General features: G+C 44.0%; 1 protein-coding gene across 3 annotated transcripts; it reads left to right on the top strand.

Annotated features, from left to right (window-relative positions):
- Positions 1–5,151: 5,151 nt before the first annotated feature.
- On the top strand, positions 5,152–36,155 carry LOC137538065 (vomeronasal type-2 receptor 26-like). 3 transcript variants are annotated; one of them, XM_068260032.1, is made up of 4 exons: positions 11,952–12,133; positions 24,624–24,744; positions 29,093–29,186; positions 34,614–36,155. In XM_068260032.1, the coding sequence occupies exon 4, from the start codon at positions 34,616–34,618 to the stop codon at positions 35,525–35,527; it is 912 nt and encodes a 303-aa protein (XP_068116133.1). In that variant the 5' UTR covers positions 11,952–12,133; positions 24,624–24,744; positions 29,093–29,186; positions 34,614–34,615; the 3' UTR covers positions 35,528–36,155. The 3 variants fall into 3 exon arrangements, with proteins under 3 accessions (XP_068116131.1, XP_068116133.1, XP_068116132.1); XM_068260030.1 differs by lacking the exons at positions 11,952–12,133; positions 29,093–29,186 and adding an exon at positions 5,152–5,337; XM_068260031.1 differs by lacking the exon at positions 29,093–29,186.
- The last annotated feature ends 35,934 nt before the right edge of the window (positions 36,156–72,089 follow it).

Raw genomic sequence — 72,089 nt, forward strand, 5'->3', positions numbered from 1 at the left:
TCACACATGGTCGGACGCAATCAATCAATAGGGTCGGGCAGATGACAGTCATAGATCACAAAGAATGCTGGCCTGTAAAGTAACTATTACACAGTACAGAAGCTAATAAACTCACAGACTAACAGTGGAAATTAAGTAAACGAGTAGTAGTAGTAGTAGTAGTGGTGGTGGTGGTAGGTAGTAGTACACCACTAACTATAAATCCCTAGTCTACTACACAATAACTAAGTCATGTGGCAGACAGTGAGTGACAATTAAAGTTGGTCACACACGGTCGGACGCAATCAATCAATAGGGTCGGGCAGATGACAGTCACAGATCACAACGGATGCTGGCCTGTGAAGTAACTATTACACAGTACAGAAGCTAATAAACTCACAGACTAATAGTGGAAATTAAGTAAACGAGTAGTAGTAGTAGTAATAGAGGTAGGTAGTAGTAGTACGCAACTAACTATAAATCCCTAGTGTACTACACAATAACTAAGTCATGTGGCAGACAGTGAGTGACAATTAAAGTCGGTCACACACGGTCGGACGCAATCAATCAATAGGGTCGGGCAGATGACAGTCACAGATCACAACGGATGCTGGCCTGTAAAGTAACTATTACACAGTACAGAAGCTAATAAACTCACAGACTAACAGTAGAAATTAAGTAAACGAGTAGTAGTAGTAGTAGTAATAGAGGTAGGTAGTAGTAGTACGCAACTAACTATAAATCCCTAGTGTACTACACAATAACTAAGTCATGTGGCAGACAGTGAGTGACAATTAAAGTCGGTCAAACACGGTCGGACGCAATCAATCAATAGGGTCGGGCAGATGACAGTCACAGATCACAACGGATGCTGGCCTGTAAAGTAACAATTACACAGTACAGAAGCTAATAAACTCACAGACTAACAGTAGAAATTAAGTAAACGAGTAGTAGTAGTAGTAGTAGTGGTAGGTAGTAGTAGTACACAACTAACTATAAATCCCTAGTGTACTACACAATAACTAAGTCATGTGGCAGACAGTGAGTGACAATTAAAGTCGGTCACACACGGTCGGACGCAATCAATCAATAGGGTCGGGCAGATGACAATCACAGATCACAACGGATGCTGGCCTGTGAAGTAACTATTACACAGTACAGAAGCTAATAATCTCACAGACTAACAGTAGAAATTAAGGAAACGAGTAGTAGTATTAGTAGTAGTAGTGGTGGTAGGTAGTAGTAGTATGCAACTAACTATAAATCCCTAGTGTACTACACAATAACAGTGAGTGACAATTAAAGTCGGTCACACATGGTCGGACGCAATCAATCAATAGGGTCGGGCAGATGACTGTCACAGATCACAACGGATGCTGGCCTGTACATAGTCAGTAACTATTAACTAACACAGTACTAAAGCTAATAAAGTAACAGATTACAGCAGTTCAAATTAACTAAACCAGTACTAGTACACAACTAACTATAATCCCTAACCTACCTAAGCTAGTAGTAGGCTAAGGCTACCTAGGCTAGCAGGTCTAGTCGGCACACAGACTAACACTAGCCTAACACAGTATACAGTATACACTAGCTGACTAAAAACAATCAAATTACTATCTAACTATAAATAAGTACAATATAAGTGTGTAGAATGAGTGTAGGATGCAAAACGCTGGGTTTAGCACAAGAAAAGCACTTGCTCTCAGACGCAGCAGCACTGGAGATGCTCTTAGTACCACAAGTCACTAAGCAAGTACGGGGCTCCACAACATGGCCGACCCCTTATATAGAGGAGGGGAGGGCCAGGCTCCCCTCCTCTGATTGGTTGCTAGGGTTGCCAGGGCCTCGGCTGGAGGACTTCTGATTGGCCCAATGACGTCATTCCCAGAAGCCGAACCTCGTGATCACCGTGTCATCCGGCCGAATTCGAGTTCGCCTATTCGTCAACCTTCGGATTCGAATTCGGTATCAGCATTCGTGCTTCAGCTTCGACTTCGGCAACCCTGAAAATCTACCCAAATATTCGGGTATATTTGAATTCGAGAGTCCTGATGAGCACCCCTGCTCACTCTTCCTTCATAGAGAGGGTCGGGGAGAGGCAGAGATCCGCTCGTCGATTGACGTCAGGAGAGGCAGAGCTGCGGCTGAAAGCTCTGCCTCTCAGCGCAGCAAAATCCACAACCAAGTTGGTCATGGATGTTTGTCCGGCAATTTGGGGGGTCTAGACCCCTTGTTTTGCAGCGGGGATGCAGCGGTTTACTTGTGCTGAGACTACTGAAGCGAATAATAAGGTAAAAAGGGCAAACTTTATTCGCTTCAGTGTCTCTTTAAACCCCCCTAGTGACCAGGCCATTTTTTTCAAAACAGGCCACTGCAGCTTTAAGGCCTAGTTGCAGGGCCGTACAACTCAGCACACAAGTGATTCCTCCCCCCTTTTCTGCCCAACAACAGAGATTTCTGTTGGTGGGTTATGATCACTCCCAGGATGTTTATTTTTTTATAAATGTTTGTGTCTTTATTTTTTAAGTAAAATTTCGTAATTTCTTTTTATTTTGTATCCCTCCCTCCCTCCCCGCCAGCAAATCAGCGTGATCGGCTGTCATAAGCTTCAGCCTATGACATCGGCTGGATCACTTCCCTGCCTACAAAAGGGACAGCCATGTCACACGGCTGTCCCCAGTACAGCAATGCCTTAGATCGCAGCACTGTACAGTGTTATAAGACAGCGGTTTCGCCTTCTAACAGTCCCTAGCGGTGAACGCTGCTGGGAGACTGCTGACGGAGCTCTAATCCGTCATTCAAGCGGGGACGCGCGCATCGGCACGCGAGATCCCCTGCAATCTCCATTCCCAGCTATTCACTCCAATCGCCGTGGAGTGGTCCTGGGGCTGCCACGCTGCTCACACTAATCGTCGTAGGCGGTTAATAATAAAAATGATAATCTGTATTCCCTACAATTTGCAGATTAGTTATGGAGCCACTGATATCGCTCTCAGTGATCGCACTAAATATCCATTCTTCTTCCGCACGGCTCCCACCTATCTAATGCAGAATGCAGCCATTGTACAGCTGCTGAAGCAATTTGGATGGAACTGGGTTGGAATTGTGACCACAGTTGATGACAGTAAGGCCAGAGCCGCTGAAGCCCTACGGGAAGACATCATCAGCAGCGGTGGTTGTGTTGAGTATTTGTTTAAAGAAAGCCTGAAAACATCAGATTGGAAACACCCATTTCATACAGTTGTTAGCAAATCAACAGCACAAGTTCTTATTACATACTGCAATCATGAATTTGTGTTGGATTTGTTATCTGGAATTACTAACATCAAAGTCTTAATCATAACTGATGGAGCAACAATTTTCCAAAGAAACATGTTTGTAGATGTATCAAGGTTGAATGGATCCCTGTTGATTCTTCCTTCGCACCACATTATTCCTAATTTTAAGCAATTTCTCTTATCGATCTCTGCATCAGACTATCCAGATAGTTATGTTATGTATTACATGTGGACTATGCAATTTGACTGCTCCCCATGGGAAAATGAAATCATAGCAGACCCGTGTCATTATATGGAGCACCTAAGTATATTTAACAAGTATGACTATGATGTAGAAAACTTCAGACTAACTTTCCGTGTTTACACAGCAGTGTATTCTCTGGCACACGCATTGCACAACATGCTTTCAGCATTAAACTATCATGGTAGATCCTCTTCTGTATCAGCACATAATATTAATCCTAAAAAGGTGACTAACTCCTTTCTGTATATAGTTTTGCACGATTTAAAGGGGCACTATGGCGAAAAATTTTAAAATTAAAATATGTGCAAACATATACAAATAAGAAGGATGTTTTTGCCCAGAGTAAAATGAGCCATAAATTACTTTTCTCCTATGTTGTTGTCACTTACAGTAAGTAGTAGAAATCTGACAGAAGCGACAGGATTTGGACTAGTCCATCTCTTCATAGGGGATTCTCAGGAATGTATTTATTTTCAAAAGCACTTAGTGAATGGCAGTTGCTCTGTCCAACTGCCAAAAAACTGTGTAGCGAGCAGAGAAGCTGGCCAGCATCATTGTTTAAATCCCTTTTAGGGAATATCTTTATAAAGAATAAAAGCCTTGCTAAGAATCCCCTATGAAGAGATGGACTAGTCCAAAACCTGTCGCTTCTGTCAGATTTATACTACCTACTGTAAGTGACAGCAAAATAGGAGAAAAGTAATTTATGGCTCCTTTTACTATGGAAAGAAAATACTTCTTATTTGTCTATGTTTACACATATTTTAAATTTTAAAAATTTTCGCCATAGTGCCCCTTTAAGACGGGATTGTATATGTGTGTGCATGCGCACGCCCACTATTTTTGTGAGGGCATGGGCATGCACACGTTTTCTTCACTGATCAATTTATTCTTAGCACTGGCACTTTATTTGAATAGGACAATGCACTTTACCTTTGTTAATCACTGTACACCTGCATAAGCCAGGCGGACAACTTATGGACTATATCATGCAAGAATTATGAAGTATATATAGCTGGCAGAGGTTTATACCAATTATAATCGGTGATTTCAGGGAGACTGGATTGTTTTAATTGTTTTTAATTGTACTTTTTTTCTGCATGCACCCAAGAGCCAATTGTTTTCCTTGTGCCTTTATATATAGTATTTTGTTGGTATGGTGCATGCATAAAACATTCTTCCGGTTTTTTGATTCTACATTTGTTATATGGTTTATCCATTTGTTTGGCTTTCCCACACGGTCATCCTTTTTTCCTATTTAACCCTTTAATTGTACTGAGTTAATGTTTAATAAAGATGTGTTGTTTCATGAGAATACTTGAGTCATAATGAATTAATATTTGATAAGGGCCCTGATTGGCTTTGCTTTTGCTTTTTTGTGTATATGATAATGTCCTTCATTGCCAATGGGCTTAAGTTTATGTGCACTAGGGTGCACAATATTGATAGTGCTCAAGTTTTTCTGTTTGTCTCAGGTGACAAAAAATCTAATTTCTTTACATTGCTTAATGAGATAAAGTATATATATTTCTTACTGTGTTCACCACTTACTTATTAGGTTGCATTTGTTTCACCTTTTTATCTTTGTATTTTCTTCAGCTCATAAAATACATAAAGACTGTTCAGTTTAAGACCACTGGAGGAGATGATGTATTCTTTGATCACCAAGGAAATTTTCCAAGTCCTCTAGATGTTACCAGCTGGGTGATATACTCAAATCGCAGTTCAATAATGAAAACTGTTGGACATTTCCATTCTGAATCTTCATCTCCCGGAGGATCTCAATTAATTATCAACCAAAGCAGTGTTACATTTGCACAACATATATCTAGGGTAAGAAATCACCTTTTCTGCTCATTTAAAGACTACGGGCTCGATTCACAAAGCGGTGCTAACCCAGTTAGAGACTTTAGGCATGATAACCATTGCACCACTCTGGTGAAAAGCCAGTTTAGGTGTGATAAGTTTAGGCATGATAAGTTTAGGTGTGATAAGTTTAGGCATGCTAAGTTTAGATAAGTTTAGATCGCTTGCAAAGTCCCGCACGCAAAGCAGCGCCATTAAACTTTATACGAAGTGCACCAGACTTCGCTAGCGTAAAACTTTTGATCAGCTGTGCACTGCGGTGCTAACGCAGTTGGCGCTTAAACTTATCATGCCTAAACTTATCACACCTAAACTTATCATGCCTAAACTTATCACACCTAAACTTATCACACCTAAACTTATCATGCCTAAACTGAGTTTAGGCATGATAAAGGGCTTTTCACCAGGGTGCTAACTGTTAGCACCGCTTTGTGAATCAGGCCCTACATATCCTCCCCCCTTCTCAGAGTATACAGTCTTATTGTTCATTTTGCTTCCTCCATCCAGTTACATTCCTTCTCGGGGCCTTACAGTCCCTCATTTATTCTCACATATCCCTGTGCATGTGTGCAAGTGCATGCATGTCATACAATGATTTTGTGCAGCACCCTCTAAGGCTGGAAGGTTGTATGCACTTTCTTCTACAACATGCGTGTGAATAGGAGGTATGGCAACAGTGTGAGATAAGTGGGGACTGATGAGGCCTTTAAAGAAAATTCAGTCATGTGGGGTAAGGGGGCGTGGTTACCCTGGCATTTCTGCTCAACTACTCTTGCTATCATTGGCCCCCAAAGGTAGCAGGATACAGAGAGAGAGAGAGAGAGAGAGATGAGCCCCAGAGATATATAACTTTTATTAGGCAGATGTAAAAGATGGTTGTAGGTTGGCACTGCTGTACGGATACGATCTAGCTATAGAACATGCACTAGTGGGGCAATAGGCTCCTCCTCTTGTAAGCCCTTCATCAGCGTGCTCAAGCTGACAGTAGTGGTAGATTGATCAATAGTTGAGAGAGAACAAAAGCAAAGAGAAAGCTAGCACTGCTGCAGTGGCTTAATTTATTGTAGCAAAAGTATCTAAGGCAACTAAAGGGGCCTATACACTCAGCCGATTAGTAGCCATATAAACATAATCTCTCCTCCCTCCTCCAAAATAGAGAAGATGTTAGAGTACAAGATGTGTGCGGAGAGGAGGTGACACTCTAGAGCAGCGCTGGGAAAACTACGGCCCACGTGTCGTATGCACTGTAAATCCAGCCCGCCACTAGGTGGATGAATTCCGCTCTCCCCCCCTTCCCCCCTGCAGAGCCATGAGCGGGCAATAAGCGTGGGTTATCACTCATCTGATTCACCACTTCCAGCATCGCATCTACATGGTAACGGCATCACATGACTTGTAATACGCTGGCATGTGCTGACGGCATGTCACGTTATTACCATGGAGTCATGATGCTGGAAGCGACGATCAGGTGAGTGTTAACCTGTGCTTATTGCCCCCTCGCGAATCTGCAGGGAGGGAGGAAGGAGGGAAAATATTTTAGGAATACACTCCGTGATCCGCAGCATGTGGCCTGGGCCATGCAAACTTTGCACAGGCCTGCTCTAGAGTGAGTGTCAGGGAGTCACCTCCCTCCACAGTTTCCCTTGGGAAGCCCCACACTCTCTCTATTTACACCACTGTCACGTTTATAAGGCACCACTCTCATTAGCATGTGAAATCCCTCCAACCAGTGCTATATCTTTCCATGAGCAGTTGGGCTGCTGTAGCACTAAATCCCTCAGGGGTGAGGGTACAGTCAAATTTTCCTCATAAAAAAAGTCAAATTTTTAACATACATTTTCCCCATAAAAGGTAAAAGTGGAGTCTGCTCCTGTTTCTTAAACAGAGCTTAAGTGTTATAAGTGTTGCTTTCAAGTCTGAAAGTGATAGACAACTTTTGAGTTCAGATTTGGGATCAGCACCAAAGTCGTATCTAGAGGAGTGGAGGCATGGCTTGTGCCATGGGTGCCACAGCATCATGAGCACCATGGCTGTCTCCTCCTACATCTCTCACCTACATATACTGGGGGGGGGAGTTAATTATACACCTGTCACTACCCATATTGGAGGGTGACTTATACTGGGGGACACCATATTGGAGGGTGACTTACAGTATACTGGGGGACACCTCTATACTGTGTGGATACTTGGGGGGGGTGGGGGGTAATTATACTGGGGGACACCTGCCAAACCTATTCTAAGGGGATTTACTTATACCTCTCAATACCTATACTGGGGGGGCACCTCTCACCACTTATGTTTAAGAAGGCTACTTATACTGGGGAGACACCTCTAGCTACAGTATACTGGGTGAATTATCTCTGGCTACCTACAGTATACTGGGGTGCTACCTTTGGTTAATTATACTTGGGCGGGCTAACTCTATACTGGGGGGGGGGGGGGGCTACTTATACTAGGGGGACTTGTATCATTTCAAAAAAGTAGCTGTTATTATGGGGCAAGGTGGTCTGACCGAGGGGTGTTGGGGGGGGGGGGCAATTTCAGTGTTTGCCATTGGCGCTATATTACCCAGATACACCCCTGATCAGCACTAGTGTTGGTTGAACATCACAGTTAATAGAAAAGCCAAAATACATGCTAAAATCCCCAAATGTGCTGGGTATGTTAAAGGGAAGAGTCGGAAAAAGTTTTTTTGTTTTTTTATCGGGGCACACGTAGACCTCCCGCGCTTGCGCAGTAGTCCCATACTGACGTCACTGAGCCTGTTACCAGGGCCAGGGTTGGTTGCCAGGGATCGCAAATTCGAATCACGGGTTGCCGAATTCGAAGAGCTATGCTGCTGAAGAATTTGAATGTACCCAAATAGGAGCTCTTGGATTTAGCCGTGATCACACGTGATCACGAATTCGGCTTCGGTATCCAGAGGATGACGTCATCGGGCCAATCAGAAGATCCCCAGCCGAGGGCCTAGCAACCAATCAGAGGAGGGGAGCCTGGCCCTCCCCTCCTCTATATAAGGCGGTGGCCATGTTGCGGAGCCCGTCCTTGCTGTGTGACTGAGCGGTACTGAGAGCATCTCCAGTGCTGCTACGTGTCTGAGCAAGTGCTTTTCATTGTTAAACCTAGCATTTTACCTCCTGAACACATTCTACACACAATTGATTGTACTCATTTATAGTTAGATAGTGATTTGATTGTTATAGTTCAGTCAGCTAGTGTAGTGTATATACTGTATACTGTGCTAGGCTAGTGTTAGGTCTGTGTGCAGGCTAGGCCTGCTAGCCTAGGTGGCCTTAGCCTACTACTAGCTTAGGTAGGTTAGGGATTATAGTTAGTTACTTACTACTATTACTAGTTTACTTAATTTCAATTGTTAGTCTGTGAGTTTATTAGCTTCTGTACTGTGTTAGTTACTTTACAGAGGGCAGCATCTGATCTGTGACTGCCTGTCACATCTCTGCCTGACCTTATTGATTGCGTCCGTGTGTCACAGACTTTGATTGTCACCGTCGGTCACACGAGTTAGCTATCGACTACTAGTCTACTACACTACTACTACTAGAGATTATAGTTAGTTGTTATTTACCTACGTACTAGTTTACCTAATTTGTACTGTTTGTTAGTCTGTGAGTTTATTAGCTTCAGTACTGTTAGTTACTTTATAAAGGGCAGCATCTGTTGTGATCCGTGACTGCCTGTCATCTCTGCATGACCCTATTGATTGTGTCCGTGTTTGACAGACTTTGATTGTCACCGTCAGTCACACGAGTTAGTTATCGACTACTAGTCTACTACACTATTACTACTAGGGATTATAGTTAGTTGTTATTTACCTATGTACTAGTTTACCTAATTTGTACTGTTGTTAGTCTGTGAGTTTATTAGCTTCAGTACTGTGTTAGTTACATTACAGAGGGCAGCATCTGATCTGTGACTGCCTGTCACATCTCTGCCTGACCCTATTGATTGCGTCCGTGTGTGACAGACTTTGATTGTCACCGTTGGTCACACGAGTTAGTTATCGACTACTAGTCTACTACACTACTACTACTAGAGATTATAGTTAGTTGTTATTTACCTACGTACTAGTTTACCTAATTTGTACTGTTGTTAGTCTGTGAGTTTATTAGCTTCAGTACTGTCAGGGCCGGCCCGCTCATGAGGCGGGGTGAAACTTTTGCCTCAGGTGGCACATTTCTAGGAGAGGCACCCGCCCATCCGTGGGCTGGAGGGGTAGCGGGCAGGACGGGGTTATTGGGCCTAGCGGCGGGGAGGGGGGTCGCACCCCCCCTCCCTCGCCTGGGTCCCCCGATCTGCGCTCCCCTCCAGCCTTAAATAGTTAAGAAGCAGCCGCTACTCGTAAGAGGCACGGGCGGGGAGGACGCACCTTTTACTCGCTCCAGCGTGCGCTCCACTGACGTCACTTCCTGCAGCGTTGCAGGAAGTGACGTCAGTGGAGCGCACGTCAGTGGAGCGCACGTCGGTCTGACCCCCCCTCCCCGCCCTTAGGCCCAATACCCCCATCCTGCCCGCTACCCCTCAAGCTCAGTGGCCCCTCACAGGGGGAGGGGCGCGGAGGCGGCAATTTTTTAAAAATTTGCCTCAGGCGGCAAAAAGTCTAGGGCCGGCCCTGAGTACTGTGTTAGTTACTTTACAGAGGGCAGCATCTGTTGTGATCTGTGACTGCCTGTCACATCTCTGCATGACCCTATTGATTGCGTCCGTGTGTGACAGACTTTGATTGTCACCGTCAGTCACACGAGTTAGTTATCGACTACTAGTCTACTACACTACTACTTCGGATTATAGTTAGTTATTATTTACCTATGTACTAGTTTGCCTAATTTGTACTGTTGTTAGTCTGTAAGTTTATTAGCTTCAGTACTGTGTTAGTTACTTTACAGAGGGCAGCATCTGTTGTGATCTGTGACTGCCTGTCACATCTCTGCCTGAACCTATTGATTGCGTCCGTGTGTAACAGACTTTGATTGTCACCGTCGGTCACACAAGTTAGTTATCGACTACTAGTCTACTACACTACTACTACTAGAGATTATAGTTAGTTGTTATTTACCTACGTACTAGTTTACCTAATTTGTACTGTTGTTAGTCTGTGCGTTTATAAGCTTCAGTACTGTGTTAGTTACTTTACAGAGTGCAGCATCTGTTGTGATCTGTGACTGCCTGTCACATCTCTGCCTGACCTTATTGATTACGTCCGTGTGTGACAGACTTTGATTGTCACCGTCGGCCATACGAGTTGGTTATCGACTACTAGTCTACTACACTACTACTAGGGATTATAGTTAGTTGTTATTTACCTACGTACTAGTTTACCTAATTTGTACTGTTGTTAGTCTGTGCAAAATGAGCTGAACAGAGGCGCCAACAGAATAAAACCAGTAATTAAAAAGTTAAAAAATTCGCTGAGGAGGCTATGGTGGCTCCGCCCCCTCCAAGCAGACACAAAAAACTGTGTAGTATAATCAAAATAAATTTATTGGTACACTCCAGGGTATAGATATACAACGCGTTTCGCGGGTATGAGCCCGCTTCCTCAGGCAGTAGAAGTAGGAGTACACAGCAATCTGTCAGCAACACACCTGGCGCCAAAGTCTGTGCGTTTATTAGCTTCAGTACTGTGTTAGTTACTTTATAAAGGGCAGCATCTGTTATGATCCGTGACTGCCTGTCATCTCTGCATGACCCTATTTAATTGTGTCCGTGTTTGACAGACTTTGATTGTCACCGTCAGTCACACGAGTTACCGTATTTTTCGGACTATAAGACGCTCCGGACCATAAGACGCACCTAGGTTTAGAGGGTAAAAACCAGGGGAAAAAAGAATGTATACTATAAACCTGGTGCATCTATGGTCGTCTTATAAAGCTTTGCCCAGTAAAAGCAAAGGCTGTGTGTACATACTATATATGCTGCCTGGACAATGTGGGAGCTGCTGCAATCAGGAGGATGCCAAGGATCTACAATTATTGTAGTGAAATTGGTGACACGGTCTGCCAAGTAATGAATAGGGACCTGTAAGTGGAATGCTGCAGCCGTCACTAAACCAAGCTGCACATCCAACCACCAGAACACAGTGTAGATGTTCAGCACCTTATAATAGGTGCATATATAATTGGCTTGGAAGTGTGTGCAATCTGTGTTGTAGTGTCTGTGCAGGACATGAAAAGGTATATTTTCATGTGAGGTTTTCAATGCAAAGACTTGTGAGACCACATTGGAATGAGGTGCTATTTATCTTGTGCACATCAGTAATATTACTGTTTTCTGCCTATTGTGCAATTTTGTGTATTGTGCTGTTATTTCTCCCTACCATACTTTATTCAGTGTGTGCTGTGGTCCTGCGTTATTTCTCCTACTGATGTTTATTCCATGCCTGCTGATTGGGGTCATCCTCAGTTAAAGCTTCAGTTCAGATTCAGGCAAACGGCAAGTGTGTAATCTGATTCCTCCACAGCTGGACATCGTCCTTCTCTGCTATTTGTTGTCCAGCGCTGCGATCCTGGTCTGTCCCCGTGTCTCTCAGCCCCAGTATTTCTACATGACGGTGAGCTCACATGACATGCAGGAAGTAAGACAAGGCTGAGAGACACGGGGACAGACAAGGATCGTAGCGCTGGACAACAAATAGCAGAGGGACGATGTCCAGCTGTGGAGGAATCAGATTACTCACTTGCCGTTTGCCTGGCTCTGAAGCTTTAACTGAGGATGACCCCAGTCAGCACGCATGGGATACACATCGGTAGGAGAAATAACACAGAAATACAGCACACACTGAATAAAGCATGGTAGGGAGAAGTAACAGCACACATGGAAGAAACAATTGTAGGGTTTTTACCATAGGATCACGGAACACACATGGATGGTCTTGAGGGCGAGAAGACGGCTTCTTCTTTGGACCAATCACTGCACTGACTCAGTAGCAGTGACCTATCAGATCACTGACATCTGATAGGTCACTGCTACTGAATAAGGGCAGTGATTGGCCCAGTGAAGGAGCTGTGGTCCCGCCCTCAAGACCATCGGCTGCACTTGGCACATAAATCAGTGGGAAATCTTTATTCCTTGTGTCCTCATGTCCTGTGTTTTTCTTAACATGCAGAGCAACATGCGGCAGTGATATTTGGCTGCAGTATGTATTTGTGGTGGACACCTTTGGACTATAAGACGCATTGACTTTCTCCCCCCACTTGTGAGGGAGAAAAAGTGTGTCTTATAGTCCGGAAAATACGGTAGTTATCGACTACTACCGTACTACACTACTACTAGGGATTATACTTAGTTGTTATTTACCTACGTACTAGTTTACCTAATTTGTACTGTTGCTAGTCTGTGCGTTTATTAGCTTCAGTGCTGTGTTAGTTACTTTACAGAGGGCAGCATCTGTTGTGATCTGTGACTGCCTGTCTCGGGGGGGGGGGGGGGGGGGGGGAAACAATATCCTCAGTGACTATTCTGGGGTAGACACGGCTAGTGTAGTTCCCCTTGATAAGAAATGTTTTTAGAAATGTTCTTGGTGAAAAGTATATGTGTGTATTCACTATTTTCATGTCATGTGACCGGATGGTCAGGTGACTTCCTGTAGGTGGGGTATATATGGGTAATGTTCACCTGAGGAAGGGCTACGCCCGAAACATGTCGTGTCCTTGTATGCGCTTTAACTGTATGGTTTGAAAACAGATTACTTGAAGAAGCAAGCGGTGTGCTGTCTCCTGTTTTTCATCTAGTACAAAGTGTGCAGGAATGGTGTACCTGTGGGAGAGCGGCACTTGCTTCCAGGCCTGGAGACGGATAGGCCTGTTAAAGCGCGTGGAAAGTGTGTTCTATATCTTGTGCCTGTCACATCTCTGCCTGACCCTATTGATTGCATCTGTGCGTGACAGACTTTTATTTGTCACCGTCTGTCACACGAGTTGGTTATCGACTACTGAGTGTAGACTACCATACTGTCTGTTAGTACTACTACTATATAAAAAAAAAAAAACTTTCATTTTTTTTTGTCACTCACCACCTTTCACCACCAACCCAACCACAATTTGATGAGGAGGAGGGGCCTGATGCAGGGGATGTTGGGGCAGAGGAGTTGGTTGAGGAGGGCTCAGAGGAGATGTTTGGGGATGATGATAATGAGGTGCTGGATCGTCCCTATGTGCCACCACCAGCACAGTTGGTTGAAGGCAGCTCATCATCGGAGGAGGAGGCGTCTCTGGCACAGAGGCGCGGCACCAGCATGGCGGCCAGCACAGGGCGTGGAAGGCAGGAGCCACAGCCTGCTGCTTTAGTCGCTACCACCACCATCCGCACCAAAGCTCCTCCCAAAAAAAAACAGCCCTCCAAAAATTCTGAGGTGTCTGAGTTAAAAACTGTGCTGTCCCAGTTGTGCATTGGGCACAATGTGAGCTGCATGACTGCTGTCCGGTACCTCCTGCTGTTGGTGATTATTTACAGCCGTGGTCCCAGCGCTAGGTACCATGGCCCCGTTACATTGCCTGCTGCCAAACGTCACTCCTCCTCCTCCTGCTGCTGCTGTATTTAACCTCCTGCTGTCTGTGTTCCCACCGCCAGGGTGCACAGAATTATGCGCTGCTGCCAAACGTCACTCCTCCTCCTCCTGCTGCTGCTGTATTTAACCTCCTGCTGTCTGTGTTCCCACCGCCAGGGTCCACAGAATTATGCGCTGATGCCATGCGCCAATAGCTATTTACGCCAGAAATTTAGCTATGCTGTTGAAGAAATTTTTTTACAACAGTTGAGTTCTGTAGGGAAAAACATTGAGTACAAGAGGAAGAATATGAGACAAAAGAAAAAAAAAAGATAGTGGTGGTGGTGAAGAAGATGAAAAATAATAACCAGGAGGAGAAGAAGAAGAATAACCAGGTGAAGAAGAAGAAGAACCAGGTGAAGAAAGAGAAGAAGAAGAACCAGGGGAAGAAGAAGAAGAACCAGGTGAAGAAAAAGAAGAAGAAAAACCAGGTGAAGAAAAAGAAGAAGAAGAACCTGGTGAAGAAGAAGAAGAACCAGGTGAAGAAAAAAAAAGACGAACCAGGTGGTGAAGAAGAAGAAGAAGAAGAAGAACCAGGTGAAGAAAAAGAAGAACCAGGAGAAGAAGAACCAGATGATGATAAAGAAGAAGAAGAACCAGATGATTGAAGAAGAAGAAGAAGAAGAAGAACCAGATGATGATGATGAAGAAGAAGACGAAGAAGAACCAGGTGAAGAAGAAGATGAAAAACCAAGTGAAGATGAACCAGAAGAAGAACCAGGTGAAGAAGAAGAAGAATCAGGTGCCAGTGAAGAAGAAGATGATGAAGATGATGGGGATGAATGATGATGAGAAAGAATATGGTAAAACAGAAAAAGAAGACGGGAAAGAAAAAGATGGAGAGACGAAAAAGAAGAAGATGAAGACGGTGAAGAAGAATCAACAAGAAACGCAGAAAAAAAGTTTTCCATCAAATTTTTTTTTTTTTTACATTGGCCATCCGAATTCGTGATCACGACTATTACCCGAATTCAATTACCGATCACGACTCGAATTCGCATCTAATTCGATGGACGTGATCACGACCAAATCCAAATTTGAATGTACTCAAATTGGAATGTACTCAAATCGCAATTGGGTACATTCAAGCACCACTGACCGGGGCTCACCACGGCTGAACGGCAGACCGCGGGAGGATGACGTGGGACTTAGACGTGTTTATGTGATGGGAGGAAGCCCCGGGTAAGTATCAGAGCTTTACTTTAGTTAATCTCTGGGGCACTTTAAGGTTTGCAGATATGGTGCTGATGAAATGGCGAATTTGGAGATATTGCAAATAGTGTGCATCCTGAAGTTCCATGTGCTATTTGAGAGCCACAAAAGAGTAAGTTAATGGATCCAGTAAATCCTTCATGAAACAAATCTGCTTCAATTGCCAAATTGAGTTTGGAGAGCTGCATAGTCCCGGTTGAAAGGCTTGGTTTCCAAAAACAGGGATGAAACTGGAGGTCTGCATAAATAAAGACATTCCCCTGCACAGGGTAGATCACAGATGTGTATTGGAGAGAATAGAGGAGTATAGCTAAAAAGCTATAGACTTGCTGCAATACAAACCCTAATAGGGAGCTAGGAAGATAGGGCCTAACTGCATGAAATTCAGTTTGCGCCCAACTAGCATGAGGGGCCTTTTCATTCCAGGCAACCATCTGTCTAATCTGGCGTACTATACAGTAATTATACATTTTTGGAACAGTCATTCCCCCCCACATGCCTCTGAAGAGTTAAGATGGCTTGTGAGATGCAAGGAAACTGGTTGTGTAATATAAACTTCGGCAAAGTATGCGACAAAGGGGCCAAAGACGCCTGTGATATCCATACAGGTAAGACTGAGAATACTTAGACCAATTTTGGCAAGGAATTCATTTTAAGAAGCCACACACCCAGCCAGGAATATCTCTCCTATGATTAGTCAAATCAGCCGAAACACATGTTAGGCTTGGATCCCACTAGAAAGCGCCGCTATCACAATCGCTAGCGATTTGTGTAGCATTTTGCAAGTGATTTTGGGAGCGATTTCCCTGCTCCTATACAGTTCATTAGAATGGAAATGCTCCCAAAATGCTGCATGTTCTGCAATTGAGATTTCCTTATTTGCAATCACTCTAGTGGAATCAGTCCCAACCATTTACATTGGCAGAGCGTTTAGGGCAATCGCTAGCGATTGAAAGCGCTCCCTGAACGCTAAATTAAAAAAAACACGCTCCAGTGGGTTCCAGGCCTGATACAGGTTGAACATTATGGTGAACTAGTTGAGATGTACACTTAGGCATTTGAATACCTAAATACTTCAGGGTGGGAAGCTGCCATCGATATGGGTAGATTAACCAAAGTGGAGGCAGATACGTGGAATAGGAGGACCTCAGGTTTGTTATCATTTATTTTATAATTAGAAGCCTTTCTATACCTGGAGAGCTCCGCATGTAAGTTTGGAAGAGAAATAAGTGGATTTATAAGTGATAGCAGCACATCATCAACAAATAGTGATATATTAAAATGGGACTTACAAATCTTGATACCCGTTATGTGAGAGCTGTCCCTTATCCTTGCTGCCAGAGGCTCCATGGTAAAGAGCAAACAGTAGAGGGGACATGGGACAGCCCTGACTTGAGCCATTTGTAATGGAGAACTAATCATTATTGTGGATCTATATATGGTATTGTTATGATCACTTTTACAGCATGTACTGCTGGCTACAGTTTTACTGTAGACAAGCAGTTTTTGTTTTTTTTTACATGCTTTTGCTCGCATAGTTTTGCTGGCAAACACACTGAGTGTTGATTCCTTCTGCAATCTTTTTCTGGCAGGCTGCATATCATTGTCTGCCCTTTCCTGCTGTCAGCCTGTGATTGATTATCATTCACCTGTGTGGGAATCTGCATGTCTGCTCCCATTGGATGACCTCAGTATAAAGGGCTGCTTCCTGCAGTGCTCCATGGGCTATCATAGCTTCAGCATAATCCTGTCTTGCTGCTGTTATGGCCCCAGACTGTGGTCATAGTTCTAATGTTAATTCATGTGGACTGCACTGATCTCCTGCGTAGGAGTCAGTGAGTCCTTCTAGTTTTGCTCCTGTTTATCTGTATTTGTTACTTTGCTTGTCTTGCATCATATATTGGTTCATCGCCGATATATACGCATACTAGCACGTTTGTTATTTTCCTTGTATTTGTGTTATGTTAATACATCAGTGTCGCTGATATATACGTACACAAACTGTTTATATCCTGTGTTCAGTCAGTCAGCTTCCAGCACGTTTTGGTAGGTTGCGCGTATCGTGATCACCCGTGCTTAGTCAGCTCAGTCCTGTTCCTGTTACCTTGTGTGGATTACGCTCACTTCTACATAGAAGTAGCGACTCCCTCCTAGTCCTGTTCCTGTTACCTTGTGTGGATTGCGCTCACTTCTGCGTAGAGGTAGCGAATCCCTCCTAGTCCTGTTCCTGTTACCTTGTGTGGATTGCGCTCACTTCTACATAGAAGTAGCGAATCCTTCCTAGTCCTGTTCCTTGTATCGTTCCAGTTCCTAGTTAGCGTTCCTTGCTCATGTTATATATCAGTTCATCGCCGATATATACATATGTTAGTCAGTCGTGTGCAGTTTCATTGATAGCTGTAATTGTAATACGCTAGGAATACCATATCCATTTTATCTTAAGTATTGTTTGTGGTTGCTCGGCTACGCCTGCTCTGTGCGCCACATCTCCTACGGGAGTCAGTCCTCTCCTCCACTACACTGGGGATATCCTGGTTCCTTGTGCTTGCATGTGTGTCTCCTTCACGTCAGGTTATGCATTACGTGCTGACTTTGGAGTATATACCACCGAGCGTGACAGGTATATTTAAGGCTACCAGGGGATTTGTGTACAGTTTCACCCTCACCCCCCCTTCCCCTCCTAACACACTAGTGCACACTAACCACAGTGAATGCCAGCAGTTGCAGTGACTCTGTTTCTTTAAATGTACAATAACACTGCAAGAAAACAAACACACTAGTGCATGGTAAACTGTACACAGGTGGTGTCTGTTGTGGTGTATATAAGCTACCACACCACAGACAGCAACAACAAAAATGTAACAGTGCAGTCAAGGTCAGTTTTGGAGTCACGATCAGTTCATAAGGACTATTGTGGTAAATAGCTGGTGAACTGCAAGGAGCAGAGAGAGCACGTACAAACAGCCAAACAAGCACTGCAGCATACAGTGATGGCAGTAAAACACATTATCTACCATATTTTTTGGACCATAAGACGCTACGGACCATAAGACACACCTAGGTTTAGAGGGCAAAAACAGAGGAAAAAATATATAACCTGGTGCGTTTATGGTGCAGGGGCATCTTATGGACTTTTTTTTCTCCCTAATTGGTTTCTATCTATGTTACACTGCCCAGCTACACTAACCCCTGCAAAACGAACTACCCTAGACTAACCCTTGCTGCCCGACTAGCTCCACTACCTACCCTAGACTTACCCCTGCTGCCCCACTAGCTACACTAATTACCCTGGACTAAACCCTGCTGCACCACTGGTTACACTAACTACCCTAGATTAACCCCTGTTGCCCAATTGCTACACTAACTACCCTAGACTAACCCCTGTTGCCCCCCACCCTCCAGCTACCCTAACTAATAACTGCCACAGAAGATCTAACCAAAGACAGCCTGCAAGTCCTCTTCTTCCTCTTCTCCATCTTCTCTCATCCTCCAGCGGAATGCTTTAACTCTGACTTTTCTTTGTGCCTCAAGACCCGCTGTATAAATCCTCCAAGGCCTCCGAGAAAGTCTATGACATGATGTGGGTGTGGCCAGCATGGCAGCAGGATAGGAGCACTCATGCCGAAAACCCACTGCAGAGATGGTGGAAACACACACCACGGCTTATTACTGTCCGCCTGTAGGCAGAAAACGGCTGTTGTGCACAGCCTGTTGTAGCTGCCAGATGCATGTTATATCGCCGCGGCCACTCACTGTGGCATGTGGCAAAGGAGAACACATGCTGGGGGGCCTGGCCAGCTTGATGGAAGGGCACATCTCTGGGAGCTTCCGAGGCAGATCAGGGGGACACCAGGGCGGCCAGCATTCCCGTTCCTCACCGAGGGATGTCGCAAGGAAGAAAACATGCTGGGGGGCCTGGCCAGCTTGTTGGAAGGGCGCATCTCCCTAAGCTTTCATGCTTAGCTGTGTTGTAGCCGCCAGATGCCACGTGGTAAGTGCTGTTACGTTAGTTGCAACGGCCAGCACTCCCGCGGCGAAGAAAACATGCCTGGCCAGCTTGTCGGAAGTGTCAGGGACACACCAGGGCGGGCAGCATTCCCGATCCTCCCTGCAGCGTGTCACAGACAAGAGAACATGCTGAAGACAGAGGAGTTGAATCACGCTGGATGGCTGCGCTCTATAGATTTGTGGTTGGGGACACACAATTTTGGTCACACATTTAGCTGCACATTCGGACCATAAGATGCAGGGACTTTTTCCCCCACTTTTGGGGGAGAAAAAGTGCGTCTTATGGCCTGAAAAATACGGTAACTGTCCCTCTCAATCTGCTGCAGCAGCCAGCAGCACCTCTCCCTACACTGACTACAGGCAGAATAAAAATGGCCACCGGGATCATGCCTTGTATAGGGTGGGGAGTGGCCTGGGTGGTGATCCTGTCTGATTGGCCATCCTGTCCCATGTGTCTTCAAGGTGAAGGGTCAAAAATGGCTCCATGGGAAAGTATAGGGAAGTTGCGAACGGCCTCTATAGTTCGCATTACTCGCAAATGAGTGAGTAGTGATCGTTCGCTGATGAACATGTTTGACCATGCCTAATAGAGATAGTAGAATATCATTAAAATTACTGATATTATACTTTAGGGGTTAGTAAAATTGCAGTAAAATTACCAATATTTTACTACTGCTATTTGACGCCCATTTTTCCTTGCATCCTTTTTGCATGGACGTTCTTCCTACAGCCTAAGTTGGCTACCCAGGTGAAAATTAAACACTTGCCTCTGCAGCACTCTACATCCTTACATTATAAGCATTGAGATGTGTTAGTAATCTACCTTTTTATTTCCATTTTAGTTGATTTTAAAGGACCACTATTGCGAACAATTGTAAAATTTAAAATACAGGTAAATACATACAAATAAGAAGTAAATTTCTTCCGCAATAAGATGATCTATAAATTACTTTTCTCCCATCCCGCTGTCACTTACAGTAGGTATTAGAAACAGAACAGACAAGTTTTCATTTAGTCCATCTCTTCATGGGGGATTCTCAGCATAGCCTTTATTTTTTATAAAGACACCCCTTGAAAAAGATTTTTATAAAGATGCTGGTCAGCCTTCCTTCTCGCTGCACACTTATTTAGCAGTTGGATGGAGCAACTGCTATTCACTAAGTGCTTTTGAAAATAAAGAAAACCCTGAGAATCCCCTATAAGGAGATAGGCTAGTCTAAAACCTGTCGGTTCTGTCAGATTTCTACTACCTACTGAAAGTGACAGCAAGATAGGAGAAAAGTAATGTTTGGCTAATTTTACTCTTGAAGAAATGTACTTCTTATTTGTGTGTGTTTACATTTATTTTAAACTTTACTATTTTCACAATAGTGGTCCTTTAACTCAGATTTATACCTCTTTGGGCGTCTCTTCCCTGTTTTTGCAGCTTAAAGTGTAAGTGTCAGGCATAAAATAAAAAATGAATTCTTTATTTTTATCTGGTAAACAAATAATAAGGATGCTAACCAGGCCATCCAAAAGTTTAAATCACTATTACTTTTCTTGATGATAAATGATCATTCCCCAGTTTACCTGATGCCTATTTGGTAACACACAAAATTTGGTACACAAAAAGGAAGTTGCAGGGCATGCTGGGTTGTCCTTTTTTGCTTCTCGATTTCCCCTCAGACTTAAAGAGGAACTCCAGGGAAAATAATGTAGTAAAAAAAGTGCTTCATTTTTTACCATAATTATGTATAAATGATTTAGTCAGTGTTTGCTCATTGTAAAATCTTTCCTCTCCCCGATTTACATTCTGACATTTATTACATGGCGACATTTTTACTGCTGGCAGGTTATGTAGCTGCTCCTAGCTGTTTTGGCTGGTAGAGACAGCTGCGGTGTTATCAATGTAGATAACACCCCAATAGCATCAACCCCCAAAGCTCGTTGCCTAGGGGTAACTCTGGACTCTGAGCTCTCCTTTAAACCACATATTAACACTTTAACTACCTCCTGCTACTTCCATCTCCAAAACATTTCCAGAATCCATCCCTTCCTTTCACAAGAAGCAACTAAAATGCTTGTGCATGCCCTAATCATCTCCCGTCTTGACTACTGCAACACACTACTCTGTGGTCTACCAAAAAGTAGACTGGCACCTCTCCAATCACTACTAAACTCTGCGGCCTGTCTCATCCACCTCTCTTCTAGATCCTCTGAGGCAGCCCCTCTCTGCCAATCCCTCCATTGGCTACCAGTTGCCCAAAGGATCCAGTTTAAACTTCTCACACTTGCATACAAAGCTCTACACAAGCTATCGCCTCCATACATTTCCTCTTTAATCTCCAGATACCTCCCCGCCCGGACCCTCCGTTCCTCACATGAGACCCTTTTGTCCTCCAGCCTAGTCACCTCCTCTCACTCTCGCATCCAAGACTTCTCACGGGCAGTCCCTCTACTTTGGAACCGGTTTGTCATGCCACGAGTCTGGAAACCTTCAAATGTACTCTGAAAACACACCTGTTCAGACACGCCTATAATTTGCTATAGGCAGCACTGAAGGCACACTGGCTCACCCACTAATCCTTGTGTTTCCTTCCCTTTTGTTTCCTCCCCACTACCCTCTAGATTGTAAGCCCGCAAGGGCAGGGACCTCCTCCTAGTGTTTCTCATACTGCTGTTATTTTAACATATGTATATGTACCAACTACATATCAACTATGTATGTATCTGTATTCATTCTATTCAATGTCATGACTGTACAGTGTCTTGTATTTCTTATGTATATTTGTTCCCCATTATTTGTTTGTACTATGTACAGTGCTACGGAAGATGTTGGTGCTATATAAATAAAAAATAATAATAATTCCTGTCTGTGAACCTTGTTACATTGTAACAAACTGCCAAAAGTACCGCGGCCCCAGAGCTTCTTGTGGGAGGGGTTTCAGCACAAAATCAGTCATACAGCGCCCCCTGATGGTCTGTTTGTGAAAAGCATTATATTTCTCATGTAAAAGGGGGTATCAGCTACTGATTGGGATAAAGTTCAATTCTAGGTTGGAGTTTCTCTTTAACTAATGCAGCTCAATTGGCTGAAGCCTCTTTCCATCCTGTTTTCCTTTCTGATTGGCCAATATTTCTCATGCTGAGACAATGCACTTTCTATAGTGAAGGGTGGGCAAATCAGGCAGAGGAGAGTAGAGCAGGAAATGACATCAGGATTAGCTTCAAAATAGCCACACTTAAAATTGGAAATGCTAAGAAGTATTTTCTCTTTTTTTACTGTAGAAAAATCACTAAAATCAAAAAGTGGACCGTGCAATACATATGTTATGTAAGTAGAGCAAGTATTTATCTACTTATATATGTGTTGTTTTTTCTGAGATAGTATGACTGACAACTCCTCTTTAAAGAGTACTTAAGGTAGCCATACACTGGTCGATTTGCCATCAGATTCGACCAACAGATAGATCCCTCTCTGATCGAATCTGATCAGAGAGGGATCGTATGGCTGCCTTACTTCAAACAGATTGTGAACCGATTTCAGCCTGAAACCAGTCACAATCTGTGGTGGTGGTGGTGCTGCCGCCGCTCCCCCCCCCCCCGCATACATTACCTGCTCCGCCGGCGCGACTCCCCAGGTCTCCGCTGTCTTCTTCTCCGCTCTTGTCTGGTCTCCGGGTCCGGCATGCTTCACTTATTCCTGTCTGGGGGAAGTTTAAACAGTAGAGCGCCCTCTACTGTTTAAACTTCCTGCCGGGACAGGAGGAAGTGAAGCATGCCGGACCCGGAGACCAGACCAGAGCGGAGAAGACAGCGGAGACCTAGGGAGTTGCGCCGGCGGAGCAGGTAATGTATTGTAGCTGTATTGCGTCGGTCGTCGGGCACTCGAACGGCGCTAGCGACGCGCTCCCTACCCGCGGGTGATCGTTCGTAATTTCCTGCACGGACCGATCGACGGGATCGATCTATTTGAGGACGAAATAGATCAAAATTTAGCTTGAAGCGTGAACAATGTGACAGCAGATTCGATCCCAGGGTTCGAATCTGCTGTCGATCGGCGGGAAATCGGCCTAGTGTATGGCCAGCTGAACAGTATAAAAGAGAGAGCCTGTCATATCGGATCCCCTGATCTTGAGTTAATAAGATAGAGACTGACAGGACAGGCTCTGTCTCTTATACTGGAAGTACTCTTTAATAGGACAAAGACTGGACCTCTTCTCCCCTTGCCATTAGGGATGAGCACATGGATTTTGTGGTGTATCGAATTCTAACTTTCACATTGGAATTTAACGATTTTGTGTTGAATTTTAGAATTCAGAGTTCATGGGATTCTGATTTGTAAATTCGGAAATATTTTCACGTAGCATTTTCAAATGTTTGCTAACAATTTTTGCATTCTTGTCCCTTGACCATGCTCAGTATACATTTTTTCCTCTAATTTTAGAATAAATGGTGAAAAATGTCTATGGAGCATGCTTAAGGGACATAAAAAGCAAAAATTATGGAAGAACATGAGAAAATTCCACTTCAAACTTTAACCTATTGTGAAATATTTTTGCACATCAACAGCAACAACCATATTTACCCATATGGTTAGTGTGAACATATGTTCACATTAAATTTTAATGATGTATGCAAGCTCGGAGTCTGCAAAATACAAAATTTGTTCTGAATTTTATGCAAAATTTCAGAATTTTGGCAGATTCAAAATTTGTCAATTCCTGTTATCCCTGTTCCCTAATCCCTACTTGGCATGTCTTCATGATTGTAAGTGTTAAGTTTAGAAGCTACATCGCTTAATCAACCTCCCTGGCAGTTTGATTATTTCCTGATTTTTGGGTTTTTAGCATGCTTTTAGACCCTAGATTGGGGGAAAAAATCACACCACAGAAATATCTGCGGCAGCCCAGTATTGACTCACCTCCCTGGGATCCATTCCAGTGCTGCAATTCTCCCTCTGTCCTCAAGGTGGTGCTGTAACCCTATAGTGAGATCACTGCCTGTTGTCATGACAATAGATGGCGATCTCACCAGAGGGATGCAGAGTCTCCGAAGACCGGAAGAAGAATGGCTACTGGCGTCTGGATGCCACGGGAGGTGGGTTAAAACGCCCGCTGCGCATAAGGCTCTGTACAAGCCTCCTGGGATCCACCCGGAGGCAGGCTTGGGATTACCGCTCCTGCTTGCTTTCTTCCACCTCTGTCCCGACTCGGGGATAATGCCAAGGAGATTAAACATACCTAAAGCCATATTTTGGCAAATAACCATATAGTTTCAAATGCATTCATTTTGTTTTAATTACAGTTATTCTAGGAGATTTTTGACCACTAACCAAGTAAATTTAGTGAATTCCTCAGTTTTAGCTGTACTCCTGGAATGCTAAACATAATGAAGAAAATACACTAAAAATCACATTTTTTACCATAAATTCTATCCATTGTGTTATTGGTTTGTTTTATTTTTATTTTTTTGTTTTGTTTTTTAGAATAAAAAATTTGTCTGCAGTGAAGATTGTCTCCCCGGATATAGAAAAATAAATCGAGGAGAGCCTATATGTTGTTTCAGCTGTATTCCCTGCTCAATTGGAGAAATATCAAATCTAACAGGTAACAAAACCGATTCAACTCTTATTATAAAAGTGTTTATCAGCCAGCAGGACTTATAGTCCTGGAATATATATTTCACAGGTTATATGCCTTGTACACAAAAGGCCACCAAAATTATAATACTGTATATTATAATTTATATTCAAGTAAATTATATTATAATTTATACCTAGTAAGTTATAAATATGTTATAGCAAGTTCAGTAAGTTGCTGGTTATCTACATTTCTTTATAGAGCTGCAATTTTTCTTAAAATGTATCCGAGCTTTTATACTGAGCCTTTGGCTTCAGCAGTTGAAACCGGTGGAGTTATTACCCTTTTCTGCGTTTCTGCTTGTGTTTGGCTATTGCACACCTGATAGTTGTTGAACACCTGTGTTGCGGTGTGTATAAAATAGTCATAGGGCCGTAGTCATATGCTACCTTTTATTGTTTGTCATTGCATTATCCTGTAGGGCTTATAAAAACCGAAGCCTTGTGCATATGCCTGACTTAAAGGACAACTATTGTGAAAATCATCAAATTTAAAATACATGTAATCAAATACACATACGAAGTACATTTTTTGTAGAGTAAAATGAGCCATAAATTAATTTTCTTCTATGTTGGTGCCACTTACAGTAGGTAGTAGAAATCTGGCAGAAACAACAGGTTCTGGACTAGCCCATCTCCTCAAGGGGGGTTCTCAGCAAAGCTTTTATTCTTTATAAAGACACTCCTTGAAAAATATTTATACAAAGATGCTGGCCAGGCTCCCTGCTCACTGCACAGTGTTTGGACTGTTGGACTGAGCAACTGCCATTCACTAAGGGCATTTGAAACTAAACAAAACCCTGAGGATCCCCTATGAGGTGATGGGCTAGTCCAAAACCAGCCAGATTTCTGATATCTGTCAGATCTCTACTACTTACTGTAAGTGACTGCAACATAGGAGAAAAGTAATTTATGGCACATTTTACTCTGGGAAAAATGTACTTCTTATTTGTATATGTTTACATATATTTAAAATTTTAAAATTTTTCACAATAGTGGTCCCTTAAGTCAGCTGAGGGGGCTGATAACGACCACTTCAGCCAACAATCAGGTGTGTGACTGTTGACCCTCGATGACCCACCTGATGACCCTCGATGCCCAACCCGCAAGCGATCTGCCAGACGGATGTACTCAACCCTAGCTACGCCAATCCCTCAATCGATTCCATTGTTTGCACCACTCCCTCACCCATCGTATGATTTCAAGCATGCGCTGCTCATCATCCCTCCATTGTGCCTCCCCCTCCCCCACATAGCAACAAAAGGGCATAATCAGCTAAACACCTGGCATACATGTGTGCAGCCCAGGCCAGCGATGTCCTGATCCCTGAAGGGCGACATAAGTAGATTGTGTGTACATGGCCTAAGTTTGCAATATATTAGATCAGGCATCGAGCAGTGAGCACCAGTGCTACATCATCACTGTGGTAAAACCATATTGTAAACTACTATAAATGTTCATTGTAGAGTTTTCAGGGGCTTTCCTAAGGCATGTAAACCATATAAACACACAACATAGTTTGTGCACATGTGCACTATCAGAATTTTACTAGGGATGGTCGGAAATGCCAATTTCCGATTCCGCGGTAAATCTGCATTCCGCCATTGCCAATTACCGGTTCCGCTTTCCGCTACCAATTTCCGCATTCCAATGCGGAATTTCCGCCGGAAATCGTGGAAATTACGCCCGACTTTAACATCAATTTTCTCAAAAACTATAAGGTCTTTTTAAAAAACAAATTTTGCATCTTATTCACAAGATTCTGTCTAATAAACCCTGAAAATTTGGTGTTTCTAGGACTTACGGGGGATTTGCTATTAACCGCTAAATTCGGCGGATTTTTACTGTACTGTAAAATGCAGAAAACTGCATTTGCCTATTTTCTGCATTTTACATTACAGTAAAAATCCGCCGACTTTAGTGGTTAATAGCAAAGCCCCCGTAAGTCCTAGAAACACCAAATTTTCAGGGTTTATTAAACAGAATCTTGTGAATAAGATGCAATTTTTTTTCAAAAAGACCTTATAGTTTTTGAGAAAATAGATGTTAAAGTTGGGCGGAATTTCCGCGATTTCCGGCGGAAATTCCGCATTGGAATGCGGAAATTGGTAGCGGAAAGCGGAACCGGTAATTGGCAATGGCGGAATGCGGATTTACCGTGGAATCGGAAATTGGCATTTCCGACCATCCCTAGTAAAATTGGTATTTCCGACCATAGCTAGTAAAATTTTGATAGTGCACATGTGCACAAACTATGTTGTGTATTTATATGGTTTACATGCCTTAGGAAAGCCCCTGAAAACTCTACAATGAACATTTATAGTAGTTTACAATATGGTTTTACCACAGTGATGATGTAGCACTGGTGCTCAATGCCTGAACTAATATATTGCAAACTTAGGCCATGTACACACAATCTACTTATGTCACCCTTCAGGGATCAGGACATCCCTGGCCTGGGCTGTATGCCAGGTGTTTAGCTGATTATGCCCTTTTGTTGCTATGTGGGGGAGGGGGAGGCACAATAGAGGGATGATGAGCAGCGCATGCTTGAAATCATACGATGGGTGAGGGAGTGGTGCAAACAATGGAACCGATTGGGGGATTGGCGTAGCTAGGGTTGAGTACATCCGTCTGGCAGATCGCTTGCGGGTTGGGCATCGAGGGTCATCAGGTGGGTCAACAGGTGGGTCATCGAGGGTCAACAGTCACACACCTGATTGTTGGCTGAAGTGGTCGTTATCAGCCCCCTCAGCCGACTTAAGGGACCACTATTGTGAAAAATTTTAAAATTTTAAATATATGTAAACATATACAAATAAGAAGTACATTTTTCCCAGAGTAAAATGTGCCATAAATTACTTTTCTCCTATGTTGCAGTCACTTACAGTAAGTAGTAGAGATCTGACAGATATCAGAAATCTGGCTGGTTTTGGACTAGCCCATCTCCTCATAGGGGATCCTCAGGGTTTTGTTTAGTTTCAAATGCCCTTAGTGAATGGCAGTTGCTCAGTCCAACAGCCTAAACACTGTGCAGTGAGCAGGGAGCCTGGCCTGGTGTTTCTAGGACTTACGGGGGCTTTGCTATTAACCGCTAAAGTCGGCGGATTTTTACTGTAATGTAAAATGCAGAAAATAGGCAAATGCAGTTTTCTGCATTTTACAGTACAGTAAAAATCCGCCGAATTTAGCGGTTAATAGCAAATCCCCCGTAAGTCCTAGAAACACCAAATTTTCAGGATTTATTAAACAGAATCTTGTGAACAAGATGCAAAGAAAGTTTTCAAAAAGACCTTATAGTTTTTGAGAAAATCGATGTTAAAGTCGGCGGAAATTTCCGCGATTTCCGGCGGAAATCCGCCTACCGCACTTGCATTACCGGTTTCCGCATTCCGATGCGGAAATGCAAATTCCGATCGGAATTTCGGAAATTGCATTTCCGCGGAATCCGAATGAGCATCCCTAAATTTTACAGCTTTACATACTCAGGTCACAATAGACATGCCCTCTCTCTGTTAGTACCATCTTATTTGACAAACTATATGAAATGGCAAAGTATCCAGCCAATCGGTGGAGCCACCCCATCTAACTTGTTATCCCATTGGTTCTGATGTACTACCGGCGGAGGGGCCTTCAGAAAATAAACAGAATGTAAATGTAAAAATGAGCATAGGCGCTTTTGCTCATGTTTACATTGCTATCAAGGAGGCACTGTATTGCTGTATTGACCTGAATAAACATTGTGTATTCATGAGGTCACACCTGAATATGACCACATTTTTAAGGACAGTGCATTTCACAGGTGCTGGCCCATTTCTTCAGGTCAATACAGTGTCTTGAGAGCACTGTAAAAATGAGCATTGTCTCCTATGCTTATTTTTACATTGCTGTCAAGGCACTGTGTTATTGACCTGAAGAAGTGGGCCAGAACCTGTGAAACGCGTTGTCCTTATGCGCATGAATGAATAAACTTTCTTTTTCCAATTATATGGTTTTGTCTTTCAAGAGAGGTAAGGCACATCACCTCTCATTTACAACCTTTTCAGTGGCTAATACTAGTATATCTAGGGCCAGTGTTTTGTCAGATAGTTCTACACCCCAGTCAGGCGGTTAAGTATTTTAAAGCATTTCTAAGTGTTCTTTAAAAAAAACTTCAAGGAGAGCGACTGACTAGTACCTGCAAAGCAGACCTGGAATAGCGAGTGTGGATGGCTATCTCCTGCAGGTGGTTGCAAGTTTTGTGAGTATCTTTGTTTTTCTACACTATACCACCCTGTACTAGCATTGCACCATCCTGGTCTTTCTCAATCTTGCAGATTCTTCGAAGGTTGCTGGAAACCACCACAAATCCAAATCCCACTATTGCTCTTCCTGACAGAGGTTCCCCTAGTTGCTGAGTGCCTTTTGATGGTGAGGGAGATCGTACCACTGACACTTTGGCTTTCTTTGTAGGGAAGACCTACACTTTTAACCACCTGAGCGGTCTGGACGAGCTCAGCTCGTCCAACACCGCCGGAGGTCGCCGCTCAGGCCCTGCTGGGCCGATTTTTATCAAATAAAAAGCAGCACACGCAGCCGGCACTTTGCCAGCCGCGTGTGCTGCCTGATCGCCGCCGCTCTGCGGCGATTCGCCGCGAGCAGCGGTGAAAGAGGGCCCCCCTAGCCGCCTGAGCCCTGCGCAGCCGGAACAAAAAGTTCCGGCCAGCGCTAAGGGCTGGATCGGAGGCGGCTGACGTCAGGACGTCGGCTGACGTCGATGACGTCACTCCGCTCGTCGCTATGGCGACGATATAAGCAAAACAAGGAAGGCCGCTCATTGCGGCCTTCCTTGTTTATTATGGGCGCCGGAGGCGATCGGAAGATCGCCTCCGGAGCGCCCTCTAGTGGGCTTTCATGCAGCCAACTTTCAGTTGGCTGCATGAAATAGTTTTTTTTTTATTTAAAAAAAACCCTCCCGCAGCCACCCTGGCGATTTAATCAGAACGCCAGGGTGGTTAAGCATTATGATTGTCTATCTCTCTTCCATTTTTAATTGCCCTTTCTCGCAATTCTAACACTACTTTCTGCAATGCAGTTCTGTTCAAATAAAGCTCACGAGGGTATGGTAACTGTTATGCAGAGAAGGGGGCATTGTAATTAATCAGGAAAAGTTGGGACGCCTGCAGAAATTGGCCGCAACAATTTTCAAGACTTGATCAACCCTCATTGCTTCTGAAAAGTTGTTAGTATTGATCATAGTGGATAGCTTCACTTTTGTGAAATTTCACATAATTTCATATGTTATCTGGATTTTGCGTAATTATTTTAAACATTTTCACATTATTGAGTATATGTGTGAAAATGTATGGGGCATGCATGAAAAAATAAATTTTCCCCAAAGGCATTGAAAAAAATGACCATGAGAAAACATATTTTTGCATTGCTGAATATATATTCGGCAATTCATGGGCATGCATGCAAACATTAATTTTTATCAAATGCATTGAAGTCAATGGGCATTTTCACATAGATTATTATATTCATTCTAATTATGTCTCAATGAAAAATGAAATTCACTATAGTTTTAAATTTTACATTGTGAATTTCACTGTGAAATTACTACTATATGAAATTCAAACTCATCACTTGTAACCCCATTTCTTGCTCACTGCAAAAGGCCATTTTTTATGAATCTAAAATGTAAATTTGTTTTCCATTTTTAGCTAACTTTACCTTTTTTTTTAACCTCTGGCAGCTTGTCATTTATGTACCTTTGTAGCATTTTAACATTATATTTCAGAATCACAGTTTTTTTTTTCTCTTAAAGAGACACTGAAGTCTCAAAAAAAACATCTTTTTATTTAAAAAAATGTGTTTGATATGCTAGCCCTGCCTAAACTGCCACATTCCCACCGCTGTAATATATCTAAATCCCCCCTAACTCCCACCTCCCTCTTCCCCGCAAAATCCACAACTTTCTTGGTCTTGGATTTTGCTGCTATAAGAAGAAGAGCTATGAGCCGCAGCTCTTCCTCCTTACGAGTCAATCAGCCGTGTATCTCCGCTTCTCCCCCGCCCCTCTCAGTGAAGGAAGACTGAGTGGGGTGGGGAGAGCTGGCGATCCGGGCTGATAGATGCGCTGCCTTTCACAGAAGCGCTGCCCGGATTGCCCCCCGGGGAGTTTGGGGGAATTTAGATAGATTACAGTGGTGGTAATATGGCGGTTTAGGTAGGGCAAACATATTAAACACATTTTTTAAATTAAAATATGTTTTTCTTGAGACTTCAGAGTCTCTTTAACCACTTTGTCCTCCCTGACGTATAAAAACGTCAAGGAGGACATGCACGCAGAAAAAGCGACAGCTTCTCTCGGAAGCTTTGCTTTTTCTGAGTCTATGTCCCTCTAAGCGTACATTGTACGCTTAGAGTGACGTCATGTAAACAAACTCAAGGTTTCCATCTTGTGGCCAAAGAGTAAAACTACACCTAAAAGTAAAAAAAAAAATTGCACTACACAAATTTTTCCCTAAATAAAACACTATTTACTTCCCACCCTCCCAAAAATACCCACATAAAATGTTTAATAAAAAAAAACAAAAAACATTACAATAAAAAAAACAACACATAAATATTTACCTAAGGGTCTAAACTATTTAAATATCTATTTAAAGATGAAATATTTCTATATATTTTTTTTTTATAAGCTTGTAAATAGTGATGGATGCAAAACGGGAAAAATGCTCTTTTATTTCCAAATAAAATATTGTTGCCATACATTGTGATAGTGAAATAACCGTGACAAATGGGCAATTACAATATGTGGGTTTTAATTATGGAGGTATGTATTATTTTAAAACTATAATGGCCGAAAACTGAGAAATAATGAATTTTTTCCATTTTTTTCTTATTCTTACTGTTAAAATGCATTTACAGTAAGGTAGCTCTTAGCAAAATGAACCCCCAAAGAAAGCCTAATTAGTGGCGGAAAAACAAGATATAGATCAGTTAATTGTGATAAGTAGTGATAAAGTTATAGGCGAATGAATGGGAGGTGAACATTGCTCGGATGCATAAAGTGAAAATGACTGAGAGCTTAAGTGGTTAAAAATCAAAACAATTTTCACATTTTAGCTCTTCTCCTATTCATTCACCAATAACTTTATTGTTACTTATCACACTGAAATGATCTATATATTGTTTTTTTTTTCACCACAAATTAGCCTTTCTTTGGGTAGTACTTTTTGCTAAGAATTATTTTAATTTATATGCATTGTAAAGGCAATAATAACAAAAAAAAGGGAAAAAATCATTGTGTCTCAGTTCTCAGCAATTATAGTTTTAAAATAAAATGTGCTTCGATACATAAAATCCACAAGATTTATTTGCCCATTTGTCCCGGTTATTACAACGTTTAAATTGTGTCCCTAGTACAATGTATGTGTAACGTCTGCGGAATCGTTTTCACGGTCAGCGCACACGATGCTCACTGACACAGCGAAAACCCTCCACAAGCGTATAATTGGGTGAACCCAGGCTAGGTGCAATGCACCAGCAGAGGGCAATTCCCACCGGCAGATGGGGCTGTGGAGTGCAGACGAGCACAGCCTCTGCATGGCCACAAATGGGAATTGTACAGATCTAAGACAGTGCGGGGCTGAACAGCCCTTAAGCCCTTAAAGAGAAGAGCACAGAGATAGGCTAAATGTGTGTTCCCCAATCTAGTCGTCACCCAGTGACGGTGAACACACATTCGCAGAAACAAAGTATGAACGCGATCGCGAGAGAGGCAATCACCAGAAGTGACATAAGACTGATCAGAACAGAACACAAGAGTAGCAAAGGCACAGCAAATGACAAACACTAACTAAACGCGAACACCGCACTCATTCGCAACAGCGAACGCATTTACAGCGCGATCTCCGCACGTTAAGCGCAACAGAGACAAGCACGCCTAACTAACTACCGACAGACAAACACGAAACAGAGAACGCGATCGCTTGCTTAACGGTTACCTCACCGAGCCTACAGCAAGCGTTCGTATCAGACAAAACAGACAGATCAACAGAAAACAGGTATAGGTCAGATAAGATCCACTGTTCTTTCCTCCAGAGCGAGTGCGATCCAAGTACGACAACAGAGCTTAGCAGGATCCACTGCTCTTTCCGCCAGAGTGAGTGCGATCCAAGTACAGGGACAAGAAGGCAGATCAGAAGGATCCACAGCCGCTACCGCTAGGGGCTAGTGCGATCCAAGCAAGACAGACAGATGAGATAGCAGGTAGCAACCACTGCTCCAGCTATACTCCAAGAAAGCAGATCAGAAGGATCCACAGCCGCTACCACTAGGGGCTAGTGAGATCCAAGCAAGACAGACAGATGAGATGGCAAGTAGCAACCGCTGCCCCAGCTATACTCCAAGAAAGCAGATCAGAAGGATCCACAGCCGCTACCGCTAGGAGCTAGTGCGATCCAAGCAAGACAGACAGATGAGATAGCAGGTAGCAACCGCTGCCCCAGCTATACTCCAAGAACGCAGATCAGAAGGATCCACAGCCGCTACCGCTAGAGGCTAGTGCGATCCAAACAAGACAGACAGATGAACAGAAGGGGCTACCAGTAGCGACCGCTGCTCTGGTTAGCACCCCCGACAGACAGAACGATTTCCTGACAACCACCATTGGTGACAGGACAATCGCAACGAGAGACAATACAGACAAAACAGATAGCAAGCTAACTGCACTAGGGAAACTGCCTAGTGCAGTCCCAAGAATTACTCTCAGATAACTTTAACAAGCAATAGCAGGGCTGACACTCTAGGAGTGTTTCAACAAACCATGAAGGAATGACCAGCAAAGGACTCTGGGAAAACATGGGCTTTTATACTGCCAGCCTACAAAGGAGGCAGCTGGGTGATTTGCATAACCAATGTATGCAAATTCCTCAGCAGCAGAGCAGGTCTGGAACTTGCAAAGAAAAGACAGGTCTCTTTTCCAGAGACCTGCAGCCCACAGACTAGAGGAATGGTCAAACAGCTGTCTGCCTGTTCAGCCTGCTAAACGGATCATTACAGTATGGCGATAATATTTTATCTGGAAATACAGATGTATTTTTTTTTTTTTTTTTTTTTTTACGTTTAGGGATTTTTAATACTATTTCACTTATTACACAACTTTATTTGCAAAATTAACAGTAATATACCCCCATGACAAATTAGAAAAGTCCTTAAGGTAACTATTTATGTATTATAATAATTATTATTATTATTATTATTATTATTAGTGTTTTTTTAACAAGTGTTTTACTTTGGTAACTATGGGGCAGTAGTGGAAGGGGTTAAAAAATAATAAAATTAAAAACTAATAATGATTTTTCTATGCAAAATAGTATAGTGGTTTAATTGGATGTATTGAATGGAACAGCTGATTCTCATACCCCAATCACAGATGGAGGGGAATGTGATGGTGAGGTGAACAAAAATGGCGTGGAGATTTTATATATATATGTGGAGGGGGGGGGGGGCTACAATCAAATTTTCCAATCTGGACACACATTAATTGTATTATCAGAATGCAATTACAGTTAGCAGCTGATTTATGCAATCTGCTATCTGGGTGGCATGTCCTAAGTTTGATTAAATGCTTGCCTGAAGATAGGAGTTTTGAGATTTCAATTAAAAATCATGAGAGATTGAGAGTGTTGAATGGAGTGTGAAAGTGAGTTCCACCTGGAAGGAAAAGCTCTTGAGAAGTCCTGAATGGAAGTGTGGGAGGAGATGACTAGAGTAGCATATTATATATAATTGCTTTAAACTGTAACATGTTTAATACTAATACTAATTATAAGTACTTGTTTTCCCCAGATATGAAAAACTGCATCAGTTGTCCCGACGATGAGTGGCCAGATGAAAAGAAATCAAACTGCATCAAGAAACATATTAATTTCCTTTCCTACAAAGACTATCTAGGATTGGCAATAGAAATCCTCTCTGTCTTCTTCTTCACTGTGACATTAGTGGTGTTGGTGATCTTCATTATCTACAGAGACACACCAATAGTGAAAGCCAATAACAGAATTCTAAGCTATATTATACTTGTCAATCTTCAGATGTCCTTCCTTTGCCCATTTCTATACATTGGACAACCTACTATGATAACCTGTGCAATGAGACAAGTTGCCTTCAGCATGTTCTTCACAGCGGTCATTTCTTCTGTTATTGCCAAAACACTCATAGTCTTATTAGCTTTCCATTCTACAACACCAGGGAGCTGGTTAAGAAGTTGGACTGGAAAACAGACATCAGTTTATATTGTATTGTTTTGTTCATCAATTGAAGTAATCATTTGCATGTGGTCCTTAATTTGGAATACCCCATATCCATTTAAAGACACAAAATCTGAGATGGAAACAATCATACTGACATGTGATGATGGGTCTGGCATTGCCTTTTATGTCATCCATGGGTACATTCTCTTCCTTGCAATGTTTAGTTTTGTATTAGCTTTTTTGGTAAGGAAATTACCTGATCGGTTTAATGAGGCTCATTATATAACATTCAGTATGTTGGTATTCTGCAGTGTTTGGATAGCATTTATCCCCACATATCTAAGCATCAAAGGGAAGTATCTGGTGGCCGTGGAAGTATTTGCCATCATGGCTTCCAGTGCAGGGCTCCTGTGCTGCATTTTTTTCTCTAAGTGCTACAAAGTGCTAATAAACCATCAGATCAACAGCAAGATCCAACTATTTAAAGTGCCTCAAAGTAAAAATATTTAAGACTATTAAGCAAAAGACAACAAACACAATAGACTTTATCAGGGTACAACTATATTGTAAACATCCATGGAGTATATAAGAAACATACAAAACCGTTGTTCACATTAAAGTTTAAGAGAAATGTCTATTTTCTGTAACAGCTGAAAGAATACTTGTCAAAATGACAGAGCCTGTCATGACTTTAGTTGTTTTATATCCATTTGCTTCAGTTGCTTCTATCTTATTCAATGCAATGTGATTGGCAGCAATGTCAGAGTGGCCAACGTCAACACAAAGTCAAGAGACGTCTGACATCAGTAATGATGGCCTAATCTTTATACATTTCATAATCCATAAAATACTATAACAACCCATTGAGTATTATGAATACCCACTGATACTAACTAGATCTCCCACATAATGGTTGGAATAGGACCAAGGCCATATCCTGTCTATCTCTCTCTCCTTCCCTGAAATCGACAGATTTATGTTCTGCCGTGGGTCAAGTATCTACTTTTGAACTAGTAATATATTTAAAACTGTCCTTTATTTGACATATCTATCTAGACAATTAACAACTTATACATGAAAACAATCACTATTTTGATCCATTAAATGTTAATAGCCCATGAGTCATCTAGGGCGTACATGCTCTCTACATGCAGGTGGTCCAAGCCAACTTCTTACAAAACAAGTGTGAAAGTGGTCCGACTCCTCAAACCTAAATTAACAAATTCATACAAGATGGAGTATAAAAGTAGTATGCAAAAGGTCTACCAAAATGGCTATCACTTATTAAAATGGCGGCTGTCATTGCATCATTAATACAAAATGGAGAAATGGCCTTTTATTAAGTGAGCGCAGGTGTGTCAATACCCGCCCCTATAGCATAAATTGCGGTACACTCTGCTGGTGGTACTAGTAATACTGCCGAGTGCTTTCTGTGCTCCGCAATATTTCTGCAGTTTATGCATCAACCCCAAAGAGAGATAAGTCATGAGTTATGATGGCTAAGGAGACATAATTCATGAGATAAACAGATAAGGATAGATAATTCAAAATACACAGTAAGTTTGTGAATCAACCCCTCTATTTAGTAATCACTGAACATTTGTGTTTACATAGCTGTGCAGTTTATCAGCTATAGTCAGTGGTGCTCAGCAGAGCTCGAATATTCGAGTAGCTAGAATATTCGAGCTCTTTTTCAGCTATTCGAGCTCGGTATTCGAGCTCCGAATAGCTGCAGCTATTCGAATGGGCTATTCGAGTAAACGCGAATAGCCCATTCACTATTCGAGCTATTCGAGCAAACGGCGCTATTCGAGCTCGGGTACCGAGCTCGAATAGCGTCATAGCCCAGATTGATGTCCTTAGAGCCAATCAGAGGGCTCCCAGGCCCTCTGACGGCAGCCAATCACAGAGGGGGACCCTGGCCAGCCCCTACCCTATAAATAGCGGCCGCCATGTTAGGTTTCTCCGTCCTTGCCTGAGACTTGCATAGAGAGAGAGTTGCTCCTTTGTGCTTTGGCTTAGCAAGAGCTCTATTGTGGTCATTTACCTAGCGTTTTTGCTCACATACACCTCCTATACACACCTATATTGTTGTTAGTTAGATAGACATTGTATTTTAGTTAGTAGCTTTTGTGTTACATAGACAGAGACAGCTGCTGCAGGCAAGCTTACAGCTTTAGGCCTCAGGGCCTGCCTGTGTGGGCAGCTGTTCTCTCCTGTCCTCTGTTAGTATATTTCTCTCATCTATACCAGTATTTCTGCTGTCCTTTACTACTGATTGATTCTGTATTTAGTATTGTAGTTATACTGTACTAGGACACTTACTGTCACTGTTTATAGGCTAAGGCTAAGGCTACTAGCTCCTGCGTGTGTGCACTCACTGTCTTGTACACACACACTCTATTTCCTTCTGATTACTGATTGATTATTGTAATTAGTTGTACTTACTGTTACTACTTACTCTTACTGTACTAGGAGTCTAGGACACTCAGTCACTGTTCATAGGCTACTAGCTCCTGCGTGTGTGCACTCACTCACTGTCTGTGTACTGTAGTGTACACACACACTCTATTTCCTGATTACTGATTGATTATTGTAATTAGTTGTACTTACTGTTACTACTTACTCTTACTGTACTAGGAGTCTAGGACACTCAGTCACTGTCCATAGGCTACTAGCTCCTGCGTGTGTGCACTCACTCACTGTCTGTGTACTGTAGTGTACACACACACTCTATTTCCTTCTGATTACTGATTGATTATTGTAATTAGTTGTACTTACTGTTACTACTTACTCTTACTGTACTATAGGAGTCTAGGACACTCAGTCACTGTTCATAGGCTACTAGCTCCTGCGTGTGTGCACTCACTCACTGTCTGTGTACTGTAGTGTACACACACACTCTATTTCCTTCTGATTACTGATTGATTATTGTAATTAGTTGTACTTACTGTTACTACTTACTCTTACTGTACTATAGGAGTCTAGGACACTCAGTCACTGTTCATAGGCTACTAGCTCCTGCGTGTGTGCACTCACTGTCTGTGTACTGTACACACACACTCTATTTCCTTCTGATTACTGATTGATTATTGTAATTAGTTGTACTTACTGTTACTACTTACTCTTACTGTACTATAGGAGTCTAGGACACTCAGTCACTGTTCATAGGCTACTAGCTCCTGCGTGTGTGCACTCACTGTCTGTGTACAACACACTCTATTTCCTTCTGAAGTTCTGATTACTGATTGATTATTGTAATTAGTTGTACTTACTGTTACTACTTACTCTTACTGTACTAGGACACTCAGTCACTGTTCATAGGCTAGCTCCTGCGTGTGTGCACTCACTGTCTGTAGTGTACACACACTAAATTTCCTTGTGATTACTACTGATTATTGTAACTTCTAGTTGTACTTCCTGACTGTTACTACTTACTTACTGTACTAGGGACACTCACTCAGTCACCTCACCCATCAACCCACTCCATTAAAGTACCCCACTTTTAACCCGCCCTTTTAAAAAACTTTTGTCTTTACGCCCAAAACATCGAAGATGTCTGGAAGTGGCAGCCAGCGCGGTTTGGGCAAGGGGAAGGGCAGCAAGGGAATCAGGAGGAGAGGGAGCAGCATTGTGGCAGGCCGCGGCCGCGCCACCATGCACAGTTCCGCAGCAGCAGCAGCAGCGTCAGTGGCTAACATTCCTCCCATAGCCACTGGCCGTGGACGCCTTGGGCGCCGCCCAGCAGGAGCATCTGCAACTCACGCTGCAGAGACACAGCAGCAGCAGCGTGTAGCACCTGCTCCGATTTTCCTCCAGCCGGGTCGGAAACGTCCCATTGAGGAAAAGCATGCAGACACTGTGGTGCAACTCATGACGGAGGATGAGCAGCCCGCCATCAGCTCTGCATCCGAGGCCTCCACCCTCACCACCACCACCACCACCCCTGTTCGCAGCAGCCGCCCAGCAGGCTCTGGGGAGGAGGCCAGTTCACCGTCACAAGTTGGCGACCTGTCACTCAGCAGTATTTTTACCCCAGGCACCATCAGGGTATTGTCTGCTGTTGTTGGCGATTTGAAGGAGGAGATGCTGATGGGCACTTTGGGGGATGAGGGATTGGACAGCAAGACTGTGGCGACAGTCAAGCAGCCCATCCATGCATCAGGAGAGGAGTTTGGGGGGTCATCATCCCAGCAGGACATGTTTCAGGAGGGGGAGGATGATGATGACCCGGTGACAGACAGAGACTGGGTGCCACCACCTCCAGGGGATGTCATCCTCAGCAGCTCTGAGGAGGAGGAGGAGGATGCGCTTGTGGGCCTTGCAAGGAGGCGCATCATTGCAAGCATTGGCAGCAGTAGGCAGGTCCCACAGCCTGCTGGTGTCTCAGGCTCAGCAGCAGCAGCAGCAGCATCTGCCAGTACCACCACCAGCCGCACCCAAGCCCCCCCCCAACCACCACAGGGAGACAGGCGGCAGCTGCGCTTCCATGCCGTAGGGGGATGTTTCTGTCACCAATCTGGCGATTTTTCACCATGCCCACTGTGTACAGCAAGTACGCCACTTGCAACCACTGTCAGCGGAAGTTGAGCAGAGGTGCAGACCCCTTAAAGTTCAGCACCAGCTCGCTCATCAACCACCTTGCTGCGAAACATTTCCACCAGCATGAGGAGTTCCAGAGGCTGAAGGCATCTGGTGCTGGCAGTGGCACCACACCCATCACTGCACAGCCTTCAGCTGCAGCAGCAGCAGCAACAGCAGCCACCCGCCCTCCTGCTCCTCCAGCAGCACCAGCAGGAGTGCGGAAACGCACTGCTCCTCCCCCCTCTGCAACTCCTGCCGCCGACACTGAGGCCTGTTCTGGCAGCCAGTCCTCAGTGGCCTCCTCCGCTGTGTCTGCTGATTCCCGTGCCAGCAAAAGGCCACGCCAGAGCCTTTTGAGCGAGTCCTTCCAGGGGGTGGTTAGGGCTCTGCCTCCCAGCAGCCGTCGCGTGCGGCAGCTGAACGGCTTGCTGGCACGGGCCATGTGCTCCCAACTCCTGCCGTACACGCTCGTGCAGGAGGGGAGCGACATTCGTGCGCTGCTTGCTTGCGCAGCCCCAGACTGGCAGCTCCCCAGCAGACACTTCTTTGCCCGCAAGGCCATTCCTGCACTGCACCGCTTTGTGATGGCCAATGTGGAGCGAGGGCTGGAGCACGCGGTTGGTGAAAGGGTCCACGTCACCATGGACTCCTGGAGCAGCCGCTTCGGGACAGGCCGCTACCTGTCCTTCACTGTCCACTGGGTCAGCTTGGTGGAAGGGGGTGAGGATGGGAGAGCAGCAGCGGGCACAGCAGCAGCAGCAACACAGTGGGTGGTGCCACCCCGCAGGGTCAGGGGAACTGCAGCAGGTTCCTCCGATCCTCTGCCATCCTCCGGCACACCTGGCCAAACCCCCCGCCTCAGCAGCAGCGTGAAGGCCCGCCACTGCCAAGCGCTGCTGCACTTGGTCAGCCTTGGGAAGACCAAGCTGACGGCAACCCATGTGTTGGCCAAACTCCAGGAGCAGGAGAGGATTTGGCTGACCCCCAGAGGCCTCAGAGTCGGAGAGGTGGTGGCCGACAATGGGGCCAATCTGGTTGCCGCAATAGACAGGGGAAACCTGACCCACATCCCCTGTCTTGCCCACGTGCTGAACCTGGTGGTGCAGAAGTTCTTGCGCACCTACCAGGGGATGGGCGAACTGCTGGAAACGGCAAGGAACGTTGTGCGTCACTTCCGGCGCTCGGCTGCAGCCTGTGCGAGCCTGGAAGACGTGCAAAAGGAGCTGGATCTGCCACGCCATCGGCTGATCCTTGACGTTCCGACTCGCTGGAACTCCACCCTGGCGATGTTGGAGCGTCTGGTTGAACAGAAGCACGCTGTCAACCAGTACCTTGCCCTGGCCACTGTTTCCGCCGCTCAGAGAAGGGACAAGACCAGCAACATCCCGTCCATCGTCCCCGATGATGACTGGAGGCACATGCAGCAGGTGTGCTTAGTGCTGGCTCCCTTTCTGCAGGCCACTAACATGGTGAGCAGGGACCATGCTATGGTCTGCGAGTGGGTGCCCCTGGTTTGTCTGCTGAAAAGGGTCCTCGATGCTTTGCTGGAACAGGGAGCGGCAGCCTTGGACCAGCAGGAGCGGCAAGCAGCTGCACAGTCCACCTCTGAGGGGGAGGAGGAGGAGGACTTGGTGGAGGTCCCTGACCTTGCTGCTGATGAGGGGGAGCAGCACAGTGCAGCTGAGTTGGTGCGGGGGTGGAGAGAGGATGAGGCTGACGAGGCAGAGGAGGAGGATGAGGACAGCAGCACTGCCGTCGATGTGCCAGCAGACGTGGCCCGCCTCTTCCCAATGGCAGCGCACATGCTGACGTGCCTGCGCAGGGACCCCAGGGTGATCCAGATGAAGCAGAGGGAGGACATCTGGATCAGCATGATGTTGGACCCACGCCTCAAGGGGAAGTTGAGCCAGTTCCTGCCGCCTGCAGGAGGAGACCCAGCGCAACAAATAAGGAGCTTGCAGCAGGCCCTTGTTGAGCGCTTGGAGGAAGCCTTCCCCCAGCCTTCCACCCCCACTGTCCAGCAGCCAGCACAGAGGCAGCAGCAGGTGCCTGCATCCAGCAGCAAGCGCCCCACAGACCTGCTGTCTCTCAGCCACGAGCTCTACAGGACTGTAGAGGCTCCGGCAGCAGTGACTAGAGAGGAGGTGCATGCAGCAGCATCCTCCTCCGGTCACAGCCAGCGCCTGACCCGCATGGTGGCTGACTACATGGGGTCCTACAGCGGGCTTGACAGCGATGCCCCTGTTGATCCCATGGAGTATTGGGTCAAGTGCCTGGAGATCTGGAGCGAGCTGGCGCAGTACGCCCTGGAAGTGCTGTCCTGCCCCCCTTCCAGCGTGCTGTCCGAGCGCTGCTTCAGTGCAGCTGGTGGTGTGGTCACCGAGAAACGCTCACGTCTGTCTCACAAGTCTGTGGACAGACTGACATTTCTCAAGATGAACCAGGCGTGGGTGGAAGGCGAGTTCCTGGCCCCTGTTGTCGGCGAGAGGGGGACATGAACTGGCTAAGAACCATCGTTAATGTGCCTTACCACCCTTTACCACCTCCTGGCTCCTGCTCACTAAGCCAGCCTGGTTCACTTTGACTATTACGTCGCCTGCAGCCACACATTTTACACCTACAGTGGGCTCCTGTGTACTGCCCTTCTGCTGTCTGTCTGTGTTTCCCACTGCCAGGGTACACAAATTTACCTTCTGCTGCCACTCTGCCACCAGCTATTACGTCAAACAATAGCTATATATCTGTGTAATTTGTTTTACAAACAAAACCAAAAAACCATAAAAAAAAGGTTTAATTTTTCTGAGGTGCCCGGGTTGAAAACTGTGTTGTCCCAGTTGTGTATTGGACACGATGTGGGCTGCACGACCGCTGTCTGGGACCTCCTGTTGTGTTCATTTACGGCCTGGTATCACCGCTAGGTACCAGGGCTATTATGTCACGCTGCCTGCCTGCTGCCACACTCACACTACTCCTCCATTCCTCCTGCTGCTGCTGTCTGTCTGTGTTTCCCACTGCCAGGGTACACAGAATTAGCTTCTGCTGCCACTCTGCCACCAGCTATTACGTCAAACAATAGCTGCTCACATAAGTACTCCTCCATTCCTCCTGCTGCTGCTGTCTGTCTGTGTTTCCCAACGCCAGGGTACACAGATTTACCTTCTGCTGCCACTCTGCCACCAGCTATTACGTCAAAAAATAGCTATATCTGTGTAATTGGTTGTAAAACCAAAACTACAAAACCATTACAAAAAAAAAGGTTTAATTTTTCTGAGGTGCCCGGGTTGAAAACTGTGTTGTCCCAGTTGTGTATTGGACACGATGTGGGCTGCACGACCGCTGTCTGGGACCTCCTGTTGTGTTTATTTACGGCCTGGTATCACCGCTAGGTACCAGGGCTATTATGTCACGCTGCCTGCCTGCTGCCACACTCACACTACTCCTCCATTCCTCCTGCTGCTGCTGTCTGTCTGTGTTTCCCACTGCCAGGGTACACAGAATTACCTTCTTCTGCCAGTCTGCCACCAGCTATTACGTCAAACAATAGCTGCACACATAATTACTCCTCCATTCCTCCTGCTGCTGCTGCTGTCTGTCTGTGTTTCCCAACGCCAGGGTACACAGATTTACCTTCTGCTGCCACTCTGCCACCAGCTATTACGTCAAAAAATAGCTATATCTGTGTAATTGGTTGTAAAACCAAAACTACAAAACCATTACAAAAAAAAAGGTTTAATTTTTCTGAGGTGCCCGGGTTGAAAACTGTGTTGTCCCAGTTGTGTATTGGACACGATGTGGGCTGCACGACCGCTGTCTGGGACCTCCTGTTGTGTTTATTTACGGCCTGGTATCACCGCTAGGTACCAGGGCTATTATGTCACGCTGCCTACCTGCTGCCACACTCACACTACTCCTCCATTCCTCCTGCTGCTGCTGCTGTCTGTCTGTGTTTCCCACTGCCAGGGTACACAGAATTAGCTTCTGCTGCCACTCTGCCACCAGCTATTACGTCAAACAATAGCTGCTCACATAATTACTCCTCCATTCCTCCTGCTGCTGCTGTCTGTCTGTGTTTCCCAACGCCAGGGTACACAGATTTACCTTCTGCTGCCACTCTGCCACCAGCTATTACGTCAAAAAATAGCTATATCTGTGTAATTGGTTGTAAAACCAAAACTACAAAACCATTACAAAAAAAAAGGTTTAATTTTTCTGAGGTGCCCGGGTTGAAAACTGTGTTGTCCCAGTTGTGTATTGGACACGATGTGGGCTGCACGACCGCTGTCTGGGACCTCCTGTTGTGTTTATTTACGGCCTGGTATCACCGCTAGGTACCAGGGCTATTATGTCACGCTGCCTACCTGCTGCCACACTCACACTACTCCTCCATTCCTCCTGCTGATGCTGCTGTCTGTCTGTGTTTCCCACTGCCAGGGTACACAGAATTAGCTTCTGCTGCCACTCTGCCACCAGCTATTACGTCAAACAATAGCTGCTCACATAATTACTCCTCCATTCCTCCTGCTGCTGCTGTCTGTCTGTGTTTCCCAATGCCAGGGTACACAGATTTACCTTCTGCTGCCACTCTGCCACCAGCTATTACGTCAAAAAATAGCTATATCTGTGTAATTGGTTGTAAAACCAAAACTACAAAACCATTACAAAAAAAAAGGTTTAATTTTTCTGAGGTGCCCGGGTTGAAAACTGTGTTGTCCCAGTTGTGTATTGGACACAATGTTGGCTGCACGACCGCTGTCTGGGACCTCCTGTTGTGTTTATTTACGGCCTGGTATCACCGCTAGGTACCAGGGCTATTATGTCACGCTGCCTACCTGCTGCCACACTCACACTACTCCTCCATTCCTCCTGCTGATGCTGCTGTCTGTCTGTGTTTCCCACTGCCAGGGTACACAGAATTACCTTCTGCTGCCACACTGCCACCAGCTATTACGTCAAACAATAGCTGCTCACATTACTCCTCCATTCCTCCTGCTGCTGCTGCTGTCGGTCTGTGTTTCCCACTGCCAGGGTACACAGAATTACATTCTGCTGCCACTCTGCCACCAGCTATTACGTCAAACAATAGCTATATATCTGTGTAATTTGTTTTACAAACAAAACCAAAAAACCATAAAAAAAAGGTTTAATTTTTCTGAGGTGCCCGGGTTGAAAACTGTGTTGTCCCAGTTGTGTATCGGACACGATGTGGGCTGCACGACCGCTGTCTGGGACCTCCTGCCTGCTGTGTTTATTTACAGCCCTGGTATCACCGCTAGGTACCAGGGCTATTATGTCACGCTGCCTGCCTCATTGACTGCCTGCTGCCACACACTCATCCTCCTCCTCCTGCTGCTGAATTTACCTCCTGCTGTCTGTGTGTTTCCACTGCCAGGGAGCACATACAATGGCGCTTCCAACATGCGTGCGCCACCAGCTATTTGTTACGCTCAAAAATAGCTGCATTTCTTTAAAAAAAAAATTGAAAAGAGAACTAAGTGAAGAAGAAGACGATATAGAAGAAGATGAAGAAGATGAAGAAGAAGAAGATGAAGAAGAAGAAGAAGAAGAAGAAGAAGAAGAAGAAGAAGATGAAGATGAAGATGAAGAAGAAGAAGATGAAGAAGATGAAGAAGATGAAGAAGAAGATGAAGAAGATGAAGAAGAAGATGAAGAAGAAGATGAAGAAGATGAAGAAGAAGATGAAGAAGATGAAGAAGAAGAAGATGAAGAAGAAGAAGATGAAGAAGGAGAAGAAGAAGAAGATGAAGAAGAAGAAGAAGAAGAAGAAGATGAAGAAGATGAAGAAGATGAAGAAGAAGATGAAGAAGATGAAGAAGAAGATGAAGAAGATGAAGAAGAAGATGAAGAAGAAGAAGATGAAGAAGATGAAGAAAAAGAAGATAAAGAAGAAGAAGATGATGATGAAGAAGATGAAGAAGATGAAGAAGAAGAAGAAGACAATATAAAAGAAGAAGATATAGAAGAAGATATAGAAGAAGAAGATATAGAAGAAGAAGATATAGAAGATAAAGAAGAAGAAGAAGAAGTATATACAGTACTGAACAAAATTCTGGACACAACTTCTCTTTTCACTTTTTTTTTTTAAAGGAACATCCCCACATAATCACTTGCTGTTGTTACTTGGAAAAAAAGATCTTTCTTGCATCATTCACCCTCAAAACAAGTGTAGGAAGCTATTTAAGGCCAATTCGAATAGTCAGCTCGAATAATGAGCTCGAATACCGACTCGAATAGTGAGCTCGAAGTCCGAGGTCGAATCGAATAGTAAAATTTATTCGACTCGAATATTCGACTGACCTCGAATAATTTACTATTCGAATTCGACCAAACTCGAATTTTGAAAAGGGGTATTTGAGCACCACTAGCTATAGTAGAAGAACATTAATTCTAAGCGCAAATTATCGAATGTACATGTTACAGAAAATGAAATAACCATAGTGTGCCCTCAGCACTGCACACTCCAGTTAGGAGAAAATTACACTGGAACCATAAAAGCAGACATTACAGGAAGGAAGAAACCTCTGAATTGTATCCAGTACATCTTAGTCAACTCCTCTTATCGGGGTGAATACCTTTATATGCTGTACAACTCTGAGGGCCATATCCTATTACTGAACTCACCAGCGCTAAGCACTGGTGAGTTCTTAATTTAGGCGATGGGGGTATCGCCTAATCCTAATAAAGTTAAGACTCCCCCAGCCATTTTATTGGTTCAGACAGCAGACCAATGGGAAGTCCCAGCTGCAGATTCAAAGATGTTTTGCCCGGGCTCCTATGTGGACAGGAATTACAGTGATAGATACACTGTAATTATGCAATGGATTTTGCGGCGAGAGGCGTCGGATGATTAGCAGCGGTATGTATCTTTACAGGGGAGCACGGCAGAGCTACGTGGGGGGGTTTAATGTGTGCAGCACCCGACGGGGAGCTCAGGGGGTCTCCTTATTAAAGGAGACCACCAGATGCTGCGGCGGAAGATGGCGTCGATGTTCAGCGTGTGAGTGCCCATGTGTGGAAAGCGAGGCCATAGTGCTGAAGGAGAGCATCACAGCGTAAACCTCGCTCCCCATCACCCGGTTAAAGGGAGTAATGCTCCCTAACGATCGGCCATCGCATGAAGTATATGGGCAATAGGATTTGCCGGTAATCCTCGCGCAATGGCAAGGTGATGAGTAGCTCGCATCTGCAAGCTACTTATCACCTTGAATAGGATATGCAATTAATCATGTTACCTAGGTATCATGCACATTCCTATGGTGACGCATGGCATAAAGTAGAATACTGATACTGCAATCTGCACTCTGACTGTTGAGGAATATGTTTTTAATATCTGGTTCTTTTATTGTTTATTGTTCCTATCAACTAAACCAGAGACAAGAAGATGTCATGAGATATAAAGCAACCAGTACATTTGTGACTCTTAAGCCCACTGCTGAACTGTCTCTTCACTGTGATGACTAAGAATTTCTTTGGGTAGTCCATTAGCTAAAGTATGTTTTTGATGCGCCTGTAGGATTGACATGTGTCCAACTTGTTTTCAGGCATAGGTGGGTGAAAGACCTGAAAAGGGTGCCTGTTGTAGTGTATCAATATTTGAGTCTACTGTCTCCTCTGGACAGCAGACTGATGAAATCAGTTTGCCAAATCTCTGCAGATTTCCTCTCCACACATTTCACAGTTCCCTATCACAGTTTTTATCAAGGTCACACTGATGTTCAAGTCTCTCTGCTAAGCTCAATCATATGTTGTTTCCATTTCCTAATGCTCAGAGGGTTTCTGAACCCAATCGTCTAATTTACTTTACACAGAAATGACAGGTATAACGGAAGAAACCCTTGAAATCTCATCTGCAACTCTTTTGTGTTTGTCAAAGTCTGGAATCATAGGCATGTGACTACTGACATGCCCTATTCTTATGTTGCAGGGGTTGGGCATCCCCCAAATCTAGCCCTGAAAGCTTTTCAAATTTCCATTGATTTATTATTCATTTGATTTTCATTTTGGCATCCAGGTATCCTTTAAAGTCAGCCAAGTGGTCAGTGTAGATGGTGTCACGGGATTAGGGTTCCTCCTGTAGAACCATTGCAACAAATTTCACCTCTACAAAATGGATGCTGGTCTCCTGCAGGAATGTATCTGAAGTGGGGCTGTAGGATGCTGTAAATCACTGGCTCCAAGATGAACTGACTATGGTTCAGTCAGCCATGAAGAAGAGTAGAAGAAGGAAAAGTAAGTGGAGCAAGTTGACTTAGACAGTGCCAATACTCAGGAACAGGCCATTTCTTATGCTGACGGCCCCAAGTATTATGAAATCGATGTGCCACATCCTAAACTTATTATGAGGTTCAGTCTAGTAAAAAGGAGGTAGAAAAAGGTAGATGTTCAGGTGTCTGACCCAAAATCAGCAGAGCCAAGGACAGGGGGGGGTTAAGAAGGAATGCCCCACCACCTACAACCTGTGAGAAGGAAGTAGACAAATAGGATTGAGCAAGAATGCCTCTGGCTGTCTCACAAAAATTTCCTTGAACTTCAGGTGTTACTACAAGTTTTCGCTGAAACACTTTTGTGAATTACATTCAGTTACATTGAACTCAATGGGCTTGATTCACAAAGCTTTTTCACCTGTTTTTCTCTGTTTTCACCTTATCTCTGTTACATTTTTAAGTTCCCTAAGAGAAAAATTATTATACAATTAAGGTAAGAAAAGTAATAGTAAAATCAGGAACAACTTATCGAGTGATTATTTTGCCTGTAAATGAGCAGAAAAGTTCTTTCTATAACTTAGGTGATAAATAAGTCATTTATGAGAAGTTTTGTGAATAGAGCCCAATGGCGCCAATTTCAGCAGTTAATAGCAAAGCCCCCATGCATTCAATTACCAAATTTGCAAAGTATGTTAAGGAGAGCACTATAGATTTTTTTAAAATTAATTTTAAAGCTACAAAAGGAAAAAAAAATGTTTTTGTCTTTCAGTCAATATTTTCCAATATTACAACAACCAAAACTAGTGAAGCAGTGAAAAATGGCGCACAGCGCTAATGTGATAAAAAAGGCCCCCATTCACTTACATTATCAAACTATATTTATTGTTTTAAATGTTAAAAATGGCGCAGACCTTATGAACGTCATTTATCATTTTAAATCCTGCTTTTTTTGTCCTGCCTGAACGTTATTTATTATTTTAAGCCCTGCTTTGCTGCCATTTGAAAATATGTCTGCCCGCAGACTAACGTTTAATAGCAAAGCCCCCTTAAAAGCTACAAACACCAAATTTTCAGTTATGTTAAGAAAAACAGTGGGAACAAGAGGAAAGACCTTATACTTTTTAAGAAAATCGATTTTAAAGTTTCAAAGGAAAAAAGTTACATTGAAATGCGGTAATGACAGTTCTTAGTGAAACAATTCCTGCCGACTTTAGCATTTAATAGCAAAGGCCCCTTACAGCCTAGCAACACCAAATTTGCAGGATATGTTAAAAAGATAGTGGGAAAACAATATTTAAAAAAAATAGTTTTTTTGTTTAGAGTGTGGGAATTTTTTTAAAAAAGTGACGTCTCCTCTTACAGAGCCTCTGTAACCCCTTGTCCCCGATGCAGTCTGGGATAGCAAGAATGCGGAGCTCCGGCTGACTGGGGCTTCACACCCTGAGCTATACCAACCTGCATGGTCCATAGTATGGGGGCTCTGGGGGGGAGGGGCGGCCAAGCCTTCCCCTTCCCCCCTCCCCCTGGAGCCCTTGTCCAATCCATGGATATGGGGCTCTTCCCCACTACTGGTGCCCCGGGAGGAGGTGGGGGCGACGACTGCCAGGGGGGTTCATGGTGGCATCTGGGAGTCCCTTCTAAAAAGAGGATCCCAGATGCCCGCCCCATTCCCAGGAGAAATTAGAATAGGGGTACAAAGTACCCCTTACCCATTTCCACAAATGGTTAAATGAAATAAAAACACAACCATGAAAAAAGTCTTATATTAGTTTTAATTAACCAAAAATACTTACCTGTGCCTTCAAGAAAATGTTCCCACGCCAATGCCCTCGGAAATGGTCCCACGACGACAGTATCCTCTCCCTTGCAATCTTTAGAAATACTTACCTGCACCTTTAAGAAAATGTTCCCATGCCAATATCCGCGGAAAAGGTCCCACACCAATATCCTCTAACTTGGGACCTTTATTGAAGATCTCCTATGAACCCCGCAACCGCTACCACAAACCGCCGGTCCCCATGCAGCTCTAGCTGCCTGGGGCACCAGAGGTGGGGAAGAGCCCCTTGTCCATAAATTGGAAAAGGGCTCTGGGGTGAAAGAGGAAGGCTTGGCCTGCCCCCCCCCCCCCCCCAACTCCCTCTCCCCCCGGAGCCCCCCATACCATGGACCATGCGGGATTGTATAGCTCAGGGTGCAAAGCTCCAGTCAGCCGGGGCTCTGCATTCTGCCTTTTTTTTCCTCTTGTTCCCACTGTTCTTCTTAAAATAACCTGAAAATTTGGTGTATCTAGCTATTAAGGGGGCTTTGCTATTAAATGTTAAAGTCGGTGAGCAGACATATTTTCAAATGTCAGCAAAGCAGGGCTTAAAACGAAAAATAACGTTCAGACAGGACAGAAAAAGCAGGATTTAAAACGATAAATTACGTTCATAAGGTCTGCACCATTTTAACCTGCTGCTGCTGCTAGAAAAATAGTTTTGAAAAATCATCTGACTACAAGATACAAGAGATACAAGAAGAATTTATTCGTCAAGTACGGTGGAGCCGTACTCGGAATTGCTTGTGGTACACATGGCTTAGGCAAAGTACAACAGCAACAGTTGTACATGTTACACACATGGCTACATTTACATATGATGACAGCACTTAAAGGAGTACTATCGATTGAAACAACTTTTTTTTTTAATACTGTATATTAGTGTACACATTACCACTAGTGCTAGGGGCACTTTATTTATTCACCCAGGTCTCTCTCTTGCTATCCCTGCTTAAAAATTCATTTCTCACACAGCTCATAGTAGTTTGGGTCACCCTGAGCTGCTTGGTTACTCTGCCACACAGCTCACAAATATATTTCACTGTGTCACTCACAGCATGCAGGAGACATGAGGAGAAATAGGCTGATCTGAGGTGGTAACAGGTAACTAAATGAGCTGTAATATTGCTGGAATATAACTAGCTATAAACAATAGTCTGTGTTTACACTCAGTCTGGCTGCTGCTTGAGGTGATTCACTCCAGGCTGCATCCACTTTACAAGCTGCTGAGAGGGGCAGACCACTGTTTACAATTAGCATTATTAGTATCTTTATCAGTCAAGAGAAGCAAAGATAATAAACACACATTGCTAGAATCTTTAACCCCTTACCACCATATCAATAAGATTCTTTCAGCAAGGTGATAATTAAACTATAAACTGAGGAGTTGATAGCAACTCCCCTGTGCAGACATGGGCTTAGCCCTCTGGGAGCCCTCAGCATATAGATACATTTGTATCAAACACTGACGGCCAAAACTGACGGAGGATTTTACAGCTGAGAGGAACAGCTGTGTGAGGAATCAAATTGCTCCTAGTACTTGTCCTAATGTGTGCTACAACATACAGCATTTAAAAATAAATGCATACATCGATAGTATTCCTTTAACAATACAGTACATTTACAACTACGTTTAAACAGGCTAGCAGCATAAACAGTACGATAACATTACGATAACATTCGGAGTGGTATAGTGTCAAAGTTGCAAAGGGAGGCGGAAAGTGCAGAAGAGAAGGCGGAGAGTAATGCTGAAGAAAGGCAGTGTGAGTAGGGATGCAGAGGAGAAGTGGCAGACGTGCTGGTTGCAGGCTAGGAGGTGGAAAGTCAGGGGTCTGTGTTGTTCAGCAACAGAACAGCCTGTGGGAAGAAGGAATTCCTGCGCCTGGTGGTCTTGGATGGGATGGTGCGGAAGCGCCGGCCAGATGTGAGGGGCTCAAAGAGGCGGCTGCCAGGGTGGGAGGAGTCGCGGGAGATCCAGGTGGCCCTCTTCTTCATCCTTGCCTTGTGAAGGAGTCCAAGCGGTGGCAGGGGCGAACCAATGATCCTTTCCGCCTCACCAATGACTCTTTGCAATTTATGTCTGTCACTATTGTTTACCTTTGCGGAGGGCGTCCTGCGAACGCACCCTCCGCCTATCAGAATGTGCGGCCTGTGAGCCACTAACAACGTCATCAGCGGGGTACAAGCGCTGAGACCTGGAAGCGGCGGATTCCACCCGCGTCTCAGCGGAATCAAGCACATACAAAGGCAGATTCCTTATTACGAATGTGTGGAACAGTTTAGCTTAACAGCCATTAAGCTAAACTGAAGCAAATCCAAATACAGCAATATACAGGAATAGTCATTTCCTTAGTAAAGTCTGAGGTAAACATAGGTTAGGCTGAGTATAGTCTCTTTTTTTCTAGTTTATTACAAGAAAAAAGGTTTTGAGGGGTTTTTTTTCCTGCAACTCCTGCTGATATAAGCGACAAGCTGTGAGCCAGAAGAGACACATCAGACGCTGCAGCAAGTCAGAAGCCTTCACTGCTATATCACCTCTCTTGCCATTCTCCTTTCCTGCACTCCTATGGATTGACCTAACATGGAATATCTTGCTTCAGACTATGACAGGTAAGAAAAGCGCCCTGCCTCATGCACACTCATGGGATACTCAGTAAACTTAAAGAACAACTGTAGCAAGAAGGATATGGAGGTTGCCATGTTAATTTGCTTTTAAGCAATACCAATTGCCTGGCTATCCTGCTGGTCCTCTGCCCCTAATACTTTTAGCCGTAGACCCTGAACCAGCATGCAGCAGAGATCAAGTGTTTCTGAAATTATTGGCAGATCTGATAAGATTAGCGGCATGCTTGTTTCTGGTGTTATTCAGATACTGCTGCAGCCAAATAGATCAGCAGGACTGGCAGGCAACGGGTATTGTTTAAAAGGAAATAAATATGACAGCCTCCATAGCCTTCTTGCTACAGTTGTCCTTTAAGTATATAGTAGTTAGTTACCAATTTGCTGTTAAACTATTTTCTGATTAAAATCTCAGCGGCTTCAGTCAAAGTTTCCTGAAAGGCTAAATTAAATGTCAAGTGCTTTGGGTCGAGAGCATAGGATGTTCAGCAAAAGGGATGAGAGGGGAAAACATTCCTAAAGTCCAAACCTCCACAGATCCAGAGAGATAATTAAAGGTTTCCTATCAACACTTCTGGCTGCTGGTAACTTGACAACTTACAGCTAATTAAAGGGCACTACAGCGAAAAACTGTACAAAAAAATATGTGCAAACATATACAAATAAGAAGTACATTTTTTCCACAGTAAAATGAGCCATAAATAACGTTTCTCCTATGTTGCTGTCACTTACAGGAGGTAGTAGAAATCTGACAGAAGCGACTAGTCCATCTCTTTATAGGGGATTCTCAGGGATAAATTAATTTTCAAAAGCACTTAGTGAATTGCAGTTGCTCTGTCCAACTGCCAAAAAACTGCGTAGGTAGCAGAGAAGCTGGCCAACATCATTGTTTAAAGGGGAATAAAAGATATTTTAGGGAATATCTTTATAAAGAATAACAAAAGTTTGCTTTCCTAAAACAGAAAGAATTTGCGATAATTCAGGTTGGAGTGAGCTCGAGATGTCTCCCAGGCACCACTGCTGAATATATGCAAATTAACCATAGGACCATTGTAGTCCCTTACACACCCCAATGAGTTCTGGGTCACCATGAGCTTGCTGGTTAGTCTGTGCCTTTATAAAGAATAAAAGCCTTGCTGAGAATCCCCTATAAAGAGATGGACTAGTCCAAAGCCTGTTGTTTCTGTCAGATTTCTACTACCTACTGTAAGTGACAGCAACATAGGAGAAAAGTAATTTATGGGTCATTTTACGCTGGAAAAATGTACTTCTTATTTGTATATGTTTGCACATATTTTAAATGTTACAGTTTTTCGCTGTAGTGCCCCTTTAACCAGCAGCTAGTATTTGATAGGCTCAGCTTCTAGGCACATTTGATTTTGGCACTGATCATTTTGGTGCCAGTGCCGCATTCAGCTATAAGACATGTTTTACAGCAATACAGTCATTGTTTCTACTCCCTTGTTTGACTTCTTTCCATTGATCTCTATAACAAGCTATTTGATGCCTAACACTAACCAATCTTGATCAACAAGGCATTATTAGGTATGGTCCCATTTTAAGATACCAACATAGTGGCTGTCTATGTATACAGTATTTCCAGGCTCCAGTCTATACGCTGCTACAGGGCCACAACCCCTTGGCAAACCTCAAATTCTTTATCCAGTCTATACGCTGCTAGGTTGTTTGTTTCTTCTTTCATTTTATTTTAATGGCATAATCAATATTTTAGACATATTCCATATTCCATTAGGGCCCAATTTAAAGAGTGCAGTTTCACCTCAAAATTCACTTATTAATTAAATCCTATAAAAGTAAAATAAGGGTATTTCTTTAAAGTTTAAATACAAAATCTTTGAATGGCTTCTCTTAGACCTAAATGTGTGATTTCATTAGGCTGGTTTGCAGTGCATTGTATCCAGCAGGACACATCTGTGTGGCAGTATAGCATGCTCCCTGGGGACTATGCCGTGTGCTGGGCTGCTGGAGCTCAGAATACAGTGAGAATCAAGCAGCTCCTCTCTCACCTTTCAGATATGTTTCTGTTTATGTTTGGGTACAATGAAATCCAAAGATTGTATGTCGCTGAGGGATGAATATTCATTTCACAAAGCAGAATATATAGTATGACTTTTATCAGTTATTATAATTAGTATTATATGTTATGTAGAATGAATAGTAGTTTCTGGGTTCAGGGGCATAACTTTAACTCATGGGCCCCCAGCAAAATCTGGGCCCCCCCAATGTTCACACTCCTTCCTTGCCTCCCCTTAGTGACCCTCACAGCCCATCTTACAAGGGTCATAAAACAAGTGAGTTCATCATTACCATCAATAACAAGTGTATTCACACAAACACCTGATTTGAAGAGAAGGTTATTATCCGGGGGCCCCGCTCTAGGACACCCTGCAGTCACAGGGTCTGCTCCCCTATAGTTATGTCCCAACCTAGGTTTTAGATTAAAAGGTTCCCCCTGCATTTGTTTGAATAAATGAAATTCTGTATGCTAATATTTCTATCGTATGCCTCTGTAATAGGAATGGCCATTGTTCCCAAATTCCTAATCCGCCTAAATTCCACATTCCCTCTAGTAATTCCAAATATTGATCAGAATTCCAATTCGATTGAAATCCTGATTCCACACAATTCTGCCATTTTACATTGTAATCAATGGTGCCAAATTTCATGGTTAATTATAGGTTGGTTTGCCTTCTTAAAACAGAAGGGATTAACAATAATTCAGCTTTAAGTGAAAATCTGTGGATACCCACAATGCACCACTACTGAATATGTAAATGATCTCTTTATGCCCCTGAAAGCCAGGCTAGCATCCAGAGCTGGTGGTGTACAACTGTGTTGTACTGGTTCAAGCCCTATCCCATAGAGCTATATCAATCCCTGCCATGCCCTGATGAGGACCAAAAGTCTGGAACAGGCTGTCTGCATGTGAGGTTGATGTGGCTCTGTAAAATGTAAAGCTGTAGGCTTGCTAGAAACCAGCGGTTCTGGATGCTAACCTGGCTTTCAGGGGCATAAAGAGATAATTTGCATATTCAGTAGTGGTGCATTGTGGGTAATCAAAGATGTTCGCTTAAAGCTGAATTATTGTAAATTCCTTCTGTTTTAAGAAGGCATACCAACCCTACACATTGCTTTTTTAGTAGGAGGGCTTTTTGGTCTCTTTTAGTCCCCTACACTCTCCTTGTGGTTTTGGGTCACTCCGAGCTGCTTGGTTACTGTACGGTTAATTATAAAGCTGTACGGTTAATTATAAAGCTCCCATTATCATACATCCTATTGTCACCAGATTTGATAGATATAGTCAGGAGAATAGTGGGATTTTTTTAAATCATGAAAGTTTTTGCAGTTTTTAAGAAAATCTATTTTAAACTTGTGAAATGAAACCTTTTTTTTTTTTTTTAATGCATTAAAAAGACACTTTAGTGGAGTACAAAAGATAAGCATGCACACAATCATTGCCTTCAGCAGGTATCAGAAATGGATCCCGAAGCGATAGTTCTGGAAGCAATGTTCTACAGACTTTGCTAGCCATTATGATGAATGCGATAACTAAATAGAGTTATGTAAAATATTTATACTAATATCAATATATACAGAGGGTTGCAAAAGTATTCGGCCCCCTTGAAATTTTTGAAATTTTCCACATTTTGTCATATTACTGCCACAAACATGAATCAATTTTATTGGAATTCCCCGTGAAAGACCAATACAAAGTGGTGTACATGTGAGAAGTGGAACGAAAATCATACATGATTCCAAACATTTTTTACAAAGAAATAACTGCAAAGTGGTGTGTGCATAATTATTCGGCCCCCTTTGATCTGAGTGCAGTCAGTTGCCTATAGACATTGCCTGATGAGTGCTAATGATTAAATAGAGTGCACCTGTGTGTAATCTAATGTCAGTACAAATACAGCAGCTCTGTGAGGGCCTCAGAGGTTGTCTAAGAGAATATTGGGAGCAACAACACCGTGAAGTCCAAAGAACACATAAGACAGGTCAGGGATCAAGTTGTTGAGAAATTTAAAGCAGGCTTAGGCTACAAAAAGATTCAGAAATGGAAGGAGTATGGCACAACTGTATACCTACCAAGACAAGGCCATCCACCTAAACTCACAGGCTGAATAAGGAGAGCGCTGATCAGAAATGCAGTCAAGAGGCCCATGGTGACTCTGGACGAGCTGCAGAGATCTACAGCTCAGGTTGGAGACTCTGTCCATAGGAGAACTATTAGTCGTGCACTGTACAAAGTTGGCCTTTATGGAAGAGTGGCAAGAAGAAAGGCATTGTGAACAGAAAGCATAAGAAGTCCCGTTTGCAGTTTGCCACAAGCCATGTAGGGGACACAGCAACCATGTGGAAGAAGGTGCTCTGGTCAGATGAGACCAAAGTGGAACTTTTTGGCCAAAATGCAAAACGCTATGTGTGGCAGAAAACTAACACTGCACATCACTCTGAACACACCATCCCCACTGTCAAATATGGTGGCGGCAGCATCATGCTCGGGGGGTGCATCTCTTCAGCAGGGACAGAGAAGCTGGTCAGAATTGATGGGATGATAGATGGAGTCAAATACAGGGCAAACTTGGAAGAAAACCTCTTGGAGACTGCAAAAGACTTGAGACTGGGGCGGAGGTTCACCTTCCAGCAGGACAATGACCCTAAACATAAAGCCAGGGCAACAATGGAATAGTTTAAAACAAAACATATCTATGTGTTAGAATGGCCCAGTCAAAGTCCAGATCTAAATCCAATCGAGAATCTGTGGCAAGATCTGAAAACTGCTGTTCACAAATGCTCTCCATCTAATCTGACTGAGCTGGAGCTGTTTTGCAAAGAAGAATGGGCAAGGATTCCAGTCTCTAGATGTGCAAAGCTGGTAGAGACATACCCTAAAAAGACTGGCAGCTGTAATTGCAGCAAAAGGTGGTTCTACAAAGTATTGACTCAGGGGGCCGAATAATTACGCACACCCCACTTTGCAGTTATTTATTTGTAAAAAAAATGGTTGGAATGATGTATGATTATCGTTCCACTTCTCACCTGTACACCACTGTGTATTGGTCTTTCACGTGGAATTCCAATAAAATTGATTTATGTTTGTGGCAGTAATGTGACAAAATGTGGAAAACTTCAAGGGGGCCGAATACTTTTGCAACCCACTGTATATATACAATATGTTTACACATTCAAGGGGATGAGCCAAATCATGCTGGCGATATCACAAGATCTTTGTTAAACTTCTGATCAGTCCATGTCAATTTCATGAAGCGCGGGGGAATCGCAAGCACAATTGCCCTAGGAATCGCTGCACACAGCGCTGAGATGATTTTAAAGCGCTGCAGCAATTCCTAGTGGGTTCCAGGCCTGAGTATTGCTTAGGGCCTGAGCACACTTGTTTGTTATTAAAAAATTTACAAAAATGCAGCATAAAAATGTGTGCTTTGGAGTGGATTTTTAAATGACTTTCTATACCCTTTCTGATGTCCTTGCATATTGCTCATGGACATTTGTTACAGAAATCAGCAAGGCAACCGGGAAGTCTCAACTAACTGGCATTCCTGAGGGATCGTGGGGACTTTGTTTTGGGCAGATTTTGAGGCTTGGGCAGATTTTGGGCAGATTTTGAGGCTTTTAAAATACTTACTGAGCCTCCAGCTCTGTCTGAGCTGTATTACTCAATCAACCCCTTAGAGTTCCTCTTTCAAGACTTCATCTGAGGAATCCTCAACATCTCTCTGACAGCATTGATGGATGCAGCTCAAAAACAACCCTACTATTATATAACAACACCTAAATCCATCTTCAACCGGAAACAGGAAATGTGGGCGCTTGGGGCTAATGGACAATTAGAGCTCCCCATAGGCGCTAATGCAAATATTGTAATATGGCACCTTAAGCAGAAATTTGGGTGTAACAATAAATATCATTTTCAACATTAGAACATTAAAGTATGTGAAATATGTTATGGTTTTGAAACTTGCAACGTTATAGTTTTTGTCATATAATTTGTTTGTGTAGGGGGGAATGGTTAGGGTTAGGAGTCAGGAAGGGTGCTTGTGCTGGGGGGTGGTCTTAGGGCCCATTCAGATCAGAAATGCGGATGGCCATGCGTGCGGAACGCGTGCGGACCGCAACGCGTACGAACGCATGGCCATCCGCGTTTGTGTGCATTGCGTGGCTGATCCCATCACTGAAAAGTGAATGGGACAGCCACGCGTTTTTGCAAAATCTGCGTGCAGCATGCGTTCCCGGACCGCACAGGTCCGGAACGCATGCAGTGTGAACATCAGACATTGCACTCTATGCAATGTCTGATGTCGTGCGTTTTGGCCACCTGCACGCGTTTCCAAAACGCGGCTGGAAACGCGTGCAGTGTGAACGGGCCCTTAGGGTTTGGCACCACCAGGAGGGTCTTAGGTTTAGGCATCACTGGGGGGGGGGCTTACATTTAGGCACCACCAGGGGATCTTAGTGTTTGGCACCACCAGGGGGGAGTTCTGTGTAGGTTTTGGTTAAGCTGTATTTTTGAATAATAAAACGGTTTTAAAAGTAAATATCTTTTCATTTTCAATTCCCATCTGTTTTAAAATGATATGTATAGTTTACATGTTTTTGGCTTCACTTCGCCCCCAGTTGAAAATGATTTTTATCGTTTATAATGATTTTGTTTTCTACGCTGGCCCATTTTTCCTCGCGCCTCTATTTCATGCATATCTTCAACCCAAGCTAGACAAGAAACCTTCAGAAAATGTGCCGAAAACCATGGTTACCACACCACCAGAAGTCATCACCCAGGTGACAGTAAAGACCAATTCGACCTGCAATATGTTCAAGACAATAGCAACTGAACCAAACTTCCTTTTTTAGTTGACAAAAAAACAACTCCTCCTGGGCAAGAACAGCCTGCCCAATACCACAAGCCCCCTTGTCAAAATAATCCCACAGAAGGTAGGGAAACTACTAGAGGATCCATATCTAAAGGTGAGACAGACATGAAGTATTTGTTTTTCAATAGGCTAAACTGATCATGTGCTGGTATTTAAACATCCTTTCTGGTGTTCATTCAAATCTGTTGTTACTAATCCAGTATCGAAATGTCCACATCTAGCACAAACAGAAATAGGAACCTTCAAAAAAGTTCCTAATTTCCTTGTAAAATACTTAGCTGCACCATAGATAATTGTTTTCTATTCCATAAAAGTGAAGTTACACTATAAGTAATGTTTGTTATGTTATTTTTATGCTTCAAATTGTTTCTATTATAGATACATATTACTGAAAATCCTGGCTTTTGCTCTGTTAGCAATCGGTTACATATTTAGGGTAACAGAAACAAACATTGCATGTTCTTTGGGCTTTGAGGGAAGTCTAAACAACTATACGAAAGATGGAGACATAATTATTGGGGGAATTCTTCAACTTTCTTACTTTCATTTTGAGTTCCCTAATAGAAATGGTATGCCTTCATCTCCAGTGTGTGTTGAGTAAGTATTACAATTAATATTGATTCACATAGCATCCTCGTCAAGCATAGTGCTGCACAAAGTATGAATGAAACAAGGATACATAATATAGACAGTGGTGCATAATACAGAGTTGGTAACAGTGATGCCAGGTGTATCTACAGGGGTGCAGGTATGGCATATGCCATAGGCTCCTAGTACTGGGGTACTGCTCCAAAGCATTCCTGGTGCCCTCCATATAGATTCTAGTTTTTATCTGGGGTGCATTCTGCTGCCTTATTTTGTATTTTTTTATGGGGGGAAGGCAAGCTTCCTAACTGTTTGGGGGATATGTATAGGCTGACCTATTGCTATACATCATTCTTACAGGCCATGCATTATTTTAACTTGCACACAGCCAATTCACCTTAAATTTGTTGGATGACGCCGCTCACCCTACCCCCCACTGCTCGCCCCCTTCCTTGGGGCGGATTTTGGTTTTATCCATAGGTGTTGGTTTTCCCGGATACACCTCTGAGGCTTGCAGTACAGTGACTAATACAGTGTTTTTTTACAAAACATACAGCAATTACAAGAAACAAAAAGGGGGAAGACACTGCCCTTGTGAGCTCATCATCTAGATGAATAGGGAAGAATAATGAGAGAAGACAATTAATATGAAGTATATCCAGAGACAATTAATTTCTGAATAGGATTCTGTGTAAATTACACCATTTATAACCGGGCCAAAGAGAGAATGAATATACACAGACTGCTTACTCATTGTACCTCTATCCTAACCTCAACCCCCAGGACTTATCCGCTTTCATGTCCCCCATTCTCCTTGCTTTGGAGATGCCTGTATTTTGGTCATGCTAATCTAGCTATTTTTTTTATTTGATTTAGCCTAAGATTCTGTTCCTGCTGTCTACTGGTCAGGGGTGGTCTTCTCTTGGAGATATGGCCTGATGTGGTTCATGGCAATGAGAAACCCTTTGATCCACACATGTTCGTAGGGTTCTGGTACCAGCCATTCATCTGGGCATATCATCTATCACCATGGAAGCATCAGAGATAGTATTTCTGATGAGTAAGGCTTTGAAGAGGCAATTAGGACCATGCTTCTTCACTACAAGTTGTGACAGTACAGTGGACAACGCTGTTGTTGCATTTTATTTATTTATTTATTGTATTTATAAAGCGCCAACATATTACGCAGCGCTGGGCAATAAATAGGCATACATACAATATTTAGGGGTGACATACAGCAAAATGACAATACCTGAATACAAGAAAGATCAGATCATGCAGCACAGTATGAGTACAAGGTAATGCTTAGTCAGTCACTGGAGGGGAGCATGGAGATTAAGCAAGTTAGGGTTTACTCTAAGGTTTCACAATACCAAGATTCTTGTAATCTAGGGTTTGAAAGAGCTCACTACAGCAAAGGTCAGCATAAACCACAAGCTGAGACTGCACCAGATCATGTTCGTGCTTTGCTTACAGTGTGTGGTGGGGGTGTGCAGTACATAAATGATGCCACGGGTTGCTTCACAGGGCAGCATCCTGAGTGTCTCAAAAAGGCCGATACTATCAGTATATATATATATACAGCAGTTATCAGGCAATTTGCCGTGCGCAAAGGTTTGCGCCGAACGGCGTTACTTCGCGTGATAAGTGAAAGTTTGCGCACGACTAAGGGTGCTTTTCACGTGAAAAATGCCGGTGAGCGCGCACAAACCTTCACTTTACATGCAAAGTAACGTAGTTTACATGAAAACCTTTGTACGCGGCAAATCGCGCGATAACTGCTGTAATAGCAGTTATCACGTTTTAGTGAATCAAGCCCAATGTATCAGATGCGGACTGGTCCGGGGTGGGGGGGAAGCCTTTTCCCACTGAGCTGCTGCCTCTACATAATCATTGTGGTGGTGAATTGCTTTAAAATTTTCAGCAATGCACCTGCTCGATTTCAGCCCTGCCTGCAGCTCACTCGTACCAGCCTGTTAATTTCCTGGGTGCTCCTACTTGTTGTCATGTTGGGCAGTGGCTTCTTCCCTATTGGCTGCCTGCTGTCAGAGGCGTAGCTATGGTGTAAGGGCGCTCAGCAGTCACCGCACCCCCAAGTCTGTGGAAGGCAGCTTACTGGCTGGCTGTAGTGCTTCTGCTCCTCTCCTTCCCTCTACAGAGAAATGCAGAAGCATTAACAACTTCAGAAATAGTGGGACACATCTGGTTATCTAGGGTTGGGCACATCTGCCTATCTAAACGTGGGAAAGGAGGGAACATCTGGCTATCTAAAGGTGGGGAAGGGGGCACATATGACTATACATATACAGAATTTATACATTTGACTCCACCCATGACCACGACCACATTCTGATGCATAGCCATGCCTATTTTGTCCAGGGAGGATGGGGGGGCAACAACTGTCTATGTCCCCGGGTGCTGAAAACCCTAGCTACACCTCTGGCTGCTGTTAAACACCACATCCCACCAGAGACTAAAACCATTTCAGAAGTGATGAGCAGAAATTACGTAATATGCATAATTACGTATCATAATTTGCATTTATGCATTGTAATCGTAATGGGAAATTTCTGGGAAAAGCGTAATTAATGTTGTACGTAATTCTATGCATCTCATTTACGCATAATTTCGTGCCGAGGTTGGCGGTGAATAGCAAAGCCCCCATACATGCTATTACTGCCAAAATGCTACATATGTTAAGGAGAATAGTAGGTACAAGTCCCCAATACATTTTTCAAACAGACCTTGTAGTTTGAGAAATTGATTGTAAAAATACAAAAAAAAAAGGTTTTTTAAACTGTCATTTTTCTGAGTTTAAAAAACAATTTTCTTTGCATTTTTATGTTCTATTTTGGTAGCAATAGAATGTTTTTGAGCTTTGCTTTTCACCGACAAAGTCGGAACAAAATTATATGTAAATTATGTATAAATTCATGCGTGATTAAGAATGATTAGATAAAATCAATTGAATTAACAATTTGTAATTACGAATAGGCGTAATTGCAAAAATGTCTCATAATCATAATTAGCTGATTACGATCATCACTGCATATCAGACTAGACCATGGTGCTGCATCAAACAGCCTGCTACATGCCCAGCTTACTCCAAGGCAGCTACTGCAGAGCGAGAAGATCCTAGCCGCACCTGAACACCCATCATCCTCCAGAGCAGGGCGGATAAGTACCAAGTAGATATAGAGAGGGCATAAAAGAGAGTCCCTGCCAGGCTACTGCTAGAGTTGAACGATGCTTGAGGAGGTGGGGAGAGTGAGGGCTGGGGGGGAGGGTGTAGACAGACATGGGGGAGGGGCCACATGCTTAAAAAGCACTTAAAGAGAATCTGTACTCTAATATTCTTACACTAAAAAGCATACCATTCTATTCCTTATTTTCTCCTGTGCCCCTCTGTGCTGTTTCTGCCACTCTCTGCTGCAATCCTGGCTTGTAATTAACAGTTTTAGGCAATGTTTACAAACAAACTAACCAGCTTCTAATAGGCTCAGCTAAGCATAGTGTGTGAGTATGCAGGGGGCCTGCAGAGGGTGTGTATCGCTTCTACCAATCACAAGCAGCCCTGCACATTCCACACAATCAAAGCCTTAGCCCGACAAACAGGACAGAGGAAAGATACATTGATTTATTACAGAGACAGTGTAATTAGGAAGAGCTGCAGTAAGCCCCAGCACATTAGAACAGGCATAGGAACTCATAGGATAGAAGAACTAAGGCTGAAAAAATTGTTACAGAGTCTCTTTAAAGTCCTAAAGTGACTGGACCACTGCTGAATATGCAAATCATCATGCCCCTAAAAGCCAGGCATCACTGGTGTATAATGAACCTATAGCTTATAAAGTTTACAAAGCCTTATGGATTGGCATGAATTGATATGGCTCTAAGGAGGTAGTGCTTGGACCAGCACTATGTAATATTTAGATAGCTCATGGTAAATCAGAACCACTAAGAAGGTGCAAGGGGCTTAAAAAGACCACAAAACCCTCTTACCAAAAAAGTTATGCTAAGTCTTGTATGGTGACCATAATATAACCTCCAACCAAAACATTCCCAGAGGAAACATATCTCATGCCTTCCACACATCCAATCTATACAGGCATAAGCAGGTGCACAGGTTAGCCCATGCTCGTCCTACATATCTGATGAAATCTGACAATTAGTGCAACAGAAGGAAGTGTGTGTACAACAAGTTTCTGCTTCTGATATAAAAATATGCCACCTCCTCACAGGGTCCATTATTGGCTGATGTAATGGTTTTCCTAGTGAGGGGCAAAAAAATTCTTATGTAGTTTAAAGGAAATATAAATTTAAATAAAAAAAAAGCAGTTTAACTTACATGAGGGTCATCCTGTACCTGCACCGTCTGTGCTATCACAACAGCCTCCTTTAATGTTATTTAACATTATTTATATTGTTTGTAATAGTATATTCCAGTCCCCCTGCAAGAGTTAGTTATTTAGAATTTCCCAACTGTAACTCCCTGCTTAACAGCCTTGTCTAGATGTTTCTGCAACAGTTGAGTTCTGTTAGTGAGGAGATCCTGCTGTGCTTGTAGTCGCATCGTATTTTTATCTATGAATATGCTCTAAAAAACATCTTTGTATGCTTTTAAACGCAAGTAAAGATACTACAGATTATACTTGGAGTCATTATTTCATCGAGTAAACTGCCTGTGGAGGTTTCTAAATCAGTGTGGAGTTATACTGCTATACAGACTGGGTCTTCTGGAGTATGCCTCACACATAAAGCGGGAATTCGAAACAGAACACCGTCCTTCCACAACCCTCCAGCCAGCAGCAGTGACCCCCTCAAAGCTAGCTGGCCATGTGCCTCCTCATCGCATCCCTGTGCACGGCAGCGTTCTGCACATGCACAGTACAGGGAAATCGCTACTGTGCATGTGCAGACCACTCCTGGCAACATGATCATGATCAGGATGCATGTAGGTCAGACATGAGCAGTAGCCTCTGACTGGCCATGACTGGCCATCTTTGAGGGGGCCTGTTAGGAATATTGTTACCTCTGCAGCGTGGAGCGGCGCGGCCGCCGCTCCCGTGTCTGACGTCACGGCGGATCCCGCCGCGTCCTCTCGCTCATCTGTCTCCGGCAGAACAGGTCTCTCCAGGGTGCATCAGGACAGAATAGCGCACACGTGCACCAGGAGACAGGACCTTTATGCGTTAAGAAGGCGGGTCAGCTGACCTCCCGGTCAGCTGACAGTGATGGGCTGACTTCCTCTGCTGATTGGCTGTGGTGCGGAACTTCTGGATTGCCTGGTTGTATTTAAGACCTGAGCTGCCAGTAGCTCGTTGTCTGCTGTTGCTGATACTTTGCGGTTAAGCTCTCAGACCTTAGTCAGTTCCTGGTGTTTTTGATCCAGCAGGACCCCGGGGATTCACACATAGCTTAGGATTATTATTATTATCTAACGTAATTGTAATTACATTATTGTATATCCTTATTGTGTATGAACCTTGCCTGAACTCTGGACTATTCTTCTGCCTCCTGATTCTCTACTCTGCCTATCTGTTTGCTGTCGACCTCGGCCCGACCCCGACTCTGATATTGCCTCCTGATTCTGTACCTTCGCTCATCTGATCTATTACCTACCTCAGCTTGTTTACTCACTACGTATTTGCCTGAGGATATTGTACCGCTACCTGACCGACCTGTTACCGACATTGCCTGTACGACCACTCTATTTAGTGATAGTCCCTACAGCCAAGGGCTATCACATAGGAGTACTCCTGTGTTATACTGTGCACAAAGACACGTGTGATCACACTCTGAATAAAATACTGACTACTGTGCTGTTAGAGCTAATACTGATCATTACAGGGCCGCTGAAGCTGGCTTGAGGGTCAAAAAAGGATTGTGCAGGCACAGGATGACTGCAGGGGGCTGCAAGTATCCCTATGTAAAGTAAACTGTTTTTGTTTTTTTCTGTTTTTTTGTTTTGTTTCGTTTTACTTAAATAACACTTTAAGAATAATATATATGCAAAAAAGACTTACCTATGCAGATAGATAAAACTATCAGAGACCCTCAAGGCCATTTCTTAATATTGGTGGGAGCTTTGGCAGGAAAACCAATCACGATAGCCAATGTGTATGTCCCCACATCCCATCAGATTGCTTTCCTTTCTACCTTTCTGGTAAAACTCAATAAGGTAATGAAAGGGAGTCTTATCCTAGGAGGTGACTTCAATTTGGCATTCTCATCTACAAAAGACAGGAGTACCCCATCCTCCTCCTCCTCTCAAGCCTCCCATGACAGAAACTCACGTAAATTTAGGATCCTCTTTAGGAAGTATAGGCTCTTTGATTTATGGCGCATAGCTAACCCCACGAGTGTTGAGTACACTTTTTTCTCCCCCCCTCATGCCTCCCACTCTAGAATAGACTATTTTTTCGCTAATGGCCCAACTCTACCGATACTTATCTCCTCAAATATTATCCCAACTGCATGGTCAGACCATCAAGCAGTAACAGCAGAACTGGACTGGCTATCTTCCCCCCACAAACCTATGCATTGGAGATTAAACAAGTCAGTTTTCAGAGATAAAACTTTAATATCAAAATGTTGTAAAGAATTGCAGTCATTCTTTGATATAAACATAAACTCAGTTTCGTCCTTTGGCATAGTTTGGGAATCCCATAAAGCCTTTATAAGAGGCTTCTTCATTGCGGAAAGCTCCAAACGTAAACGTTTTTCCTCTGAAAAGCTGACACAGCTTAAAGGGAAGGTTCAGGGAGGGTGGGTAAAAAATAAAAATCAATTTCCACTTACCTGGGGCTTCCTCCAGCCCGTGGCAGGCAGGAGGTGCCCTCGCCGCCGCTCCGCAGGCTCCCGGTGGTCTCCGGTGGCCGACCCAACCTGGCCAGGCCGGCTGCCAGGTCGGGCTCTTCTGCGCTCCAAGGCCCGGAACTTCTGCGTCCCACGCCGGCGCTCTGACGTCATCGGACGTCCTCCGGGCTCTACTGCTCAGGCGCAGAACTACTGCGCATGCGCAGTAGAGCCCGGAGGACGTCCGATGACGTCAGCGCGCCGGCGTGGGACGCAGAAGTTCCGGGCCTTGGAGCGCAGAAGAGCCCGACCTGGCAGCCGGCCTGGCCAGGTCGGGTCGGCCACCGGAGACCACCGGGAGCCTGCGGAGCGGCGGCGAGGTCACCTCCTGCCTGCCACGGGCTGGAGGCAGCCCCAGGTAAGTGGAAATTGATTTTTATTTTTTACCCACCCTCCCTGAACCTTTCCTTTAATACCTCTCTTGCTAAGGCCTACTCCATATATAAATTACAGCCCACACAGGATCATTTCTCTGATATTCAACGCATAAAACTAGACATTAGATCTCTTCAATCATCTCAGCTAGAGAAAAGCTTAAAATGGACAAGACAGTTATTTTTCGAAAGAGGTAACAAACCCCATACCATACTGGCCCGAAAGTTAAACCCCAGGGGATCATATCAGGCAGTTCATTCCTTAAAAGATCAACAGGGCACTCTTCACCATGATCCTCACCAGATAGCTCAAATCTATACATCTTTTTACGAGCAACTGTACAATTTACCAGACCCCTCCTCCTCTCCAAACTATGACTCAAGGGTCCTATCCTTCCTCACCCAATTAAACCTCCCAAAACTCACAGAACAAGAACGCTTATCTCTTAATACCCCCATAACCGCTGAAGAGGTCTCAGAAATACTTAAAGCTCTCCCATCGTCCAAATCCCCAGGACCAGACGGCCTTCCTTACTCCTATTACAAAAACTTCAGCTCCATTCTTACTCCCCACCTGGTAAATTTAGCAAATAGGATTATGAGAGGGGACACCCCCCCTCCCTCCTTACTATCATCCCTGCTTACTGTCCTCCCAAAAGACGGTAAGGATCCCCACTTACCCCAAAGCTACCGCCCCATCTCCCTTCTTAACTCAGATCTGAAGATCATCACAAAAACCTAAGCCAACCGCCTCAACCCTATCCTTAATAGACTTATTGATAACGACCAAGTGGGATTAATCATGGGTAGACAAGCAGGGGATAACACCCGCCGAGCTATAGACCTCATATCTATAATGAATAGATCAAACAATCCTTCTCTGCTCCTTAGTTTAGACGCAGAAAAGGCTTTTGACCGTCTCAATTGGCCTTTACTGTTTCATGTCCTAAACCACCAAGGCTTCTCAGGCCCATTCCTGTCCATGATAAAATTCTTATATTCATTCCCTTCAGCTTCGATTAAATTACCTTTTGCCCCCCCCATCCCCTTTTCCGATTCATAACGGCACTAGACAGGGCTGCCCTCTTTCCCCCCTACTATTTGCCCTGAGCATTGAGCCCCTGGCCTCAGCTATAAGACAAAATACAGACATCACAGGAATCCTATTTGGTAAACGAGAATATAACATTTCCCTCTTTGCCGACGACATACTCCTTACCCTCACTAATCCCCTCACTACACTCCCAGTCCTACATGACACTCTAAGAATGTTTGAATCCCTCTCAGGATTCAAACTTAATCAGGATAAAACGGAAGCCCTTCCTATTAAAATCCCCCCTCAACTACTCGCTACACTACAATCATTTTTCCCCTATAGATGGCAATCCCACTCACTAAAATATCTGGGTATCCACCTCACCCCTACATATAGTACACTCTACAAGCGCAACTTCCCCTCCCTTATCCAGAAAATATTACAAGATCTAACAAGTGGACGGCCTATAAGATCTCCTGGTTAGGTCGCATTTACGCCCTCAAAATGAATATACTCCGGAGGCGCATGCGCGGCGCTGAAGGGAGCACATGTGATCCTTAACTGCTCCGCTCTTCGGCAGCCTTCTATAGCTTAAAAAAAGCATCATCACCCGCACCAACAGCTCCACTCTTCTCAGGGAATACTTGTAAGTATGTCCAGAAGAGGAAAGGGGAAAGAAAACCTGAACCTGAAGACCCCAAAGGCTAATACAAACACCGCAACCCAGACGCCCAAGCGCGCCATTAGAGTCAAGATGGCCGACGGAGCTACTCAGACGCCGCAACACACCATGTCTACCCCAGACAAGCAGTCTCCTTCGACTTCAACTCCTCAACCCAGACTCGCCCAACCAACCTCGCCTCCTCCAAACCAGGACGAGCTACTAGCTAACATCCAACGAGTGTTCAGGATTGAACTCCAGGAAGCCGTCAGGGACATCACAACTGAGATCCGTGAACTGGGAGTCCGCGTGGATGCACTAGAAAAACAAGCAGACTCCATTGCAGAAGCCCTGGAGACGGACAAGCAAGAGATTGACTCACACTCGTAAAAAATAGACCTTATGGAACTGAGGCTCGAGGATATGGAGAACCGTAGCCGGCGAGCTAACATAAGGATTAGAGGCCTACCAGAGGAGATCATCGATCTGAAGTCCGTGGCTCTCAATCTTTTTACCGCTCTGCTGCCCCAGATGGATCCAGCTTCTTTCCGTATGGTTCGGATCCACAGAGCCCTAGCGAAGCCTCGGAATCCGGACCTGCCCCGGGATGTTGTTCTGAAGCTCCAGTTTGAGGAGGTCCGGGACCTTATTCTGAACGCCGCGCGCAATCTAACCGCTCTACCGAATGTCCCACAAACTGTCCAACTATATGCCGACTTGGCGGCCTCTACGATCCAACGTCGGAGAGCCATGCGCCCGATCACCCTCTCACTCCAGAAGGCGGATGTCCGATACCGGTGGGGCTTTCCGTTCTACCTGTCCTTTACCTACGGGGGAGAAACCTACACCTGCCGCACACAGGAAGAGGGCCGGAGGCATCTAGAGGCGGCGGGGATACAGCTGGTGCCTATGCCTGTGGTACCGCTACAGCAGCGCCAGTCCAGGCCTACGCGGATCTGGTCTGCAAGACGGTTGCGTCAAGGGAATGCACAGGACCCATCTACCTGACTCCCTCTGGGACCCCAGGCTGGCGCTCCCCAGGCTCTTGTCTCCTAACCATATGAGGTGACCATTGTTGCATCACGGACTCTTCTTCGCAAAGACCCTGTAAGTAAATCCCCCCTTTTTTTCTTTTCGTTGGCTCAGACACCTACAGCCCTACAAATCTTCGTTGGCTTCATTAGCCTCACGCTTAACTATCCTCTCCTGTCAGCATACTTGATAACGACCAGCAGATGAACGATGTATCATACACATACGAGCCTGGCCACTACTATCCATATGCGTTCCTAGCCACAATCTATGTCAAGCAATTGGCCTGGATATTACTTGAACGCTCTATTTCATGCCATCTAAAATCCCCCAAGGGCACGAGACCCCCCTAAAAGCTACACGAGGAAAACAAAAAAGATCTTATTGGGTCCTGCCACAACGTAATAACTTTATTTCAATAACCAGGCTGTAGGAAGTACATCGGAACCACTCAACTTCAGCACAAGACTTTGCAGACTCTTTGCTAAATATAAGTTATCATTTATCAAAAACTTCCATAGACTCATCACATACAACCCATACTGCCCAATTTCCAGGAGTCCAACTTAACCCAACTTGCTATGCTTATTGGTCTACTTTATAGGTTGAACTACACGCTGGCCTATACTTATCCCCATTCACCTTTATTCCGTAAATCCCGCCTGTTTTATCACCTTTCACCTTCTTACTTATCGTTACTGGTATACAAATACCTTGATTTTTGAATGTCCACTAGATGGAGCTGTTGACCTATATATGTTATAACCTGCACATATCTAAAGTGATTTCTAGTATTGTATGGCTGGCTGCCGAAGTTAAGCTATGCTGCCTCCATCCTAATGGTCCGAGTTGCCAGATTGATATTATTACTGACAACTCACACCATTATCCTGAGGACATGCTCCTCTATCTCTATCAGAGATACAACTCGGTTTATTGTTAGACCATGTTGGTCTGCCTGCTTTTTGTTAATACTGGCACAGACTTATCTACAACTATTAAATAGATACATGTATGGGCAGTGGAAGAGAAGGAGGCACGGTGACTTAGCTCAAATCTCACCCCATGAATGGCTACTTTAAATATTATTTCCCACAATGCAAAGGGACTGAACTCTCCCTACAAACGCCGTAAAGCGTTTATAGACTACCAAAAGTGCCAACCGGATATCATATGCGTTCAAGAAACGCACTTTACAAAGACATCTGCCCCAAGATATTTCCATAGACAATATCAAAGACACTTTGCCTCCTCCTCCAACACAAAACATAGAGGTGTGCTCACTCTATTGAAAAACTCTCTACCTTTTGATGTTGACAAATGTATAACAGATGACGACGGGTGCTACATTATTCTTATTGGGAGTATCCAGTCGCTCCAATACTGTATAATTAATGTATATTCACCTCCTGAGTCCCCTATGCAAACAGTAAAGGAGATACTGGATAAAATACACGATCTACCCCCTTGTCCAATATTATGGGCTGGAGACTTCAATATCGCACCCAACCCAACAATAGACAGATCCCACCCCACCAATACTGCTAGGCAACGACAACTATCCAAATCTTTATGCACAACACTAGCTTCTATCCAACTGGTTGATACCTGGAGGGAATTCAATACGTCAAATCGGGGCTACACCTTTTATTCCTCAGCTCACCAGACTTATTCTAGAATCGACATGATATATATCTCAACATCCTTAATTCCCAACCTAGTTTTCTCTCGGCATATCATTAGCTCGTGGTCTGACCACGATATAGTCTGGACAGCATGCAGCTCCCTAATAACCCCACTAGCCCGCCCGCCCTGGAGACTTAATGAAAGCCTTCTAATTGATAGCGAATCCATTTTAGATCTCGAGGAAAAACTACATGAATACTTTCGACTTAATGATACCACAAATGTCAGGCCAGATATCCTCTGGCTAGCCCACAAACCTGTTATCAGGGGGTACCTGATTAAAATAGCTTCCCAGAGAAAAAGAAAAAAAACCGAGATGCAACTAAATCTGGAACACAAGCTCTCTCAGCTCCAACGAGCACACGCAAGTTCTCCCTGCAGGTATCTCCAAAAGCAAATTGCTGATACGCAATCCCAAATAGAGATCCTCCTTTCAGCCCGTACAGAAAAAGCCATCAGATGGACTAAGTCCAAACAATACGTACAATACAATAAACCTAATACCTGGCTTGCCAGAAAGTTGCGCCACACTCAAACAATCAATAAAATCTTAAAGATACGCACTAAATCAGGCACCATAACCTCAGATCCACTCAAAATACATTCTGAGTTTGCTGACTACTATAAACAACTATACTCGGCTAAACCCCCTAGTAGGGAGGACTCAACAACTCCCCCCTTTTTTCAG

This window comes from Hyperolius riggenbachi, chromosome 11 (assembly GCF_040937935.1).
Source record: "Hyperolius riggenbachi isolate aHypRig1 chromosome 11, aHypRig1.pri, whole genome shotgun sequence".
Classification (NCBI taxonomy): Eukaryota; Metazoa; Chordata; class Amphibia; order Anura; family Hyperoliidae; genus Hyperolius; species Hyperolius riggenbachi.

Coding starts and splice junctions, on each gene's coding strand:
- LOC137538065 (XM_068260030.1), top strand. CDS start 5,236: ATGAAAACTGTTGGACATTTCCATTCTGAATCTTCATCTCCCGGAGGA. Junction 5,338..24,623: donor TTGCACAACATATATCTAGG/GTAAGAAATCAC, acceptor TTTGTTTTTTAG/AATAAAAAATTTGTCTGCAG. Junction 24,745..34,613: donor AGAAATATCAAATCTAACAG/GTAACAAAACCG, acceptor TGTTTTCCCCAG/ATATGAAAAACTGCATCAGT.